The sequence below is a fragment of the Balaenoptera borealis genome, assembly GCF_965194805.1.
Source record: "Balaenoptera borealis genome assembly, chromosome: 1".
NCBI classification, from domain to species: domain Eukaryota; kingdom Metazoa; phylum Chordata; class Mammalia; order Artiodactyla; family Balaenopteridae; genus Balaenoptera; species Balaenoptera borealis.
In genome coordinates, this window is record NC_138860.1 from 188,213,483 (window position 1) to 188,285,571 (window position 72,089).

Below are 72,089 nucleotides of genomic sequence, written 5' to 3' on the forward strand. Positions count from 1 at the left end.
ACTGGAAACCCCAGCCTGTGCATCCCCCTGAGGATGTGGAAGGGACGTGTTTCCAGCTCTCCAGAACCAGAAACGGAACCGCATCATTTCCATTTCCCAACCCAGAGCCTCAACCGCACATCCCTTCTAAGAGTCCCTGGGGCCCTTCTAATGCATTCCCTTTTGCTTAAACTAGATAACCGGTGATCCCAGTGTGAACCACAGGAGCCCATCCATATCTGCTCCGATCAGCTCCCTGGGCAGAACTTAGTTTTAGCTCAAATATATATTCTTCTTTCAAAAACACAAGTGGGGACTTCCCTGGTGGCACAGTGGTTAAGAATCCGCCTGCCAATGCAGGGGACACGGGTTCCTTCCAGCCCTGGTCCGGGAAGATCCCACATGCCGCAGAGCGACTAAGCCCGTGCGCCGCAACTACTGAGCCCGCATGCCACAACTACTGAAGCCTGCGCGCCTAGAGCCCATGCTCTGCAACGAGAGAAGCCACTGCAATGAGAAGCCGGTGCACCGCAATGAAGAGTAGCCCCTGCTCACCACAACTAGAGAAAGCCCGCGTGCAGCAACGAAGACCCAACACAGCCAAAATAAATAAATTAATTATTTAAAACAAACAAACAAACAAACAAAAAAACACATGTGGACCTGTTAGATGTTGATGAGACTTTCTCAAACTTCCTGGAACTCCGGCCCAGAGATGCATCCTGACTGAGTCACAGTTCTTTACCAAAGTATTTTAATTGTTTTCTTTTCCGTGAAAATCTTCAAAGGATTAATACAATCTTCTTACCGTGGGATTATGGGCCTCACACCAAACTCTGTATCAAACATTCATCTTAAGGAGCATTAATCCAGAGTCCTAAGGTCAACAACTGCTGGGAAACACACTTTCCAGAACTTCGGGAATCTGGAAGCAGAGCTGGAGTTCAGGGAAACCCAGGCACCAACTCCAATTTCTCTTCCCCAGTGAGGAAGTGACCTGAAACTGAGTTTGTTTCAAGAAACAGGAGAGTCCAGTATTGATAAGCACTCTCTTGAACACAAGCATGATTATGAGGATAACGAGCCCAGAGTATAAAAGTTCAAGGGCACAGCAAAAACCACAGACAGCACTGATGGGCCCTTTTGAACCCATACGGGTGTCCACTTTGGTCCCTGGAAAGCTACTCTGAGATGTATCTCAGAATACATCTGCTTCCACCCTGGTGCAGGAGGGGGCACCCTATTTCCTATAAGCTTCAGTAGCCTTGGTTCAAAAAATTGGGAATTTAACCTAATCTTATAGTGAAGGGGTATGTGTGGGCTCTTCCCGCTAGATGTTAATCCAACAGGCATACAATAGTTGCTGTCAAAAATGAAATTGGCATCATCATGCTTACAATATTCAGCAAGTTGAAAGAAGAAACAATGAACTAACTATTGCCAAGATGAAGACAGACGAGCCCATGGTGTGAGGCCAGGGGTGGTTGAAGGACTTACACCCGTGGAATTTATCCAGTTCCCTAAATGAGACCATTCATGCTCAGTGATGACTCAAAGGAAGCGGACCTAGGGCAGGGTAGCCCACTGACTGCTTCCTGGCTTCTCCCAACCATATCGGCCTGAGATGTGGGACAGCTCTGGATCCCAAAGGGAGTCAAAAACCTAAGGAACCTTGGGTATTCTTGCCCAAACAGAACAACAACAAAAGACTGAACCTTACCAAGCTTCTAGAGCTCACTACCATTACACCAGGAGGACAGAATTGGTCACATTCAACATGTGAGGAATTTCTACAGGACTTGCAACCCAGGTTCTCCAACAAATAACTGTCATGGAGAAAAAAGGAGGAGGGGATTATTCCAGATTAAAAGAGACATAAGACACCTAACGGTCAAATGCAATGTGTGGATCTTGTTTGGACCCCAATTTGAACAAATCAACTGTCAAATCCTGTTATTGAGGCCCTGGGGGAAATTTGAACGTGGACTGGATATCAGATGATTGTGGTGGTTTGTACTGTGTCATCTTGGCTAAGCGGGAGCTAGATTACCCCAGATCCCTTTCTCGAAGTAGCTCTGGGTTAGAAGAGGCCAAGAGAGGAATTCTCACGAGACTTGGGAGGTGGAAGGAAGCAGGTGTTACTCTCCAAGGTTTCGATGAGGCAAGACAGACAGACACAGAGGGATCAGTGGATTCCAGCTTGTCCTCCTCCTCCTCTGTCCCCACCCAACCCTTCTCCTCGACCATCAACTCTGCCAGCCAACAACAGCCCTGAGCCCAGCCCCAGATGCTTGGCTGTGGTCCACTTTGACCCAAGCAGTTACTATTAAGGGGTTTTGTTAATTGTGTTAGGTTGATAATGGTGTTGCACTTAGCTTAGCAAAAAAGAAAAAGTTTTCATCTGTCCCAGGCACATGCTGAAGTATCGATGGGTAAAATTATGTCTTGTCTGGAGGATGATGAAACATCATTGAGAAACGGTGATGATTATTAAAGCTGGTTGGCGAGCGTTGCTCTGTTCACTCTGTGTATCTTGTATGTTTGAAAAGCCTCAAGATAAAAAGCGGGGCGGGGGGGGCTTGGGTAGTTAAGGAAATGGAAAAGAACCTGAAGACTCCCTGAAGATCCTCTCCTCAGATTACCAAAGTGTAAGATGGGGTGGTGGGCAGGGTGGGGGCGAGAGCTGGAAAATTCTTTGATTCTTCTTGAGGATTAAAAAGGAGGAAAAAACTAAGGGTGGCAGGAATCTGATGAACACACACCCGAGAAGAAGAAAGAAAACCAATTAAGTCTTACTATTACTTTCAACCGTAATACATTTTAACATGTGCGAGCTGGTCTTGCTCTTCTTACAAACAAGGCTAAAGAGATCTGTGACCCTGTGCATGTGAGATGTGTGTAAGCTGTTGAAGCTTTTTAAAATGATGTTTCAGACGTAAGTATGTACTTTTTAAAATGTACCTTCTAAATTGAATTTTTAGATATTTGAGACATAGAATTTTTTTTTTTTTTTTTTAGGAAAAATGTAAAAATCTGCATTATCTCAGGCATTGTTTTGTTAGGAGGGAAGATGACGGCACAGGACTGGAGCCAACCAAAACAGAAGGGCGGAGGATGGCAAAGGGCCCGTGGGTTTTGTTCACAAAAGTTCTTCTCCAAGGCTAAACTTCTTGGAAAGGGGTTTATTTTGTTTCACTCTGACCCAGCTCCACTTCTGGGTCATTTTAGGATCTCAGCTGGTGGCCACAGCTTTTGAGGTTTTTGAGCCAAGCCCCTTCTTTAAAAAAATCCAGGGGGGGGGTGGCTATTATTTAAGAGGATGCTATATGAACAATATTAAACAGAAGAAAAGATTTTGTCTTGGAAAAGTAAACGATCAGTGTTCATAGAGTGTGTGAAATCAGTGAATTCAGACACAACATGAATCCGATAGAAACAAAGTCAAGAGAAAAAATACCGCACGATGTTTTTAAAGCGATAAAAGCCATTCCTAGCGCCTCAGCTCAGGATGCAAGAGCAGAGAGGGAGGAAGGGGGAAGGTTAGACAGGAGGGGGTGCCCAAGGCAAGAGGGAGGGAGGAGGATGCAGGCTCAGATACAGCGACAGGGAGATATTCAAGATGCAAAATGTCAACCCCAGCGGAGGCGTCCGCTCAGTCCTTGAGACTGGCATGAGGCTCCCGTACCTCCTTGTCCCACGATCAAGTGACAATAAAATGGTTGAGGAGCCAAGGCACCAAGTCTTCGAAAAGGTTCGGCTCCTGGTGGTTTTCCCTGGGAAGGGGATCAGAATTCACCACTCCAGAATATGCCTCTTTGGCATAAGGATTATTTTGAGTTGAAAGCCATTGAGAATCAGCAAATGCAGGAAGATCTCTCTGCCCTCCCCGTAACTGCCTAAGAGCAGGGCACAAATTTCCAGTTGTGAAGGGGTGCTTTGTCCCCACCCCCACTCCCCAGATCCCACCCTCCCACCCCACCCTGTACCAGAAGAGGAGAGAACTCATGACTGAGGCAAACAATGACGCCAAGACAAGTTTGCATCAACAGACCTGACTGTATGAACCCTTATCTTCCATCACTTCCCCCATGTATTTTCTAGTTACAGCCCCATGATTTATCATCTCTTGAAGCCCAAACCCCCTTTCCTTTGTTAAAATGATATCTAAGCCCCCAAATCTACTGCTTCTTTGAGTTCCACTTTTTTCCTGTGAACTCTCATGTACGTAAATGTTTTTTAAAATTGCGTATTTTTCTCCTCTTAAACTGTCTTTTTTCGTTTAATTTGAAGGCCCTCTGGACAGAACCTAAGAGGGTGGAGGTAATAGTTTTCTTCCCCCAACAGGTTAGTCCAACCTGAAAGCAAGGACTAACTAAAATTAAAACACAAAACAGAGCCCTCTGGTTAATTACCAGCCCCCATGAAAACAACTCATTGAAGGTAGTTACGATCGTGAGGCCACCGTGACCTGACAAAAGAATTTATTTCTAAAATAAATTACTGCCCCAGGCCCTTCCCAGGTCCAAACAGAAAGCCCATTATCAGGTTGACCTGTTCACATTTTGACACAGCCAGAAATGGTAGTACTGGTTTTACCATTATTGTGTACCACATATTTTTTTAAAAAGAGCTTTATTAAGACATAAAATAAAAGACATAAACTGTACGTTAAAAAGTGTACCATTAGATAAGCTTTGACATATGCATACACCCATGAAACCATCATCCTAATCAAGATAGTTAACAGTGCCGTTACTCTCCAAAAGTTTCCTCACGCCCTTTTGATACCTTAGTATTTTTTATATTAATTAATTAATTAATTGATTAATTTTTGGTTGTGTTGGGTCTTCGTTGCTGCACGTGGGCTTTCTCTAGTTGTGGTGAGTGGGGGATACTCTTCGTTGCGGTGCGCGGGCTTCTCACTGCGGTGGCTTCTCTTGTTGTGGAGCACGGGCTCTAGGAGCATGGGCTTCAGTAGCTGTGGCACACAGGCTCAGTAGTTGTGGCGCACGGGCTTAGTTGCTCCGAGGCAGGTGGGATCTTCCCGGACCAGGGCTTGAACCCGTGTCCCCTGCATTGGCAGGCAGATTCTTAACCACTGCGCCACCAGGGAAGTCTGATGCCTTAGTATTTTTAGGTACCAAAATAGAAGTATGTTTGTGGGTGTAACAACATTATTTTAGACTTTTGTGGGCAATTTGCTTAGCCTTCTGGCTCTTCAATCCCTTTTTTGTCTGTACCCCTCCCAACACTCACCCAATTTGGACACCTGCACTCCAAGCTGTCCCAACCTTCAGCACCACTTACCCCTGCAACTCGCCACCAAATCCTCTTGCCCCCAGCCTGAAACAAAGCCCCCCACTCAGGGACAGTGGATAGGGTCTGCAAGCTCACAGGGCTCCAAGGTCTCCTAGGGAGGGGTCTGGAAGTGAAGGAGGCAGCAAATCCAGGACAAGCCAGACTCCAAGGGACATAATGTTTATGGAGGTTCAGTTTTATCTCCAGTTTCTCCATTTTATGAATTTGAAAACTTTTAAATAGAATTCTGATGTCATTAAAAATGGTATTTTGGGCTTCCCTAGTGGCTCAGTGGTTAAGAACCTGCCTGCCAATGCAGGGGACACAGGTTCTAGCCCTGGTCTGGGAAGATCCCACATGCCGCGGAGCAACTAAGCCTGTGCATCACAACTACTGAGCCTGTGCTCTAGAGCCCGCGAGCCACAACTACTGAGCCCGCGTGCCACAACTACTGAAGCCCGCCCTCCTAGAGCCCGTGCTCCGCAACAAGAGAAGCCATGACAATGAGAAGCCCACGCACCGCAATGAAGAGTATCCCTCGCTCGCCACAACTAGAGAAAGCCCACGTGCAGCAACGAAGACCCAACACAGCCAAAAATAATTTTTTTTAAAAATTGCATTTTGATATTACTTGAAATAAACACTAAAATACCAGTATTGTCATTTTACTATGATACTGGCAAAAGCACATCTTACTGGGACTGAGCCACCAGATGACCCAAATGAGGTAACTTTGACCTTTGAGATGTTTGAGTTCTGAGGTGCTCATATAATCCACTCAAAGAGTTGGGTGTTTATGTTAGAACTTTCTATGGTTGTCCTGGTCTTCTATTTTATTTATTTATTTATTTATTTGGCTGCATTGGGTCTTGGTTGCGGCACACAGGATCTTCATTGCAGCGTGTGGGATTTTTCGTTGTGGCGCACAGGCTCAGTAGCTGTGGCACGTAGGCTTCTCTCTAGTTGTGGCACATGGGCTCTCTAGTTGTGATGAGAGAGCTTAGGAGTTGCGGCGTGGGGGTTTGGTTGCCTCACAGCATGTGGGATCTTAATTCCCTGACCAGGGATCAAACCCAGGTCCCCTGCATTGGAAGGCAGATTCGTAACCACTGGACCACCAGGGAAGTCCCTTTCTTCTATTTTAAAAATCCCTAAGATGTACCACTTCCCAAGGTAAGTGCAAAGTAAAATTAAATTTTCATCTGAAGTATGTTATAGCTCCAATAGTTCTGAGGGTTTTTTGGTTTTGTTTGTTTACCAATTAATTTTAATGGAACCAGACAATACTGGTTCAAGCTTCCTTTTGAAATGTTACACTTAAAGTTAAGGGGCATCTTTACACTTTCAAAGTGTCTAATAATTCTTAGTGTTAACCCAGTTGTATTTTTCTGACATTCTTAATTAGCTTTAGGAAAGTTGAATTGAATAATACGGAGGTAATAAATATCCATACTTATTTAAATGACAAAACTATCTGAATAAAAAACAGTGGTGCTAATTCACATTTTAAAAAGTGGACAAAACCTTAAAAAGGTATATTTATCTGTCTTTTCCCTTTCAGAGATATGATCTCATAATTGCATGGAATTACATCTGAGATATCAGATGTCCCATACTTATATTCTGCATGTTTCTCTGGAGAGAAGCTAAAATGCTTCATTCTTTTCAGACAACTCGTTCCTCAATGACGCTGACAAACCGGATGGTCCAGAACTGCACACTCTGGAGCTGATTCCTAGGTGGCTGAGACCAGGATGGATGGATACAGATAGGGAGGTAGAGAGAGGAGTCGAGAGGTGGCTGAACCAGGGACACCTGTGCAAAGTAAACATGAATTCTGATGTGATGATAGAGAATACGGTACTTCAAAGGTGCAACCAAGAAATCGGAAGCTAAAAAACTGTAAATGGCCCTTCCTGTTCTCCTTCACATACCTCTTCCCCTCCCTTCTCTTTTTCTTTCTCTTTCTCCCTTTCTCCTTCCCTTAGTTTCCTGTCCCTTCCTCAACAATTAAGTCCCTAAGTCACGAAGAGTGACAGAGCAAGGGAGGTGTCTGTGAGGAGAGGTGACCCAGAGGGGGGACTCAGAGCCTAGGCCTCTGTGTATGTTATGAACACAGATGGGGGGTCAGAGCCAGTAGAGAAGGGAGTCCACATGGGGGAGGGGGTGGTGGTGGAGACTGATTCTATACAGGGCATGGATCAAATAAGTAAGTATACTTAGAAAAGTGGGATCCAGGTTTCTCATGGTCAGAGAAAGTAGTTACGAATAAGGAAATGGAGAAAACAAGAATGAGCCCTGTGGTGTTGGGCTGGAATTGAAGGTATTGATGTGAACTCAAGGATTTCAATAAAAATACACATAGAAACAAATGTGCATGTATTTACACATGCATATATTTTCTAGCTCTGTCTACCAAAAGGCTCTCGGTGCAGCAATAGCTCCATAGCAATGAGCACACCTAGTGCCCAGATCTTGGTTTCTAAATACCATTCTCCACTAAAATCTCCTTGGAGAAGTAGCTGATTCCAGGGCTAGGAGAGGGAATGTAGAAGTTGAACCTAGAACATCTATCTGGGTCAGAAAAAAATGGAAATGCTCAAAAGATGATTAGGAGGTGTCACAAGGACACAGAAGTCAGCTTGAAGGGGAACCAAATATAGGACAATTTGAGCATTAAAAAAAGACTGTAGGGCTTCCCTCATGGTGTAGTGGTTAAGAATCTGCCTGCCAATGCAGGGGACACGGGTTTGAGCCCTGGTCCGGGAAGATCCTACGTGCTGCGGAGCAACTAAGCCCGTGGGCCACAACTACTGAGCCTGCACTCTAGAGCCTGTGAGCCACAACTACTGAATCCATGTGCTACAACTACTAAAGCCCACGCACCTAGAGCTCGTGCTCTACAACAAGAGAAGCCACCACAATGAGAAGCCTGCGCACCACAACGAAGAGTAAACCCTGCTCGCCACAACTAGAGAAAGCCCACGCACAGCAACAAAGACCCAACGCAGCCAAAAATAAAATAAAAATAAATAAATTTATTTAAAAAACAGGTTATAATCTATTGAATAAAATAGAAAATCATGAATCCATACTGAATTAAGGATTTGATGAGGAATGGGATGTTTTTCAGTTCCTCCCTCAAAATAACATAGTAATCACAGAGAGCAAAAGAGTGGCTTCACAGTGAAGAAGCCTAGCAGATGCCACTTATCTAATGATGGGACAATTCAAAATCCTGCACCGCAAGTTATGATGCAGTGAAGAATACAACTCTCTGAGACGTTTCTGCTAAAGATGCACAATTTAAATCCAACCACAAGGAAACATCAGGCAAATGAAAATTGAGGGACATTCTAAAAATGTCCCATTCTCTTCAAAAGTACAAGGTCACAAAGGTCAAGGAAGGATTGAGGAAGGGGATATGACAACCCAATCAGTGTGTGACCATGAACTGGATCCTTTCACTGTAAAGGCCATTCTTGGGACAACTGGCAAAACTTGAGTGGAGTCTCAGGGTACGGTGGTGATGAGTCACAGCTAACATCGTGACGCTGATGGTCACATGGCAGTTACGGGGGAGAATGTCCTTGTTTGTAGAAATACACGGGATGCGTTTGGGTTTGATGGGTCATCAGGTGGCAACTTACTCTTAAATAGCTCAGGAAAAAAGTTTTTTTGTACTGTATTTGCAACTTTTCTGTAGCTTTGTGGTGGTTAGTAAAAATATAACAAAAATTTAAATAAATAAGGCATCATATTATTTTCTCTTAAATATATGTCTTAAAGGAGTTCATTCACCACCTTAAAGAAGTCAGTCTGGAAGCAAACAGACAGTAAGAGGGAGACCTTCCCTGGTCTGGATGAATCACTCCCACTTTTTGCCTTTCCCAACCAAAAGTCCAGGACAGAAGTTCTCCTTGCGAATTTTTGCATGACCCTCGACTTTGCCCATCACAGCATTTTTTATACTCTAATTGTAACTGTCCATTTCCTTATAAATTCAATGAGATTGGGGACATTGTCTGACTTGGTCACTGCTATATGCCCAGAGATTAGGACAATTCCAGGTTGTTTAGTAAAAACACACTGTTTTCCTCTACCCCAGTTCTTCACTTCTGACACCAGATGTGGGTGGGTTTTCCCACACCAGACAATTCTCCAACCCTCCTGCAGACTCCAACTGCGTGTCCTACAATTCAACTCAATTCTGACACCGTCTGTCTGGAGGTAGCGTCAGATCCCACAGGGCAAGGGCTCAGTCCCATAAGAAGTCCCCCACTCCAGATACCAACTGCGCATGCAAGTTGTCATCTGTGCTTCTGACCAACTGGCTATAAATCAGGATTCCTCCAACCCCCTCCATGGGATCGAGCAGGTGCTAGAACAAACCACAGAACTCAGGAAAACACTTAATTTACCGGTTTATTATACAAAAAAGGATAACATATACAGATGAAGACGTACACAGGGTCCCAAGGGTCCCAAGCCCAGTAGCCTTTGTCCCCATGGAACTGGGGTGTGTCACCGTCCTGGTCTGTGGATGTATTCACCAACAGCAAGCTCACTGAACCCTGTACTTTGGGGACTTTTTATGGAGACTTCATCATGTAGGCATGACCGATTATTAACTTCCTCTAGAGAATGGGGAGCATGGCTGAAAGTTCCAAGTTTCTAAACATGGCTTTGTTTTCTGGTGACCAGGCCCTACCCAGGAGCCATCCAGGGGTCACCTCATAAGAACAAAAGGTACTCCTCTCACCCAGGAAATTACAAGGCTTTTAGGAGCTTTGTGTCAGGAACCAGAGTCAAAGACCAAGTAGAGGAACCTGGGGCAGAAACATACATACACACACACACACACACACACACACACACACACGGTTCATGGTAGTTCCTGAATAAGCATTTGCTGAATGAACAAAAGAAGAGTTCACACTGACCCCAAAGAAGTCTTTCCTTGCAGTTATGGAATTTTTTAAATCCAATAATTAAAAGGTAAAGAGCAAGAGACACAGCTGAATTAGGTCTGATGGAGCCCTTCACCCTCCATCATGGAACCATCCTGAGGCTTTGCAAAGACTCTTGAGTCTTTGCCGAGGAGACATGGAAAGGCCTGGCATGAGTCACTGCTGTAGGTCACCACGACCTTGTTCTGCGAAGGGCTCGAAGTGGGGAAACCTAAAAAGGAAGAAAATCAGAGAGCTGCCAAGGCTTCTGAGCAAGGGTTCTCGGATTACAGCCCAGTCACCAAGTTTCAGACTCTTAGTAAATGAGGTTATCAAGTGATGCATAATCCCCCATCCCTTCTCAAACTGTAGAATAATGCCCGGCCTTCTGAAGCACTCAGAAGAACTTCCTTTTAAGACAACTATTCTGCGTGACCCAAGGACATTTCAGCCTAACCTCCTGAAAGTCTACAAATTGCCCACAAAGCAAATCTCACTGGATTTTCTCACTGCCAATCCAGGCAACCTCGAGGGCCTGTGGCAGAGCTAACTTCTGTTCAGTCTCTCCACTGGAAAGAGTTTGTGTAAAAAGAAAAAGAAACTAGTATTCATTCCACAATAGCAGCAATTGTTCTGAGCTGCCACATTCCCTTAAATGTTTACCTTTTTGTTTCACAATCTCACAGGAAATGAGGGGGTCAAGGCTTTTTGATTCCCCTCTTCCCCTCTGCTCAAGACTTAAGGGGATCACTGTTTTTGCAGTTGCTCAAAAAGGAAATGGTAACAGGTAAGGAAATTAACACTTAGCCAGAGACCCCGGATGACAACTTTGGGTTTCAACCCAATTCCCCAGCAACTTCATGAAGTGTTTCATAGGAATGACAGAGGGATGAACCTTGGTTGACCTTTTCCTGCTTTCGATGCGCTTCTGGGACGTTAGCAAGCGGGGCTGAACATTTTAACCATTTCTATTGATCCTGTGTACGCCATCGCAGGATGAAAAGCTGGACAGAGAGATTAGGTTCCTTACTCACCAAATGCACATAGGGTGGTGATACAAAGCTGTGAAGAATTGGAAAGGAGGCCCGGGGGCTTCACAATACTCTCTTCCTCCATTTCAGACTTATTCTTCAAGACCAGACCACGACCAGCTTTGGCTTCTAGGCGAAGTCAGTACTTGTGTGAAGGTCCATCGGTAGAATGGTCCAGCTGGGATGGAAATCAGACATGTGAATCCAGCTCTACCACAGAAAAGCAGAGGAAAACCTTGCTGGGCTAGAGTCTCTTAATATGTAACTTCAAGTCACAGAGTGGAATACCTTTTAGGGCACTTGTAGCTTTTTAATTGCCTTGAAAAATAGCACAAAATTATTTCAAAAAATTAGAAATTTGTGGGCTTCCCTGGTGGCGCAGTGGTTGAGAATCCGCCTGCCAATGCAGGGGACACGGATTTGAGCCCTGGTCTGGGAGGATCCCACATGCCGCGGAGCAACTAGGCCCGTGAGCCACAATTACTGAGCCTGCGCGTCTGGAGCCTGTGCTCCGCAACAAGAGAGGCCGCGATAGTGAGAGGCCCGCGCACCGCGATGAAGAGTGGCCCCCGCTCGCCGCAACTAGAGAAAGCCCTCACACAGAAACGAAGACCCAACACAGCCATAAATAAATAAATAAATAAAAATTAAAAAAAAAAAATTAGAAATTTGTAATTCCGTTTTAAACACGATTGTCATAACTGAACAAAATTAGGGGTTTTCAATACTTCTGTATATTTCTGTATTAAATACTCAGTCTCTGAACTTATAAAGCTTGTGTTCAAATCTTGTCTCAGCCCCTAACTAGCTGGGTAACCCCCGGGAAAAGTGCTTAAAATTTCTGTGCCTCAGTTTCCACATCTATAAAATGGGGGAAATGACAATATGTATTTCACGGGTTTTTATGAGGATGAAAAGGGTTAAACAAATAAAGGGTTAAAACAAACAACCTGGCACACATTAAACACTCAATAAATGCTCACACGCATCATTGTTGTGTTGCTACAGCACTTTGAGAAAGAATTTTGTGTTTGGGAAAGAACGTGATTGTTAAAAAACAAAACAAAAAACGTAAAATGGGCAAATCTGCAGACAGACCAAAGATTTGTACTTTCAAATGATTTTTTATGAACACTGAAGTTCGACCTGCATTTTCGGATCACAAGAGGGAGTTCACTATGGCTTTCCTAGTGGTACATACATCGTACTTTCAAGACCCTTTCCAATGTAAATCATGCAAACTGGATTCATACTAGCTTAGGAAGAGGCGGTCTAGGCAGGGCCAGGTAAGTACACCGCAGAGGGCAGGGATAGAGTTTGCCTTAGGAGGTAGATGGGACCCATGTCTCTCCGTGTCCCCTGAATGTCCCCTTACTCTCACCTACTGGAGCATCAGTCAGACTTCCTGGCTTGGAAGCCCCTTAAATCTTATCTATCTGCAGACCCTCTCTCTCCAAGTAGCAGGAACCCTGGCTGCCAGCAGCTTCTGGTCCCACATCCTAATAATTCCAAGGGCATGGAGGAAAGTGGATTTTCTTTCTCAGATCCATCCAGCTTGAAAAGTCTTGAGGAAGAAGTATGATTGGTGTACTTTGGGTCACCTAAACCCTATGTCAAGACCTAGAACTGAGCTCTGGCAGAGAGGAGGGTGGCAAGAAGATGGAGACTAATCAGAATAATGACAGAGAAGGAGACGAACAAAAGCATCAGGTGTCCACCATGACCTCCATGACTCTCAGAGGACACCAGGCCCACTTTTATAAGTGCTTTATGAGTCAGAGTGCCTACGAATTAAAAGGATTTTAAATAATAAGTTCATTTGTATCATTTTTTTAGATTCCACAAATAAGTGATATCATGTGATATTTGCCTTTCTCTGTCTGACTCACTTCACTTAGTATGATAATCTCTAGGTCCATTCATGTTGCTGCAAATGGCAACATTTCATTGTTTTTTATGGCTGAGTAGTATTCCACTGTATATTTGTACCATGCCTTCTTTATCTGTTCATCTGTCGATGGACACTTAGGTGGCTTCCACAGACACAGAAAACAATCTTATGATTACCAAAGGAGAACGGGAAAGAGGGATAAATTAGGAATTTGAGATTAACAGATACACACTACTATATATAAAATAGGTAAACAACAAGCAGTATATACAGTAGTATAGCCCAGGGAACTATATTCAATATCTTGTAATAATCTATAATGGGAAAGAATCTGAAAAAAATAGAGACATATATGTATAACTGAATCACTTCGCTGTACACCTGAAACTAACACAATATTGTAAGTCAACCATACTTCAATTAAAATTTTTTAAAGGAAGGATTTTACAGCAGGAAACCATAGTCATGTCTATAGCATGTATTAGGCTGTCCTGGGAACAGACCGGTTCGTGACCATCCATCCGTTTATCATTCTCGAGAGGCCCACTGGTCATAAAGTTCTGTTTAGGCAACCACCATGGGGTGCTGCCCGCCTACAAGACCCCAGGCGGGCACTGGGCATAAGAGATAAGCCAAGTGGTGCCCTCCCAGGACACACAGAGAAGGGACAGCTGTCCCGGTCCTCAGGGAGTGACTTCATTACCGAGCTGGAAACTGATGAAAACAAGCGTTTCAGATCCACTTCAAACCCCTGGATTTCAGTGGACTTTACGTTTGTAAAATTTCCACTATGTAATGCAGTTGTAAATTTGGGTTAAATGTGTTTTTTTGGTCTAGCTCTGTCCTCTGACTTCCTCACACTTTCAAGTTCGTTTTTAGTCCCTCAGGTCTGTCTGGAAGTTCTAAGAAAGACCTTTTTTATACATTTTGCTCAACGTTGCAAAGGAACGGTTTGTTTTGATTCGTCATGTACTGACAAAGGCCCACCTCCAGGTCTGTGGGGAACTGTATGAGGCATTTTCCAGAGCTATTTCCAGAATAAACAAGGCTGGAAAGGCCAGCCTCGCTTAACCACGGCCATGGCTTCACGTCTCCACTCCAGGCTGGAGGAGAAACTCTTTGACCTTCTGTAAATATTTCAACACAGCCAGTTCTCTGAGGAGTTAGAATTTGTATTTTTTTAATCCACTCTGAAACATCCATGAAAAAGGCCCCTTTTTTATTGCCGTGGGCACTTTAGTGATGTGGAAAAGTTCCAGCATGATATTTTTACAGTTATTAACAAAGGAATTAAACAGCCAAACCTCTCAGGCAGAAAGTGCACAAAAGAAGTGTGGACGTAAAGAGGTTGGAGGGGCCACGGTACCCAGCGTGGCCATGGGACGAGCTCAGGAGCGTTCTATGTGATTAAGAAATATTTCTGGCCACCAGTGCCACCTGCTAAATTGGAAACACCCAACGCCCTGAACATGGAACTTAAAAAATGAAAACACAATGTTGGTATGAGGACAGAATGTTACCTACATATTAAAAGTATTTAAACTACCCAATTTGTCAGTGACGCATATACCAGGGGAGAGGTGGTGGCCTGTGCTCAAAAAGGGATTCCTAGACTTTCCACTGGCCCCCTCTCTGTCCACACACATGGGGGAAGATGTCTATACATTCACTATTATGGGAAAGGAACACCAAAGGTATTTTGAGACTACCAGTTAGTTTCGTGTGTTGCAAAAGGGGGGAACTTGAACTCACCTTTGCCTTACATGCTCCTCAGTTTGGGAAACACTTGATGAACCTAGAGTCACTCAAACAGAAGAAGCATGTGTAGATGGCGTTAGCCTCCTGGGGTCTGGGCTGTGGGACATGGAAGGGACCGTGGTGCACAGGAGAGGACATGTCTGCCCCAAAAGACAGCCCTGTTCATCTCCAGACAACTGGTGCCAATGCACCATTATCGTGGTCCCTTCTTATGCTTTGAGAGAAACAAGAAATCTTCAAATTTTTAATATTTAAAACTAATTAAAATTAAAAAGGCTGTGAGCCAATGCTGAATGCGTGTAGAGATAATCAACAACTTTCTGATCTTCCCGTGATGACTTCTTAACTACTTTCTCTGAAATCTCAAATATAAAGTTTCTTCAAAGGATGCTGTAGTACCCAGCCAGTGTGTCATCTTCGTCATCCCGCACGGGGCTGCCCATGGAATAAGTGGAGGTACCAGAAGGGCGCCTGTTGTATCATATGAAATATATTTGTTCTTTGCCCCTTGTTTCTGGCACAGAGTTCCTAAAACCCTTGGAATGTCCTGAGTGATGGGAATGTCTTTTGTTATTCACTAGGAGCCCCTTTTGACCACACCTGAGTTTATGCTAATGAGGTGACTCAGGGTGGGGCCCTAGATCGCCTCTGATTGGGGCTGGTCGCCAGAGAACCAAAGGATTAGAGGGGTGGAACTTTCAGCCCCACCCACCAACATCCAAAAAAGTGTGTACGTGGTCGGGGAAGGGAGGGAGCTGAAGATTCAACTCTATAAAAACTTGAACAGCAAGCTTTGATGAGCCTCCCAGTTGATGAATGCAGGAAGGGGCTGGGAGAAAGGTGTGCCCAGAGAGGACAGTGGCAGCTCCCAGCAGCCCCCCACCTCCCCATGCCTTGCCCCAGGCATGTCTTCCATTTGGCTGTTCCTGAGTCTCATCCCTTACAATAAACTGTAAGCATAAAAGAACTGTCTTCCCTAGTTCTGTCAGCCGTTCTAGCAAGTGATCAAAATTTAGGAGGGGGTGGTAGTGAGACAGGAAGTGGGCAGGGCACAACGTTTAAAAGAATGACACAGCTGTTGAGGACACAACATAAACAGGCTAGAACCAACCAGGTCCAAGATGGCAGATGAGTCGACTTCCACTAGACCTTGAGCCTCAGTATACGCTCACTGTAACACATCAGCACGCTAAATGACATACCCACAGGCGCCACGACAGGCCAACCATAAAAGGCCAAAAAGTGGGCAGTGACCTAATTCCTGGAAATTCCCGTCTCTTCCCCAAAACAGTTGGAATAATCCTCCCACTTATTAGCCTATGAAATTATCCACCCCTATAAAAACTGACAGCCCTGTACCCTGGTGCTCCTCACCTTCTGAGATGGCCCACACTGTCTATGCAGTGTGTATCTCCCTGAATACCTAACCTTCTTTCACTTTACGATGGCTCACTCTTGAATTCTTTCCTGTGCAAAGCCAAGAACCCACATTCAGCGGCCATCCTAGGGACTCGCCTGAGACTTGGAACATGACTGTCCTCTCGTGCCCCACTTTCTTTCCTGCAGCAGTGGGACCCCTGATTTATAGCCAGTTGGTCAGAAGTACAGGTGGTCCAGGACTTGCACTGGCTTCTAAAGTGGGGGCAGTCCTGTGGGACTGAGCCCTGAAGCTGTGGCGTCTGCATTAACTCCAGGCAGTTAGTGTCTGAACTGAATCGAATTGCAGGACTCCCAGCTGGTGTTGGAGTGGTAGAGAAAACGATTGACATTGACTCCAGAACCCTCCAGAACACCCAAACCTCAAGGTTTGGGCCTCTGGATTTACAAGTCAGTATATCTTGCACCCAGTTTTAAGCTTCCTAGTATCACCTGTTACATCAAAGTTTTGGCAAAGTTTTATTGAAAGTAATAGCCTGGTCTTTGCTAACTTGCGGGAAGGATGTGGAAAGTGATGGAGTTTCCCGGCAGGAATGTATCAAGTGAAGACTGGAATCATAGCCTGACGGCCGACTCAGATGGATTTGTATACAAGTAAGTGAACTTGGGGAGAGGAACCTGGTGACAAACAGGTCAAACAGAACTTCCTGCAGGTAGGCAGGTAGTGTTACTGAACTCAGGTTCAGCTGTTCGTGGCTCAAAAGCCAATACTCGAGAGGCAAGTGTTGGTTGGTAAGGAACAGTTACTTTATTGAGGAGGCCGGTAACCTGGGGAGATGGCAGACTTGTGTCCAAAAACCAACTCCAAGTATTCTGCTTGACCATGAACAATTTTTAAAGGGAGAATCATTTGGGGAGGGGGTCAGAGTTTTCTTTAGCTTCACTGTGCGCAGACTTTCTTCTGATTTGTTGGTAGTGAGGTAACAGGGGTGTTCCAGGAATCATGTGCTCGGCCTGAAGTTACCATCCTCCACCTGGGTGGGAACCTTAGTTCCTACAGAAGAACTCAAAGATATTGTTATGTCTATTCCTTTAGGAGAAACTGGGACCCTGCCCTGTTTAAATTTTATTTAATAGCTAAAATATTTAAATAATAAAACACTGTGTTCCATGAACGTAAGGATGGTTTAACATCAGAAAACCTACCTATGTAATTCACTATATTGATTTTTTTTAATTATTTAATTTATTTTTGGCTGTGTTGGGTCTTTGTTGCTGCGCGCGGGCTTTCTCTAGCTGTGGCGAGTGGGGGCTGCTCTTCACTGCAATGTTTTCTCTTGTTGCAGTTGCAGAGCACGGGCTATAGGTACGTGGGCTTCAGTAGTTGTGGCGTGTGGGCTCAGTAGTTGTGGCTCACGGGCTCTAGAGCACAGGTTTAGTAGTTGTGGCGCACGGGCTTAGTGGCTCCGCAGCATGTGGGATCTTCCCAGACCAGGGCTCAAACCCACGTCCCCTGCATTGGCAGGCGGATTCTTAACCACTGTGCCACCAGGGAAGCCCTATATTGATGGTTTAATGGAGAAAATAATACTATTATTTTAATAGAAATAGAGAAAGCATTTGATAATGTTCAACAATTTATGGTTTAAAAACAATTTATTTGGTAAGGCTGTATACCAAGAACATAAAACAAATATTATGTGTAATAAAGAAATTTTAAATCCAAAATAAGTCAACATTAGACAATTGTAAAATCTATAAAAGTACACATACACACAAACTTGTAATCTCACTGTGGTTGGCAGAATTCTAAGATGCAACCTGCCCACCAAAATTCCAGGCTCCTGGTACATACACACATCTTCTTCTAGTTATTCAATCAAACACTAGGTGCTGCCAGGAAGAGGATTTGCAGATGTAATTAAGGTACCAAACCAGCTGACCTCAAAATAGGGGAAATATTCAGATGGGCCTGACCTAATCACATGAGCTCTTTAAAAGCAGTGTTTTCTCTGTCTGGTCACAGAAAAGGAAGTCAGATATTTGAAGCACAAAGAGGGTTCACTGCACCATTGCTGGCTCGAAGAAGGAGTGGGTCCCATGACAAGGAATGTGGGCAGCTTGTAGGTACTAAGAACAGGCCCCAACTGATAGTCAGCAAGGAAACAGCGCCTCAGTCCTACCTCCCGAAGGAGCTAAATTTTGCCAACAAGAAAGAGCTTAGAAGCAGATGTTCCTGCTGAGCCTCCAAACAAGAACTAAACCCAGTCCATATCTTGATTTCAGCCTCGTGTTACCCTGAGCAGGAAACTCAACCACACCATGACAGACTTCTGACCTACAGAACCATGAGTCAGTAAATGTGTTGTTTTAGACCGCTAGATCTGTGCTAATTTGTTATATAGCAATAGAAAACGAATACTCCCTCCACCTGAAATTTTTTCCAGAGCATTTATGTGTGCAGTGAATGTGCATATTTTCCTTTTACAAAATGAAATCTTATTGTATGTACTATTTTACAACCAGCAAAATGTTCAGTTTGCCAAATTCCACCAAACAAAACAAAACACCATTTTGAAATTTTCACTGGAATAACATTAAATCTATAAGTCAGGGGAGAATTGATATGTTTAAGAGGTTATGGAAATAAGTCAGACGGAGGAAGACAAATACTATATGATATCACTTATATATGGAATCTAAAAAAGCCAAAATCATGGAAACAGAAAGTTGAATGGTGGTTACCAGAGGCTAGGGGGTGGGTGGGGAAAATGGGAAGATGTTGGTCAAACAGTACAAACTTTCAGTTAGAAAATGAATAAGGGGGCTTATCCACTGTGGCGCAGTGGATAAGAATCCGCCTGCCAATGCAGGGGACACTGGTTCGATCTCTGGTCCGGGAAGATCCCGCATGCCGCGGAGCAATTAAGCCCGTGCGCCACAACTACTGAGCCTGCGCTCTAGAGCCTGCGAGCCACAACTACTGAGCCCGCGTGCCACAGCTACTGAAGCCTGCGCACCTAGAGCCCGTGCTCCGCAACATGAGAAGCCATCGCAATGAGAAGCCAGCGCACCGCAACGAAGAGTAGCCCCTGCTCGCCACAATTAGAGAAAGCCCGCATGCAGCAACAAAGACCCAACACAGCCAAAAATATAACTAATTAATTATTTTAAAAAATGAATAAGATCTGGGGATCTAATGTAGAGCACTGTGATTGCAAATAACAATACTGACTACATACTTGCAATTTGCTAAGAGACTAGATCTTGTATGTCCTCACCACAAAAGAGAAATGGTAATCATGTGACATGATGGAGGTGTTAGCTACTCCTTTGGTGGTAACCACATTACAATATAAGCACGTATCAAATCAACATGTTGTAGTTACTCAATGTTAGATGTCAGTTATATCTCAATAAAGTTGGCAGAGAAAGAGAGGGAGGTTCTGTCTTTGAAAGCATGCTACAACTCTCCGTCTGTTTAAGTCTTTAATATCTGTTGGGCAAATTTTATAACGTTCTCTACAAAAGTCTTGCTCATTTTTATGATACTTATTCCCAAGTACTACTGCAAATAGAATTGTTTTTATTACCTATTTTTAACTATTGTTGGTGCAACAACGTTGTAGAAATGACCTTTGGATTTTGTTTGTCACCACTTTTCTAAAACCCTTTATTAATGTATCTGTATATTCCTTAGGATTTTCTAAGAAGACAGTCAAATGCATCTTGAATGGTTTCTTTTTTTAAAAATGTTATTCAAGTTAGTTGATTTACAATGCTGTGTTTAATTTCTGCTGTGCAGCAAAGTGACTCGGTTATAATATATATTCTTTTTCATAGTCTTTTCCATTATGATTTATCACAGGGTATTGAATATAGTTCCCTGTGCTATACCGTAGGACCTTGTTGTTTATCCAGAATGGCTTCTGCTTTACTTCTTCTTTTCCAAATCTTTAAAGTTCTTTTCTTTATTGTCTCACTGCACTGATTAACCTCTCCATCACCACGTGGATCAGAGAGGTGGGACTTGGTGCCTTTGAATTGTTCCTAATTGTAAAGAGAGCACTTTTAATGTTTCACCATTAAGTTTGAGTTTTGCTGTAGTTTGTTTTGTGGTTTTTGGGGGGTGGGGGGCTGAGGTGCAGGGCATGCAGAATCTTAGTTCCCGGACCAGGTATAGAACCTGTACCCACTGCAGTGGAAGTGCAGAGTCAACCACTGGGCTGCCAGGGAAGTCCCAAGTTTTGCTGTAGTTTTGTTTGTTTGTTTGCTTGTTTTTTAATAAATGTCTTCATTAAGTTATGGATATTCTCTTCTACTCAGTCAAAGATTTTTTTAAATCATGGATGAATATTAAATTTTATAATTTGCTTTTCTACATTGATTGGGGGCAATCACATCATTTTTTTCCTTTAATCAACTGATGGGGTAAGTTACAATGGATTTTCCCAGGATAAACTTTATCTTTCTCATATATTCCTTGATTCTGTTTGCTAATATTTGGCTTTTTACAGCTATATTCGTGAGTGAAATGGGTTAGGAATTCTCCTTTCTTGTACCATTTTTGTCTGGTTTTGGTAACATGGCTATACAAATTGATTTGAGTTTCAATAAATTTGTTAAGGCATGCTCCCTTCATCTCTATTAGTTGGAAGAGTTTGTGCAAAGTTGGAATTATTTCTTCCATGAATGCCTGATAAAAGTTATATGCAGAATCACCTGGGCTTGACGTTTCCTTGAAGGAAGATTTTGCCTTGTGTTTCAATTTCTTTAATAGGTTTAGAACCAGTCAGGTTTACTTTTTCTTCCTGAGTCACTGTTGGTAAGTTATACTTTTCTAGGAATTTATCAATTTGTGGTCCTAAAGATGTTTGTAATATTCTCTTACCATTTTAAGCTCTGCTCCACCTGTATTTATGTGCCCCAATTCAGTCTTAGTATTGTTTATTTGCACCTTCTCTCTTCCTGTCTTGATCAGTTTTATTGGGGTGCATGTTTGGCACATGGCATGCACAGTACTTGGAATGAATAATAAATGATTCTTCTATTACAGCATGTCTGTAATTTTCATGTGTATATTATGGTTATATACATATGGTTAGCTATATATACGCAGTATGGCTAAAGTATTATTATATCTTGTACCAGTCACTAAATGTCTTATTTTAAGCTACACAGCTGTTTGAGTGGAAGGTGTGAGGTGAACGCGATCTGTATGTCTCACCGGTTACACTCAGAGTCAATACCCTAAGCTACAAAGGGCCATATCAGCGATGTAGAGCCTATAGACAAATTCTTGCTGTCACACAGCCCAAGATCTAATTTCTGTATAAAAGATTAGAAAAAATCTTTCGTTTTACTACATACCAACTTTGCCCAGGTCTTTACAACACAGTTCCATTTTTCATAAGGACACCTGATGACTGCATCAAGAAGATAATCTAAATTCTTGATATAGTCCATGGGTCTCAAATCTATTTTGATTTTAAATGGGGAAAAAAATCTCACACCGTCCCCCTCAATTTTCCTTTTCCCTGACTTGACCTCATGCAAAACAGGTTATTACCACTGGACTAGATAATTCATTTAGTAGTCAGTTATGGCCTAGAAACGAAATTAAGAAGATAGACTAGGGGCTTCCCTGGTGGTGCAGTGGTTGAGAATCTGCCTGCCAATGCAGGGGACACGGGTTCGAGCCCTGGTCTGGGAAGATCCCACATGCCGTGGAGCAATTAGGCCCGTGAGCCACAATTACTGAGCCTGCGCGTCTGGAGCCTGTGCTCTGCAACAAGAGAGGCCGCGGTAGTGAGAGGCCCGCGCACCGCGATGAAGAGTGGCCCCCGCTCGCCGCAACTAGAGAAAGCCCTCGCACAGAAACGAAGACCAACACAGCCATAAAAATAATAAATAAATAAATAAATAAAATTTTTTTTAAAAAAGCAACATACAATTAAAAAAAAAAAAAGAAGATAGACTAAATGGTCTGAGAGTCTTGGTTCAGAGAAAAAGAAAAGGTATCCATTTTAAATAGAAAGGCCATTTTTTGTGTTTGTCCTGAGGACCAGAAAGACAAGTAATTGGCTAAATTTGTTCATTCATTCACCATGTATTCATGTAATATGAATAATGAATAATGCAAATATAATTTGTCGTATCTCCAGCATCCCTCCAGGTGACCCACAGCATTCTGTTTGACTTGGTAACTATGATTTATAGATCTCCTTCTCGTGTTGTAATCAACACCTTGAGCTGCTTCTTCCTCCTAAAAATAGTTTAAATTATATTTCTTTAAATATATGTACCATATACTTATCCTCATGGTGCTCACCTACTATTTGCCCAATCACTGAGACTGCCCTTGCAGCTGGTCCCCATCACCTTGAACTTTCAGGGTACCATGGCCACATCACTTCCCCATGGTGCTCATTTGGTAATCATAATACATGCTTAGCACATTAGGGTCCTCGATAAACATTGAAGTAACAACAGATTCCTTCCCTGATAACTACTGACTTCAAAAAATTAACGAGGCGGTTGTCTTTGTACCTCAATACGGGCAATACAGACCATAATTACTTGCTGCTATGAAATCTACCTGTGGCACATGTGTCTTAGCTGCATGTCAAGCTGTGAATTCAGGCATATCAAGGTGTGTCAGAAAAGGCAGATCAACCGGACACAGGAAGTAGGGGTCACTGTGTCCTTGAGGGCCTCAGGCAATGTCTTAGTCTCATTCCTACAGACCTTCTCCTCCCTTAGTGAAGGGACTCCCTTCCCCCCCACCCCCATTCTGTTAAAAGGAATTTTCTTTACCTAAGATGTTTTTTCTTCCCAGCCCGTGGGTTTCTCAATTTTGCAGCCAGTTTTAAACTCTGGGCGAAGAGGAAATGTCCCCACTGCAAGAAGGCAATGGTAGAAAAAGAGTTGTGTTGGTGGTACCAAGAAACGACAGGAGTGACAGCTGGGACCACAAAGAGTACGGTCAATGCAGAAACCAGAACGTCTGCAGAAAAAGAGCCTGCAAAGAGGAGGTTCCATGTGCTTTTAAGAAGTCACTCTAATACTGTAGGATTCCACTAATAGGAGGTACCTTGAGTGGTCCAGTTCATAGAGACAGAAAGTAGAATGGTGGTTGCCAGGAGTGGGGGAGGGGAAATGAGGAGCTCTTGTTTAAGGGCATAGAGTTTCAGTTTTGCAAAATGAATGGAGAGTCCTGGAGATTTAAATGCAACTTTACTGAAGAAGAATTTACATAAAAGAAAATAGATACACTTTACGGCTTCCCTGGTGGCACAGTGGTTAAGAATCTACCTGCTAATGCAAGGGACACGGGTTTGAGCCCTGGCCCAGGAAGATACCACACGCCGCGGAGCAACTAAGCCCATGCGCCACAACTACTGAGCCTGAGCTCTAGAGCCCACAAGCCACAACTACTGAGCCCACGTGCCACAACTACTGAAGCCTGTGCGCCTAGAGCCCGTGCTCCGCAACAAGAGAAGCCACCGCAATGAGAAGCCTGTGCACCTCAACGAACAGTAGCCGCCGCTCACCACAACTAGAGAAAGCCTGCACGCAGAAACGAAGACCAAACACAGCCAAAAAAACAAAAAAGATACACTTTAAATGTACAATTTGTTGAGTATTAACAAATGTATAATACACCCATGTAACCACCATCACAATTAAGATACAGATCCTTTCCATCACCCTAAAAGTTTCTCTTGTGTCCCTTCCCAGTAAATCTGGACCAAACATGCTTGGCCCAAGGCAACCAGAGATCTGCTTTCTGGACTCAATTTGTCCTTCCTAGAATATTATATGAATAGAATCATACAGTAGATACTCTTTTGCATCTGGCGTCCTTCACCCAGCATGTTTTTAGAAATTTGTCCATGTGAATCATTAATTTCTTCCTCTGTATTGCAAAATAATGTTTCACTGCTTGGAGATATCACAATTTACTTATCCATTCACCCATGGGTGGACATTTTGGTTATTTCTAGTTCTTTGGCAATTATTATGAATAAAGATGCTACGATCATTTGTGTACAAGTTTTTGTGTAGACCTGTGTTTTCGTTTATCTTGGATAAGTAACTGAGAGTGGAATTGAATCATACATATAACTTTATAAGAAACTGCCAAGCTGTTTTGCAAAGTGGTTGGACCAGCAGTAGATGAGAGTTCCAGTTGCTCCACAGCCTCATCCACACTGGTATCATCATGCTCTTAAGTTTTAGCCATTCCAGTGGATGTGTGTGGTTTTACTGTGCGTGTCCCTGATGCCTAATGATGTTGAGCATGTGTTCATGTGCTTATTGTATCGTGAATACTGTCTCCAGGTCTGTGATTACTTTCTATTTTTTATAAATTTATTTACTTATTTTATTTTTGGCTGCGTTGGGTCTTCGTTGCTGCACGTGGGCTTTCTCTAGTTGCGGCGAATGGGGGCTACTCTTTGTTGCAGTGCTTGGGCTTCTCATTGCGGTGGCTTCTCTTTTTGCAGAGCGTGGGCTCTAGGTATGTGGGCTTCAGTAGTTGTGGCGCTCGGGCTCAATAGTTGTGGCGCACAGGCTTAGTTGCTCCGTGGCATGTGGGATCTTCCTGGACCAGGGCTCAAACCCGTGTCCCCTGCACTGGCAGGCGGATTCTTAACCACTGCGCCACCAGGGAAGTCCCAATAGAGCCCATTTTTTAGTTTTTTTATAGTTCATGTTTTTGTGTCCCAGTTAAGAAATTTTTGCCTATCCCAAGATTTCAAAGTTTTTCTCCTATATATTCATCTACAAGTTTTATATTAAGGGACATGATCCATTTTGATCATATCCCTTAATTTTGTATAGGACATAAGGTAAACATCAAGGTTCCTGTTTTCCATGTGGATACCCAGTTTTTCTGGCACAACTTGTTGAAAAGAGCCTCTTTTCTCCCAACTGAATTATCCTGGCCACTTTGTCTAAAATCAATTGACTAAATATGTGTGGGTCTATTTTTAGTACTCTATAGTGTTCCATTAATCTATGTGTCAATCTTTATACCGATACCGCACTGTCTGATTATTGTAGCTGAATATTACATCCTGAAATCAAATCATGTGAGTCTCCCATCTTTGCTCCTTACTTTCAAAATCTTTTTGGCTTTTCTAGGTTCTTTGCATTTCCATATACATTTTAGGATCCGTTTGCTGATTTCTACAAAAACCTGCTGGAATATTTTAGGATTGCAGTGAATCTATAAATCAAGTTGGAGATAGTTGACATTTTTTTAAAATTGAGTCTTCCCATCCATGCACATGGTCTACTTATATATTTATATCTTTTAAAATTTCTTATAGTAATATTGTGGAATTTTCTGTGTGCTGGTCTCATACATATTTTAAGATTATCCCTGAGTACTTCATGATTTTAGAAGTTATTGTAAATGGCATTTTTCATTTGAATTTTCAATTGTACATTGTAAGTATTTTTTTTTAATAAATTTATTTATTTTTGGCTGCATTAGGTCTTCGTTGGTGCACATGGGCTTTTCTCTAGTCGCGGCGAGCGGGGGGCTGCTCTTCATTGTGGTACGCAGGCTTCTCATTGTGGTGGCTTCTCTTGTTGTGGAGCATGGGGTCTAGGCTCATGGGCTTCAGTAGTTGTGGCATGCGGGCTCAGTAGTTGTGGCTCACAGGCTCTAGAGTGCAGGTTCAGTAGTTGTGGCGCACAGGCTTAGTTGCTCCATGGCATGTGGGATCTTCCTGGACCAGGGCTCGAACCCATGTCTCCTGCATTGGCAGGCGGATTCTTAACCACTGCACCACCAGGGAAGTCCCCATTGTAAGTATTGTATATAGAAATCCAATTGATTTTTGTATATGGACCTTGAATCCTATAACCTTACTGACTTCAATTATATCTAATGACACTTTTTTTTGTAGATTTCTTGGGATTTTCTAGGTACAAGATTATGTTGTCCATGAATAAAAAGTTTTACATCTTTCCAATGTGTATACTTTTAATTTCTTTTTCTTGCTTTATTGCACAGTACGGTGTTGAATAGGAAAGGTGAGAGTGGACATCCCCATCTTTTTCCCAGTCTCAGGGAAAAAGCATTCTGTGTCTCACCATGAAAGATATTGTTAGCACTAGTTTTCTGTGGACGCCCTTTATTACATTGAGGTAGTTCCTTTATATTCTCAGTTTGCCACCAGTTATGAATAGGTACTAAATTTTGTCCAAAATTGTCTTTGGGGTGTGTGTGTGGGCTCCATCTGTGGAGATACATGTAAAAAAAGGGTGAACATGGCAGGCTGAGACTGCTGTCCTTTGAAAGGCCTGTTTGCAAGGTTAGCCTTTGGCTGCAACCTGGGGCATAGGTTTTGGGAGGTTTCCCACTGTTCCCAGAACTGGTGAGTGGTTCACTGGGCCTAAACTGTTTGTACAAGCAATGTGGTTTATGCTGAACACCTGCTTTTGTTCTGGAAGTCTGGAATTTTGGTATGTGCCAAGTAGACTGCCTATGTGACTAGCCCCCCAAGAAAAACCCTGGGCAGAGTCTCTCCTGAGCTTCTCCAGTAAAGAGCATGCTGTGACAACACATCGCTACAGGAATTAAGAACAGAGAGAGGACTTTTGGAAGCTTACACCTGGTCTCTTCCAGATTTCACCTCATTGCTGACTTTGGTTTATATCTTTTCACTGCAATAAATCTTAACCATGAGTATGACTATATGCCGAACCACAAGTCCTCAAGAATCATTGAATCTGAAGGTGGTTTGGGGACCACCAACATAGATATCACATAGTTTTACTCCTTTATTCTATGAGTCATATTTGTTGATTTTGAAAATTAAACCAATCTTGAATTTCTGGTACAAAGCCCATTTGGTATATATCCTCCCCATATATTATCCTCTCTGTCTCTCTTCCTCTCAGTATATATTTATATATATTGAAAGAGAGATTTGTTAATGTATTGTTAAGGATTTTGCCTCTATGTTAATAAGGAATATTGGTTTATGGTTTTCTTTATTTATAATAATTTTGTCTAGTTTAAGTATCAGGGTAATCCTAGCCTCATAAAATGGGTTGGAAAGTGTTACTTCTCCTTCTATTTTCCAAAAGTTTGTGTAGGAGGGGAATTATTTCTGTCTTAAATATTTGATAGAATTCTTTTTTTTTTTTTTTCAAGTGTTTCCTACCCAATTAACTCATCTGTTTTTTTTGGCTTTTTTTTAAATTTATTTTTGGCTGCATTGGGTTTTCATTGTGGTGCACGGGCTTCTTACTGCGGTGGCTCCTCTTGTTGCAGAGCCCGGGCTCTAAGCTCATGGGCTGCAGTAGTTGTGGCCCACGGGGTCTAGAATGCAGGCTCAGTAGTTGTGGTGCACGGGCTTAGTTGCCCCGCAGCATGTGGGATCTTCCCGGACCAGGGATCAAACCCATGTCCCCTGCATTGGCAGGCAGATTCTTAACCACTGCGCCACCAGGGAAGCCCTGATAGAATGCTTTAAAGAAGTCTTCTGGGCCCAGTGTCTTCTTTGTCAGAAGTTTTAAAATTACAAATTTAATTTATTTAATCAATATAAGATTTTTCTGTTTCTTCTTGTGTCAGTTTCAGTAACTTGTATCTTTCAAAGAATGTCTGTTTCATAAGTTATCAAATTTCTGGGCCTTAAATTGTTCAAAATAGTCTCTTATAATCCTTTTATTATCTGTAGGAACCATGGTGATGTCATTCCTGATATTGGTAATTTGTGCTTTCCTTCTTCTTTTTTAATCTTGATCATTCTGGCTAGGGGTTTATCAACTTAATTAACCTTTTCAAGGAACCAGCTATTGGCTCCATTGATTTTTCTCTATTGTTTTACCATTTTCTATTTCATTTAGCTTCCACTCTTCTCTTTACTTATGCTTATGTTTGGTTTAATTTGCTTGTCTTTTTCTAGTCTCTTAAGGTGGAATCTTAGATCATGAATTTTAGACACTTCTTTTCTAATATATGTATTTAATGTTATAAGCTTCCCTCTAAACACTGCTTTGGCTGCATGACACAAATTTTTTTAAAAATATATTTATTTATTTATATATTTATGTATTTATTTGGTTGCGTTGCTGCACACTGGATTTTGCTGCAGCGTGCAGGCTCAGTAGTTGTGGCACGCGGGCTCTCCAGTTGTGGCGCGCGTGCTCTAGAGCACGCAGACTTAGTTGCCCCACGACATGCGGGATCCTAGTTCCCTAGCCAGGGATCAAACCTGCATCCCCTGCATTGGAAGGCAGATTCTTAACCACTGGACCATCAGGGAAGTCCCCATGACACAAATTTTGATATACTGTGTTTTCATTTTCACTTAGTTCAAAATACTTTCTAATTCCCACTATGATTTCTTCTTTGACTCCTGGGTTATTTAGAAATGTGCGTAATTAAGAAATACTAGAAATTTTGTTTCCCTAATATTTAGAGATTGTTCAGAGATTTTTCTGTCCTTTGTTATTATTGTTGGCTTACTTAATTTTAGCTAAGTTCCAGTGGCAGGGGATTGGTAATAGTTGGTGTTGTCCCTCGGCTGAAAGCTTCTTAGGCATTTAAACTACTTAACGTACTTAGCAGACAGATTTTTTTTTTTTAATTTTATTTATTTATTTATTTATTTATGGCTGTGTTGGGTCTTCGTTTCTGTGTGAGGGCTTTCTCTAGTTGCGGCAAGCGGGGACCACTCTTCATCGCGGTGCGCGGGCCTCTCACTATCACGGCCTCTCCCGTTGCGGAGCACAGGCTCCAGACGCGCAGCCTCAGCAATTGTGGCTCACGGGCCTAGTCGCTCTGCGGCATGTGGGATCTTCCCAGACCAGGGCTCGAACCCGTGTCCCCTGCATTGGCAGGCAGATTCTCAACCACTGAGCCACCAGGGAAGCCCAGCAGACAGATTTTTTTCATGGCTACTGCAAAGGTAAATTTCAGACACGTGTTCTGAATTAATGAAATCTTAATATGAATGTTGACATTTAACATTTAATATTATATGCTTTAAGTAAAAATATTAATGATTTTTAACAACCATTACATTTAAGTTAAACACTTGGATTCTTGTGCTTTTTAAAATTTTTAGATTTTAACTCATATTTAGATCATTAAATTTAAAACTAAAAAAAAAAAAAAATAAGATCTCAATAGGCAGAGCACAGAGGTTTTGAGGGCAGTAAAACCTCTCTATGTGCTACTGCAATGGTAGATACATATCTTTGTATACATTTGTCCAATGCCAAGAGTGAACTCTAATATAAACTATGGACTTTGGGTGATTATGATGCGTCAGTGTGGGTGCATCGGTTGTAACAAAGGTACCACTCCGGTGAGGGATGCTGATGGTGGAGGAGGCTGTGCATGTGAGGGGTCAGGGGGCACATGGCCTTCCTATACTTTCTGCTCAGTTTTGCTGTGCGCCCAAAACTGCTGTAACAAATAGTCTATTTTTAAAAAGTAATAATAATGAGATCTGGTGACATTCCAAATGCTAGATTAACATTTATACTACTTTTGCATTTTTTGCTGCTACTAAATCATTTGTTTCTCCAATCCCATGTGGTTTCAAATGTGACTTTTAAAAAATCCCCCTTAAACTTCAATAAGCTTTGCCAGGGGTGACAGTAAAATTACTTAGATTAAGCCCATATTATTTTAGAAATGAAGCATTTGAGGAGTCAATCAAGTCCCTGGGATGTGAGTCAGCTATTAAATTAATATCTTAAGGAAAAAGTACCCCCTTCACTAGTCACTCACTGCCTTCCCTACTGAGAGTATAAGATCAGCATTACATGTGCCATCCAGCTGCCTCTCCTAGGAGTTCAGTGGAGCGTGGTAAATAATATCAGAACTGAGTCATTTATGGTTGAATGACACAGAATGAAAAATAAATGCCTTTCATCCAGTTCCTGTTGCCTAATATGGACTAAGAAATAGACACTTTAACTAAAGTGCCCCACCTGTGACCAAGTGAACCTTTCCCTGCAAGGGTGTTGATCTGATTTCCTGATCAAAAACGGAATCCAGAGATACTGTAAATGACCTGTCAGGCCTATTTTCTGTTCTCCAGGGCCTTGCTTGTCAGAGGGTGTTTTGTTTTTTTTGAAGAATTTCAGTTAAATCTGCTTTTTCATCCTAGCAAAAGGCCGTATGGCCCAACTGTCCTACAGGTGGCTAGAGTTTATTGCATGCAGAGGCAGAAACAAGATAACTGAAAACAGAGAATTCATATTTAGAACTTGGGGAAAAAAACTAGGAGTGGTATTTTTACAGGGTTTTTTCAAAACAACTATCCATTCAACTGTGACTTATAAGGCCAGAACAGGGATGTTTCAGATAATTTACATCACTAGTCTCTAGGCCTTCTTACCCACTAATAAAGGTGAAATTTCTCAAGAAGTAGGACAAATGAGGTTAAGATGACAGCTTTCAGATAACTGAATTAAACTTTAAAAAGCCATAAGGAAAGGGAGCCCTTTCCCAAGGACGTGACGACAGATTCATAAACTGGATGACTCATAAACTGCTTTCAAATTGCAAAACTGATTATGAATCACTGAAGAAAAACTTAAAATCTCCCCAAATCTGAGTTCTCTTTTAAAAATCAACAAATGCAGCCTCTGCTGTTCATTAACATATTCTTATTCACCGACCTGAAATAACCTTTGGGTGATCTTAAAATAGGTCAGCTTTCACAAAACACTGCTTAGAAATATGTGTTTAAAAACTTGATTTGGCTCTAGGTTTCTTTTGAATGAATCACAAGAGACTGGATGATAAAAAGAATTATGTGTAGAAAAATGCATTAACACAGGCATGGGATAAAAAATAATAGAAATTTCTTTTGGTAGAAATCTGTGTGTTTCTGAATCTTTCTTCAGAAGGTAGTTCCCTTGAACTAAGGTGCTGGTTGAAGAGTAACGTGGTAAAGGAGGAATTGGCCTTGACCATCACGGCTACCAATTAAGAGGGGGAAGTGTTCAAAAGTAGAGACCAACAAGGTGGTTCATTAGGTAAAAGGCCATTAAGAATAGATACATGGGGATCTCTCTGGTGGTGTAGTGGTTAAGAATCCACCTGCCAATGCAGGGGACATGGGTTTGAGCCCTGGTCCGGGAAGATCCCACATGCCGCGGAGCAGCTAAGCCCATGCACCACAACTACTGAGCCTGCACTCTAGAGCCCGCGAGCCACAACTACTGAGCCCACGTGCCACAGCTACTGAAGCCGGCGCACCTAGAGCCTGTGCTCCGCAGCAAGAGAAGCCACCGCAATGAGAAGCCCGCGCACCGCAACAAAGAGTAGCCTCCGCTCGCTGCAACTAGAGAAAGCCCGCGTGCAGCAAAGAAGACCCAAAGCAGTCAAAAATAAATAAATAAATTTATTATTTTTTTAATTTACAGAAAAAGAATAGATACATGTATATGTATAACTGAATCACTTTGCTGTACACCTGAAACTAACACAACATTGTTAATCACCACAGGTGGGATTCTCAAGAGATCAGAATCTCTATCATGCTGTTTAAGAATCTACACTATCACAGGATATTGAAGAATCTCCACTAGGCTGTTTCAGAACTGGAAACTAATGGATGACCCAAGAAGGTTCCCAAGAAATGATGAATAACGTCCACGCAGAGAAGATTTTAATCATTAACTTCAGGGTAACCTTAGACTTTTGCCCGATTTCAGGGACAAGTGAGAAAGGACACTAGTAGCAAAGATGACATATTATTTAACTGCCGGAAAGGCTTGGAGACCATGTAGGCAGATAAAAATAATATTGAGTGTTGGGAATTTTTTTTCATGTTTATATAAGGGCAGTTTTACTACCAGTAGTTAGGAAACTGAAATATAAATAAACAATAAAAATTTATCTAGACCATGTAAACATTATGGGTTTTACAATTTGGCCTGAAAATCTCCTAAGATTTGCTTACTGGATTTCCAAGCGATAACCTCTTTGGATCTTAAACCCCAAAAGGGGAAGGGTGGATGAGAAGGGATCTTGAAACCAAAGGGTCCTCAGCTCTGAAGTCTATTGGTCAAGAGGAGTTTAAATTCCCTTCACTTCAGGGTAGAGGTAAATTTTTTTCCATCAGCCTAGAGATGTGTCTGGTTTTTTTCTCATGGAACGGCTGCAGTATTGGAAGAGCAGAGCATTTACAACCTGAAGACCTGGGATTCGGTCCCTATTCTGCCATTTACTAGTAGGAGATTAGGGAAGTTATGTGACCTCCCTGAGCCTCAGTTTCCTTATCTCTAAAATGCGGGGGGGTGATAGGGAATTCCCTGGTGGTCCAGTGGTTAGGACTCCACGCTTCCACTGCTGGGGGCCCGGGTTCGATCCCTTGAGGGAACTAAGATCCCTCAAGCCGCGCATCGCAGCCAAAAAAAAAAAAAAAAAAAAATGGGGGCAATAAAAACATCTCACAAGGCTGCTGTGGTCCCTCAATAAGGTAAGATATGTGAAAGCCCGGTGTGAGCACCCCGTGAATATTTAGCAGATGTGAATCTTAAAGCAAATGGGAATCCTTACTTTCTGTTTGTGGTGTTTCATGGTTAAAGTCTTTTGAAAATCATTATTATCCAGAGAAAAAAAAATACTCTCAGTGTCATTACCAAAGATACTAGTTTCAGAGATTGTATCTGTGAAGACAGCATTGCACATCCATTCTAAACACCCACCTGCAAACGCTTGTAATAACCTTAGCAACTATGATAGGTAAATAGATTTATTATATGGAAAGAGCTGAAACTGTGTCTGCTTTGTGCGGACAACAACCTTCTAACCATGGTAAATACCCTACAAGTGCGCATGGAGACTAGTGTTTACAAGGAATTTGGAGGGATTCCGATGTTTTCCTGCCTCCCCGACTTCAGCTCACTCTCCTGTGGAAAATGTCGCTTTTACTGACCACGGATGAGCTACTAGCCCCTTCTGATTTATAGCCTTTTCCTGTGAACCGCCTCTCTCAGAGCTAAAAGCAGGATGTTACGTTCGTATTTGTTTTACCTCTTCCCTCTCGCCAGGAGTTTAAATCTACTTAGATTAAGAAACCAAAATCGCCACTATCCTTTTTTTCTATAAATTTACTTATTTATCTTTGGCTGCGTTGGGTCTTCGTTGCTGCGCGTGGGCTTTCTCTAGTTGCGGCAAGCGGCAGCTACTCTTTGTTGCGGTGCGCGGGCTTCTCATTGCGGTGGCTTCTCTTGCTGCAGAGCACGGGCTCTAGGCGTGTGGGCTTCAGTAGTTGTGGCGCGCGGGCTCAGTAGTGTGGCTCGCAGGCTCTAGAGCGCAGGCTCAGTAGTTGTGGCGCACGGGCTTGGTTGCTCCTTGGCATGTGGGATCTTCCTAGAACAGGGCTCGAACCCATGTCCCCTGCACTGGCAGGCGGATTCTTAATCACTGTGCCACCAGAGAAGCCCTCCACTATGCTTTTTGATCTTTGGTTGAAGTTCAATGTGTCAAACCTACTCACTATGTAAGGTCCTTTTGCCCTTCTCCTCACCTCCAAGGATGATGTGGAAATCACTGGGTCTCAGAGAGAAATACAGAACCAGCTCATGTCTGGGGAGCGGATGTTTCTCCCTCTGGGGACTCTCATGAGAGGGTGGCATTCAAACTTCTAGATTCCCTTCGAAAAAAAGAGTTATCATTAAATCTCTGCCAAGATTTAAAAAGTGGATGGAGTGACTTCATATTTGAATGAAAGAGGCAGTTCATTGGGTGGAGTTAATAAGGGCAGAGGTGAGTCATGGAGTCCTGGGTTGTGAATATAATTACAGCCCATTTAGAAATGAGCACGTATATACATGACCTTTATTCTCCACCAAAGCTGTACAAACATTCACTTCCAAGCTGACACAGACAACCCGTGGAAATCCATCCATACGGCAGGAGCCAGACATCTGATCACGTTCGTCAAGATTAGATGGCTCTAAGCGGATGAGGAGTTGAGAAACACCACAGTCCCATTAATCACACACCTAGAGGGCTCAAGGGACCCAACCTAGAGCAGGCTGGTCTCCACGACCCAGGTCATTTGAGTTGATGATAATTCTCCAGGTTGAGATGACGTCTCTCAACTTCCCTATTCCGGGATGTTCCCTATTCCAGCTTCACATTGATTCAACCCCTTGGAGAAATCGTTACCCCTTCCTTCCCTTCAATAATCCCTGATATTTGGATGGCTTTTCACAGTTCAAAGACCCAAGTCGTGTTCATTTTCCTCTTTGACATCTCATCCCTGCTCGTCTCTCCTGGTATGTTCACTCCCCACTGATCGTCTCTCCTCACCTCTAATACTATTACAAGAGCCTCCACATTTCGGCTTTCCTTCACCCTCGAGTTTATCCCATATATCACTGCTGGCTTTGTGTCCCCAAAATGCCCTTTGCAAATGTCACGGCTCAACTCAGAGATCGTTAGTACCCCCCACTGTCTGCAACCTCCTCGGCCTGACTTTCAAAGACAAAATCCAGGGACTTCCCTGGCAGTCCAGTGGTTAAGACTCCGCAGTTCCAATGCAGGGGGCAGGGGTTCGATCCCTGGTCTGGGAACTAAGATCCCACAAAATTCGGCCCAAATCTGCTTGGCCAGGTTTTTCTCCTGGAACTCCCTCACTCCAGGATAACTGATGGCCACCCCTCTGTAACACACCCATCAGGTTTCAGGCCTGGCTCTTGGCCTGTAATGTCCTCCTCTTGTCTTCTCTGTGCCCAGGAAGTCCCACCTGGCAGGTGCAACCCCTCTGAGAAGCATTACCCAACCATCACTTGGCTTCTTTATTCCTTCAACTTGAATGCACTGCTGGCCAGCTGCTCAGACATCAGCTCTTCCACAAAGCAGCCCTGATCCTCCGAGCTGCAGGGACTGTCTCCACCCCCCAACCGCTCATGACCGCTCATGACACATATCACCAACTGCCTGATCTGAGAGTTATTTCCCTGTTAGATTATAAGCTCATTGGCGATAGGGACCGTGTCTTAGTCATCTTTTTTACGCCCTGCAGCACCCAACATAGTATATGATTGAAAAATAGCTGTTGAAGGAATAAACAAAGCAGTTAAGGGGCCCTGTCAGAGCAACAGACATCTTGACCCCAATTCATAGAAGTCCTTTGGTGCCCTCCTCAGAGCCAAGGTCACACCAGTTATCCTGTGTCTTTAAGAAAAAGCCACCATCTCACAGAAACAGTCCAGACAAAATCAGCTGGGAACAGTAGAGGTAATTTTCTAGACTCTTTGGACAGATAATCCTGCTTTTATTTATTATTTATTTATTATGTTTATTTTTGGCTGTGTTGGGTCTTCGTTTCTGTGTGAGGGCTTTCTCCAGTTGCGGCGAGTGGGAGCCACTCTTCATCGCGGTGCGCGGGCCTCTCACTACCGCGGCCTCTCTCGTTGCGGAGCAGAGTATCCAGACGCGCAGGCTCAGTAATTGTGGCCCACGGGCCCAGCCGCTCCGCGGCATGTGGGATCTTCCCAGACCAGGGCTCGAACCCGTGTCCCCTGCATTGGCAGGCAGATTCTCAACCACTGCGCCACCAGGGAAGCCCAATAATCCTGCTTTAAACGATAGCAAAACAGAATAAAGGTTTTCTGAATTACTTAAAAAAAAAAAAAGGAAAGGAAAAAGGAAGGAAGGAAGGAAGAAAGATACACCATGGTCCACCTCATTATTCATCCAAAGTTGCAGCCAATTATATGAGATTTCACAGTTTTCTTTGAGAAATTAATGTGTAATAAGGAAAACAAATATCACACATTTCAATATGCCTACAATTATCCATGGCATACGTGTTAGAGGTCAACCTTGCCAGTGTTTTGAACATGCTGCACAAAAATACAAGTTATCTAAACAGTATAGAGGTTCCTTAAAAAACTAAAAATCAAACTACCATATGATCCAGCAAACCCACTCCTGGGCATATACCTGTAGAAAACCATAATTTGAAAAGATACAAGCACCCCAATGTTCATTGCAGTACTATTTACAATAGCCAGGACATGGAAGCAACCTAAATGCCCACCGACAGACAGATGGATAAAGAAGATGTGGTACGTATATACAATGGAATATTACTCAGCCATAAAAAAGAATAGAATAATGTCATTTGCAGCAACATGGATGAACCTAGAGATTGTCATACTGAGTGAAGTAAGTCAGATAGAGAAAGACAAATATCATATGATGTCACTTATATGTGGAATCTAAAAAAATGATACAAATGAACTTCTTTACAAAACAGAAACAGACTCACAGACTTCAAAAACAAACTTACAGTTACCAAAGGGGAAAGTGGGGTGGGAGGGATAAATTAGGAGTCTGGAATTAACATATACACACTGCTATATATAAAATAGATGATCAACAAGGACCTACTGTACAGCACAGGGAACTCTACTCAATATTCTGTAATAACCTATATGAGAAAAGAATCTGAAAAAGAATGGATATGTGTATATGTATAAATGAATCACTTTGCTGTACACCTGAAACTGACACAACATTGTAAATCAACTATACTCCAATATAAAATAAAAATTTAATTAAAAGTTTAAAAAATACAAGTTATCCTAGTCAGATATAAGAACAGAGTATTAATAAGGGAGAAGGTGTCACATGTACTGAGTGCCATATTCTGGCACCTGGAGGTGATGTACTAAAGTACACACACTATCTCTTTTTCCTTCATTCTCCTAAAATGTCCGTCCCTTTATAAGTAGCATTGCAAAATCCCTGGTCGGATACGCTGAAATGTCCTGAAATTAAATGTCATCCCTCTTACCACCCATTTCTTTCCAAATTCACACCAGTCTCCTCCCGCCCACCCACGGTTTTTCCTGTCCGTGAACGTTTTTCATGCTAAAATGTCATGTGTTTCTTATAATAACGACACTAATGGGTCCCCACCACAGTTCTATGTCATGTGGATTTCAAAGACACTCAGAGTTACTTTATGACCATCAGATTATTGATGTGTTACTAACTGACATAGTAATTCCATAAAGTAATTAATAATGATGTCTCCACTGAGGAAACTAAAGCTCAGAAAGATTGTGTCATCAGCCCTAGGATATTACAAGGTCAAAATAAGACCAAAAGTGGAAACAAGGTCTTCTAATTCAGTGCTGTACTTGGAAGGCGATGCTTTCTTATCTTTCCCCATGGTGTGCTCTGCAAGATACAACAAAAAACCAAGAGCAGGGCATTGTTTTTTTAAATGCTATCTTTTAAAAATAACATCACACATTTAATCCCCAAATGCTCAGTTATCTGAACAATTACCGTGCGTTATTTTTTCTTCTTTGGGGAGACATGACCTGTCTCTAAACATTGGGAACAGTCTTCCCCTTCTTCAGGAGAATTTCTGTTCTTCTTTCTCTGGTTCAATAGAGCCTCTTAACTGCTCTCTCTGCTTCGGGTGCTAAGACACAATTCAGGTCGTGTCACTTCTCAGCTCAAAAACCTCCAGTGGCGTCCTCCATCATTAAGAGTGAAAGCCAAAGTCTTTACCCGGAGGCTTTTTATGATATGGCCCCTGTTCCATCTCTATCCTCATCCCCAACTACTCTCCCCATTGGTCACTACATTCTAGCTGTGCCCTTGTGTTCCTCAGGCACACCTGCCCCAGGGTCTTTGTACATACTCTTCCCTTTGCCTGGAATGTTCTTCCCCAGATGCCCATATGACTCACATACTACCGAGGTCTTGACTCAAATGTCACCTCCTCCATGATGCCTTCCCTGACCACTCCATATATCATTTCAACTGCCTTCCTGCCTCCAGCCCAGCATGCTTAAGATTCTGTCCTTGCCTACTTTTTTTTTCCCCTAGCACTTAACACCATCCAACACATTGTACTGATTTATCTTGGGTGTTGTCAAGAACCCAGTACATCCGTTCAGTGACCACAGTGGAATAGAAACACACATCTTTGCGTGGGGGTTACTACGTGCAAATGTGACTAATGCTGTCGTAAACTGTGCTCGATCCCTTTTTATACTACTGCTAAGCACTATTACAAAGTCACTTGTGGTTGGAATGACTTTAAAACTCGGAATACTATTAGTTTCCGGTGAATAATTCCAAGAAACATGGTACTTGGGGAAGAATTAAAATGTTTTCAGAGCAGCACAGAAAGCTGCCTGCTGTGGATCCAGGGGAAAAGACCATCCTGCTGAAGTCATTTTCCTGTTTAGGAAACCACAGCAGACAGCTAAGTGGATATTTGGAGATTTACTGTACTCTGATTCATTCAAAATGAGATTCCACATGATAATATGTTTCTTTAAAGTGTTTTGGAAGAAAGTCATTTCCATTTCAGTTTGTATTTTTTTATTAAAAAAGAATGTACCATTTCCAAGTATAGAAGTTACTGTATTCTACCAAAAAGTTTCTTACAGTTTACTCAAAAAGATTTTTAAGAGAAAGAGAGAGAGGGAGAGAGGTTTAAATGGACAAACGTAGCTGGGAAAACTGGACAGCTACATGTAAAAGAATGAAATTAGAACACTCCCTAACACCATACACAAAAATAAACTCAAAATGGATTAAAGACCTAAGTCCGGACTCTATAAAACTCTTAGAGGAAAACATAGGCAGAACACTCTGACATAAATTGCAGCAAGATCTTTTTTGACCCATGTCCTAGAGTAATGAAAATAAAAACAAAAATAAATGGACACACCTATTCAACTAAATTCAGCATCCACTGGGTGCCTTCCATGGTGTGTCCCCGAGCAAATTATTTAGCCACCCTTTTACCTTATTTTGTGCACGTATAAGAGGTGAAGGGGCCTGTCGCTTTATACGGATACTGACTGTGTATGCCCCCCTCCACCCCATGAAATCAAGGTGGGTACAGCACTGGTTTGCCAGTTCAGCCCTGACTCTGCTCCCATCGCATCTTGGCAGCTGCCTCCAGAGCTGAGAGATGGTGCCAGGGGACTAAATGCTTCCCAGTGCCATCTTCCACTTGGCCATAGAGCTCTGGGCCCTATGTTGGGTTTCATTTTGGTCTCACTTGTTCCCTGTTCCCAGTCCACAACCCAGAGCTTGCACCACAGCTACAAACACCAACGCACGGTGTTACCATCAGAACTACTGGTTTTGATGATTACTGCATGTCTCATGAGATTTGGAGGAAACCAATGAGATGATGATTGAGAGTCTTCAAGGAAAGTTCTCTCTGATGGCATCCTCATGTATCTTGAGTGCCCTAAAATATCCACCAAACAGCCCTCTGTCTGCTTCATGCCTGTATTCCCAAACGCCCAACACAGTAACTTGCATGTAATACATGTTCAAGAAATAATTACTGAACCAGATTTTTGTTGGATGAATTTTTCAACATTAAATATCATAGGGGATATTTATCTGCCTATACAGAGAGAGTCTAATCATCTTTTAACACTGAGCTTTTTGAAAGAAAAACACCATGCATTTATGCAAAAGGCAGTATGTATAGAGCTGAATTATTTAAAATAATTTAAAATTCATGGAGCATGGCCCCTGTAACACCAGAAGAATCTGAAGAACCAGATGAAAAAAGGCTAACTGCACATACACAGGAAACCTTCACTTTTTATCCCTGCATTTCAAAACTTGATTACCAATAAACTGTGGTATGTTTAAACAATGGAACTCTACCAGCAGTAACAGCAATAAATACTGCAACATGGATGTATTTCAAAAACATTGGGCTGCGTGAAAGAGGCTTTACACAAAAGAATACAATGATATGGTTCCATTTATATGAAGTTCCAGAACAGGCCAAAGCAACCAACAGTGGAAAAAAGTGAGAATACCAGTTGTCTCAGAGGCTGGAGCAGGAGGTAATTGGGGTAGGCGTATGAGGGAACATTATGAGGTTATGGTAAATGTTGTACATTTCGTTAGGGGTTTGCATTAACAAGTGCATACATCTGTCAAAACTTACCCAGTGGTACACTTAAGATTCGTGCATTTTATTGCATGTGAATTTTACCTTAAAAGAAATAAAGAGAGAAATGTAACCATACATGAAAATTGAACTCTAGTTAATGATGGACATGCTGAAGTGTTTAGGGGCGAAGTATACTGATGGCTGCAACTTACTGTGAAGTACCTCAAAAAGTAAGATTCATGTGAGAAAGGAAAGGATATGTGGAAATGTTCATGGATTTGCTCATTTCTGTAAAATAAACATAGGAAGGATAAATCAGAAACAAATGAGACTGGTTACCTGCAAGGAGTAGATGGAATTCAGTGGAAAGAGCGTGTATTTCTACACAGCCCTGACTTTAGAATCGCAGCAAAGTTTCCCATATTGCCCCTACCAAATAATAAATATAAATATTTAAAATCAATCAAGGTACTTCCCTGCTCAGGGAACTAGATCCTGCATGCCAAAACTAAGACCCAGCACAGTCAAATAAACAAGTAAATATTTTAAAAAGTAAAAAATAAAATAAAATCAATCAAGATGTGGAGGAAACCCCAAATGGAATACAAACAGTAACAAATGAACCTAATCGTACTAGAAATGAGTAACACAATCACACTGAAGAGGGTGGTGAAGAAAAGAACTAAGCTAAGGAACTTTGGAAAAGAGTATTTTGTCTATAAGCTAGAATGCTAAAGACAAAAAGAACTGTGTACAGATATTGTACGTGGGTTAGTAAATGTGTTTCTCACGGAGGTATGGATTAGCAATTCCAAAACTACTTTATGTGTATGCTAGGGCTGAATGAATAAGTAAATATATTGCAGATAATGAGAACCAATTTTTTCACTGCTGGAGAGAGAAATTACTAATAAAGAGGAAGTCCAGAATGAACCTATGGTGCTGAATTGGACTAAAGGCATAAGTATGAATTCATGATTTCATATAGATATAAATGAATATATGCACATATATACTCACAGAGATGGATAAATACAGAAATGTAGATATGTATAGGTGTTAATCTACATATATGTCCTAGCTCCATCTGCTGAGACGGCCTGAAAGCAATGACACCCCCATAACAGCAAGCACACTTAGTGCCCAGATCTTGCTTTCTAAACACCATTCTCCAATTAAAGAAGCCAAAGCTCCTTAGAAAAAAGAGGGAAAATACAAAGTGAACTTGCAACATCTTGCAGTGCCAGAAAGTAAGAAAATGCTCCCGCAAATGCCGGGCCATGTTAAAAGGACTCAGGAGCTAATCCAAAAGGAGCAGCCAATGATCAAACTGAGACAACTTGAGCCACAAAATAAATAATTATAATATTGGATTAGAACCCAAAGGATAAAATAAATATCCCTGACTCCATCCTGATATAAGTAAATAATTGAATAAATAAATAAATGGGGAAGAAGGAACATCTCTTCCTTACAGTTCAGTTCCAGCAAATGGGACTTCCCTGGTGGTCCAGTGGGTAAGACTCCACGCTCCCAATGCAAGGGGCCCGGGTTCAATTGGGGAACTAGATCCTGCACGCATGCCTCAACTAAGAGCCTGCATGCCGCAACGAAGATCCCACATGCTGCAACTAAGACCTGGCGCGGCCAAATAAATAAACATTTTTTTAAAATTCCAGCAAATGATGAAGGATGTAGAAAATTGCCACTTGAGAACCACAGAATAACTGCTGCAGGCAAAATCCTGCAATGCAATGAGTAGGTGAACATTTAAGGAGAAGCAGGATATTTGCATGGTCTCAAAGTATCTCCTCCAAAATACTTATTATTTACAAAGTGAAAAATAGTAAATTTACAGTGGAGAGACCTGGCAGACAGTCCCTTACCAAGTGATAAAAGATAGCATCAGTAATCAATCATTAGAGAGTGTGCCGTGACGTATCCTCCCACCAAATACAATGAACTGAGAAAGGTATAATCACTCTTGTATAATCACATTCTTGTAAAAAGTGCACAGTCTCAGTCTAACCATGAGAAAACTTCAGACACAACCAAAGTGAGGGATGTTTAACAAAATAAATGGCCAGTGCACTTCAAACGAGGCAAGGTTATTAAATACAAAAACTGAGGAACTATCATAATCGGGGGAGGCTTAGGAGACACAGCAAGTAAATGCAGTGTGGGCTGCTGGATGGATTTTGCACCAGAAAAAGGACATCAGTGGGAAAATTGATGACATTCAAATAAGATCCGTAGATTCATGAATAAATAGTGTTATGTTAATGTTAATTTTCATAATTTTCATAATGCAATTTTCAACCTTGCATTATGGTTTTGCAAGATTCTAACCTTAGGGGAAGCTGGTGAAGGATATTTGGGAACTCTTGTATTATTTTTGCAATGTTTATTAAGTCTAACATTATTTCAAAATAAAAAGTAAAAAAAAAATAAGATGGCTTGATGGATGAATAGATGGTTATATGACAAATAAATATACTAAAATGCTAACTGTAGACTCTAAGTGATGGGTATGGAGGTGATCACTGTACAGTTTTCTCAACTTTTCTGTATATTTGAAACTTGTAAAAGTAAAATGTTGGAAACATCCGATTTTTAATAAACTAAATTTAACTTTGATTTAAGTTTAAATGTATCTGTTCGTAACTGAACATAAAGAGCTTTGTAGTCAGTAATTTGACCCGACTAAAGTGAAATAAGATGACTTTTGCTGATCAGGATGACACAGGGCAGGAGACCCACATTCTGCAGTTAGGAATCAAACAATGTAATCTCAACAACAAAGGATCAAGTAAACAAGAGCAAGAGAAGAACACGCAAAACCTTAAAAGTAAAAATGGACTTATTAACAAGAGAGCCTTGCCTATATTTTTAGGTTCATAGACTCCTCTTGTTCTAGATGTCCCTTAGTAGAGACACGGTCTCATTAAGAATCTCACGCTATATCTCCTAGTCAAGGCCTATCCCTGTGAGTACAGATCAACCCTATCAAGCTACTGATTAGAAGGAGGAGGTGATAGAGTCAGCTAAGCCAGGGCTGGCGTAAGTTGGTACAGTTGCCTTATTTAATATTATTTAATTGCTAAATAAACTGATTCAGTGAATCAGCCCCACAGTAAAATGATGCAACAAGCAATTAATCTGCACTGGTAACCTTTGGTGTTCTGTATGAATGTGTACACTGTAACCCACATATTTATCATTGAATGCGGGAAACAGTGGAGTTGTAATGAAATACACACGTGTTCCTTGGAGACTGAGAATCAGGGGATGATGAAGGGAAAAACATGATCTTCATGCTCTAAAGATTCACAGATCAGGAAACGTCCTATGAGATAATTCAGAAAGCTTCTGGTTCCCCGTATAGAACAGGAAACGCCAAAGGTCCAATTCAGCCCTACGAGGATAATTCCAAAATCTCGTCTTCCTGGGAACTCAGAAAGGAATCAGACCCAGAAGGTGGAGACTTCATCGGCTGCTAAACGTATCTGGTTCTACAAGTTAATTGTGACTGCTTGAAAACTTTGTAATACGCAAATATGTTTCAAAGCTGGATGGAAGTAAAAGACACTTTCCCAATGATGAATGGTTGTCTTTGAACGTGCATAGTATAAAACTTGGATGTCTCGGTCTAGAACCAGCAGACCACATGTGTAGGGAAGGAAATGTGGTCCATGATGATAACCCTTTCGGGTCCAGTGTTGGTGACAATTTCCCTAAACCCTCCTCCTCCTTTTCCAGCACACATAGGAATCTTTCTTACACATGAATTCACATGTGAAAGGAATGTTCAGTGTTTCCAATTGAATCCGAGGAAGTGAATAATTCTAACTAATAATTTTTAAATACAATAATACCAAATGTTCATTAAATACAATGTACCAGGCCCTATGCTCAGGAGTTATTTGTATTAACTCATTTAATAATAATAATTTCTTCTCCGAGTGCTAACTGGACCTCAGCAGGACACAGAGCTGACCTGTCGTTTACTGGCAATTCTAGGAGATAGGGTGATGACCACTGAGCATAGCCTTTGAACCTCTTCCATAGCTTGCTTGCTTGCTTTTTTTTTTTCTCGTACACACTGAAGGTTTGCCAAGGGTTGAATCGAAAATGATTCCAGCTGCATTTATTTCAAAATTGCCAAGTAGGGCCACTCCTCCATCCAGTACTGTGCTATTCATTTCTAAATCAACATGGTGTGCTCAGACCACACGTCTCCCTCTGATCTTCAAAAAACATGCATTTATAGAGAAAAGTCATTTTGTGACAAAGCTTTACTCAAACCTGGAAAAGCATAGGAGACATCACAGATATGCAGATTCACTCAGAGATTCTGCGATAAGAATCTGATGTGTTAAAAAAGCAATCAAAACATACTCCATGCTAATGGGTATTCCATAGGTATACTTTTTTTTAAAAAAAAAGGAGGGGAGATGAACATTAATCCCTTCAGATCATTTTTTTCAAAGGCCAATGAACTCTAATTCTTTTTCTGAATTAGGACATTAAATAAGCACATTTATTGGGATTGACATATTGACACTACTATATATAAAACAGATAACCAACAAAGACCTACTGTATAGCACAGGGAACTCTACTCAATACTCTATAATAACCTATATGGGAAAGGAATCTGATAAAGAACAGATATATTTATAACTAAATCACTCTGCTGTACACCTGAAACTAACACAACATTGTAAATCAACTATACTCCAATATAAAATTTAAAAATTTTTTTAAAAGCACATTTGGCTTGATAGATCTGACACACAATTTCTCATTGTGTCTTTCTTATTAAACTTTAAAAAATGAGTCTGTTTTTAAAGATAGATTGGAGTCAGTGGTGTTCCTAAAGCTGGACCACACTGTGAAAATTAAAAGGAAATTAACATTCCATCTGTAATACAGGCTGTGTAGGTACCTCATCTCTAAGAAAATGACCCAATTCTCCCAAGTGGTAAAGCAAGTCTCTGAGTACATCACTCCCTTCCTCACTCTGCTCTAACCCCCCAACCAGCCCTGCTCCCAGTGGTAGAGCAAACCACCTCGTGGATTCAGGAGAAAGAAGATTGCTTAATAGAGCTCAATATACCAACTTGACATTTGGACTGTTAAAACTCCCTGACTCTGTTTCCAATTGTAAAACTTAAGCGTGGACTTTGCGGTGACTTCCCTGGTGGTCCAGTGGCTAAGACTCCACGCTCCCAATGCCGGGGACCCGGGTTCGATCCCTGGTCAGATCCCGCATGCCGCAACTAAAAAGATCCCGCAAGCAGCTAAGAACCCGCGCAGCCAAATCAATCAATAAATACAATTAAAACAAACAAATAACAATCATGGACTTTCATGCGAGGGACAAGGAGGCAATGTTCGTGCACGTGCACGGATGGCAACCATGTCCCTTCCAGGAGCCATCTTGGAGCTTACACCGCTCCTCCTCCAGAGCTGACGCTGCCCTACTGTTTCCATGGCTACAGCCTCACCCCTAACACATCAGAACCCCTCTTTGTGGATCAAGCCTTCAAGCCTCAACTTGGCTCCTTTCTAACTATAAACGTACCTATACATTATCCTCGCCTTACAGGGCTCTGTGTTTCTGATTCTAGTTGCCATATATCCCCTGCTGGTTTTGATTTCTTCAAGTTCTCCCTCCTCTGGTCTTTCCCTCGCCTACAATTAAGCTCCAGCACTCAGCCCCTGAAGAAAAAAAAACTTTACTTTGTGCAGGATGTTCCTAAATCACTGTGTTCTCCCTCCTACCTTCTGGCACTAATTTCAGCTCCAACCTAGTTCTTGAATCCATCTGCTTCTCTTTGCCTTCATTGCCAGGATGCTGGTCCAAGCTATCATTAGTTCTCACCTGGACTCTTGATTGCAAAACGAAAAACTGATTGTGTTCCACCCTCCACACATCAGCAGTCTCCGGATTGTCCTCAGACTCAGAGCCTCCCTATCATTTAAAAGACCCAGCAGGGACTCCCGTCACGCCCCTTGGCTCTTTCCACCCTCTTTCCACGTTGCCCGGAATATTCCTCTCCCTGCCCCTACCCCCAACTATTTTACTCCTGTTCGTCCTTCAGGTCTCAGCTCAGACCTCCGCAGGACCCTTCTTTGACCCCAGATGAGGTCATGTTCCGTGCGGGGCACCGTGTTTCCTCCCGCCGAAGCCTGACTCAGTTTGTGACGATTCACTTACTTTGGGTCACTATTTGATCAGCGTCTCTCTCCCACGAGACCCTAAGATCCACAAGCACAAAGCTTATGTTACCTTGCTCACATTCGTGTCTACACTGAATGATACAGGTCCCGGCCCTTCTCAGGAACTCAGTAAATATTCACTTTTGTCAAATGTCAACCCTCCAGAAAGAGAAGTCTGGACTTACAGTCCCTGCTCCTGACTCCCGTTCTCTACTCATCACAACACCCCTTCCAGTCACACCGATGACTTCCTCATGGTCCCTCCTCCCTGCCCTCAAGATACCAGGCTCTCCACATCCTCCTGACTTCCGAGATAGATTTCTGCCCTCCTTATCTCTTTGGCCTCTTTCCCTGTCTCCTCTCTGCTTCCTCCTTAAATGCTGATTTCCCCGCAGAGTCTGACCTTTTCGCTCTTATCTATTCCCATTCTACACCAATGATTCGTTAACCTTTGGATACCTCCCAGAGTCTGATCAAAGTTACTCACAGTCTCCCCCAGCACGCCAAGTGGAAACTCATAGAAACCATTGCTTATAATTTCTGCTGGTTATAGAGCCTTGAATCCTAATCACCAAATCACCGTGGATTCCAGTTAAGGACCCCATTCCACATGCTCTCCTGACACCATCTCCAACTTCTAACCACTACCGTTGTCTGCTGAATCTCTTTCCAGCTCCGAATTCTCTTGAAATCAAGCCCTGACTTCAGATGGCTCTTCCTATCGCTTCCTAAGTGTCCTAAAAGCACCGTCAACAAGGAAACTCATTTCCTCAAACCTGCTACTTTTTCCTGCTTTCCCCATCTCAAGCAGTTGCCAAGCTAGATATCTTTCTGATTTTAAAGAATATCTTTTTTTCATCCATGGTGTTTCTACAAAACCAGCCAGGAGTCTTCCCAGAAAAAAAAAAAAAGAAAAGAAGGAAAAAAAAAAAAAGAAACATTAATGTTCTCAATCCAATTTTCTTGTGGTTGTTGTTTGTTTGTTTGTTTTTAATTGAAGTATAGTTGACTTACCATGTTGTGTTAGTTTCAGGTGTCAATCCAATTTTCAAATAGTTTTTCAAAATGCATTCAACCTCTTTCCTGAAAACAAACCAATTCCAAAACAGACTGATGAATAAATTAAACATACACATGCAAAGAAAGGAATGATGAAATCATATTAACAGACCTCACCCACCCCTCGACACCGCCAAGAATATAATAAATGTGCTAAGGAACAATTGAAGAAGAAGACAGTGTCCTGGGTGTGAAATAGGGAAAAAAAGAAATACCATGAATGTGGCCCGCATCCCGACCACAGCACCTCTGGAAGCTCTCTTATTTTATGAGCTGCCCTAATACCACAATTATGCTCCAAAACATCTTGGCCGGCCTCCTCCCTGACCCCTTATTTTTTCAAATTAACCCTCAGTTCTGCTGTGCTCATTCCACCAAGCATGCGTCTCCCCTCTGTTCTGACTTTCCAAATTCTTCTCAAGGCCCAGGACAAATGATTCATGTATGGGCAGCCCATCACCATCCAATGACCCCTCTCTGTCTAAAGCAGAACCTAAGCTCCACCTTCTCAAAAAAGCCTTCCCTGATTCAATTACATCAGTAAATGCTTACCAAGTCCTGTTATGTGTACAGAGCTGTGTCCCGTGGAAGGATTGGTGAGGAGGTGGGGGGGGAGGGGGAGCTGCTGAATGTACTAGAATAGAGAGGAGATAGAAAGATGAACATAAGATAGCCTCCAACTCAAGGTGTCTATCATCCAGTAGAACAATTTTTCGGAAACAATACTAAAGCCAAGTGAAATGCTAGGCCGAAAGGCACAGGCATTAGGGTCCAAGTGGAGGCAAAAATAATTTCTCCTTTCTCTGAAATTGCATCTTATTTGTACTCCTTTGTGGTTCTATGATTCTTATGTGTTAAATATCCACAACTGGTTCAGAAAGCTTTCTGAGGGTAGGAACTACATTTTTCCTGTCTCTAAAGAAATCTCAGGGACTGGCCTTTGATCGGAGGAGAGGTGAGGGGGAGACAGAAGAGATAAGAGATCACCCCATTCAAAGGACAAGTGCTAATAAAGGGAGCTCATCTCATACTTATCATGAAGCAGTAGCAAATAATAACCAAGCCTGAAATGAACCACAACCTTTATTTTTCAAGGAATGCATCATTTACACACCAAAGGACATGCATCAGAATTTTCAACAATGTCATTGTCAATTAAGTTGGCCTCAAAGCATCCTCAGTTGAAAGTCAAGATAAAATATGTCTTCCAAGATCTCTTAGTAGTGACTGAGAGCTACATTTGAGGAAAAATGAATCAAAGTATCCGTGTTTAAACCCCACCGTTATTATCCCGTGAAGGTGATAGCAACGGTCCAAAGCAAAGCAAGCCAGGTCAAGTTGAAGCAGAAGCTGCTCTGGGCAGCCGACGTGGTACATGTCCAGTAGGTGGTTTGCTCTGGCCTATGAGTCACTCGGAAAGTGCAGTTCGCCACCAGGACTGTAGGCGCTAAGATCCGGTATTTGCTTTTAGACCGTGGGAGCAAAGACTAATAAGGAAAATACAGCAGAACAGCTGGGAAACAAGTTCCCTTCTGACTGCACAGAAAGCGCTACTGCAAAGTCATTTTCCATCCTAGAGACAGGGGTCCAAGAGGATGTGTGCTTTCCTGTCCTTCAAATTCATTTCTTTTGCCTCACTTATAGCTTTACACTCCCCCCCGCCCCTTAAAATGATACCAAGCTTCAACTCTGCTTTGTAACACGAAGCATGGCAAAAATATGTCATTGGACAAGCAGCTAAAAATTTTTTCATTTTAGCGTTTTTCTTTTCTCCTTTCAAACACTGCCTATTCAGCAATTTTGAGATCCCAGATGTATGTCAGTGTTAGCTTGTAGGGTGGCATGATTTTACCTCTTCCTACCAAGACAATTTTCTAATTTCATATGATCCTTGTGATCTGTGTGACCAAAATGAATATTTGGACCTCATCAAACACTACTGGACAGAGAGAGAATTCTAGGAGCCTAAGAGAATGCAAATTAACACTCATCCTTCTCTTGATTTCAAGAGAGGGTGAACAGCCTTGTGAGGGTGATTGATGGTCAGGAAACGATCAATTCTCTTGGAAAACCACTTGGATTCCAGCAAAATCCCTGAACAATTGGAGTAAAACAGCTGTCGGAAGAACTCACATGTTTTAGGCACTGTGGTTTATTATTCAGTGCTTAGAATTAAAAGTATTTTTTTGACCAGGCAATTTTTAAAAAAATTTAGCCCAGTGATAAATCCATTTTTCTGGATACAATGGTCTAGCAACACATTTCCCTTTATTAACATTCATTTTTGTGCCATGCTCAGTCCTGCAGTTTCAGTAACATTTTTCCTGACCTGGTTCTTCCTGTGAGATGTTAGTTATGAACAATATGTATTGGGGTGTTCCTATGGAAAGGATGCTATCTTTTTTAAAATTTATTTATTTTATTTATTCTTTTTTTTTTTTTGGCTGCATTGGGTCTTCGCTGCTGTGCGCGGGCTTTCTCTAGTTGATGCAAGTGGTGTCTACTCTTTGTTGTGGTGCACGGGCTTCTCACTGTGGTGGCTTCTTTTGTTGTGGAGCATGGGCTCTAGGCGCACGGGCTTCAGTAGATGTGGCACACCGGCTTAGTTGCTCTGCGGCACGTGGGATCTTCCCAGACCAGGGCTCGAACCCGTGTCCCCTGCATTGGCAGGCGGATTCTTAACCACTGTGCCACCACCAGGGAAGCCCAAGGATGCTATTCTTATAGAGAATCTGCAAAATGTATAATCTCATTGAGGAAAAGTATACAAACTAATTATGCCTAGACATAAGTTATTTTTTTACCCAGACAGATCTGATCGACTTATAGTCTTTCAGCATCATCCTAGCCCTGTAGCTTTCCTGGCCCACAGCTCTGCTAAAATGAAGGCGTAAAGCTGCCGAAGAGAAAATGCAAAATTAGTAATATCTCACTTATTTTCATGGCAGCTTCAGTTGATTGGAACTCTGCTGAGAAGAAGAGAAGGGAAAAGAAGTGGTGATTCTCTGGGGAAGGAAAGAAAACTACTGTAGAACAAGCCAGTTTGGAGGCAAAAAAGCTCTAACTCTCTCCAGAGACCTCACACGCCTATGCCTGTAACAGGATAGAAAAGCCACCAGCACATAGTAGGCCCTTAGGATGCCGAATGATGGAAAACGACTGCTCTAAATGATGACCCAAGACCTCAGTTATGAGATCATTCTATTTAATCGTACTTAGGTATGGCCAGAAGCAGAGAACACTTTACAATTTTTTTTCAAAAAGCTTTTTATATAATAAAGCAAACATCAGGCATGGACAATGGTTCTGTTGGTTCTAAAACAGAAACTGTGTTGTTGCCTAAGAGAAATGGAATTGTGTCGTGCTCCAGCAGGAAATGGCCAAGTGTAGAAGTCTATACAAAAGGGCAATTTTAATTCCGTTCCTTTGGGGCAATGTATGGTGTTTCTTTTTTTTTTTTTAATTTATTTATTTGATTTATTTATTTTTGGTTGCATTGGGTCTTCTTTGCTACACGTGGGCTTTCTCTAATTGCTGCAAGCGGGGCCTACTCTTTGTTGCGGTGTGTGGGCTTCTCATTGCAGTGGCTTCTCTTGTTGTGGAGCACTAGGTGCACGGCTTCAGTAGTTGTGGCACATGGGCTCAGTAGTTGTGGCTCTTGGGCTCTAGACCGCAGGCTCAGTAGTTGCGGCACGTGGGCCCTAGAGCCCACGTCCTTCAGTAGTTGTGGCGCACAAGCTTAGTTGCTCGGCGGTATGCGGGATCTTTGTGGGCCAGGGCTTGAACCCGTGTCCCCTGCATTGGCAGGCGGATTCTTAACTACTGTGCCACCAGGGAAGCCCCTGTATGGTGTTTCTTTACTGCACATACAGATGAAAGAAAATTGCCCTCTTCGACGTATTACTTTAGAATTCAAAAACATGCTGGATAACCAATAGGCATCTCACGTTTGTGGAAGCTGAGGTCCTCGCCTGTCTCCCCAAAATTGCTCTCCCACAGTCTCCCCATTTCCTTATTGGCAACTCCATCCTCTGGCCACCCAGGCTAAACCCCTGGGAATCATCGCTTTCCCTGACATCTCACACCTGATCCACCAGCAAATCCTCTTGGCCCTTCCTTCAAAATAGATCTAGAATCTAAACCCTTCTCAGCATGCCCACCACTAACACTCTGGGTCAAATCACCTCCATCTTCTGCCTGGATTATCGCAAAACCTCTCAACGAGCCTTCCTGCTCTCTGTCTTGCTCCCTTGAGTCAATTCTCCAGATATAGTTCAGGGGAATACTTTTAACATGTAAGCTGGACTTACAACCCTCCTCTGCTCAGACTCTCCAATGGCCCCCTTCTCACGCAGAATAAAATTAAAGTCCTCAATTCCTCCTGCTCTCTCCCCAGCTCAGTCTGCTCCAGCCCACCCGCCTTCTTGCTGGTCCTTGAAAACGCCAACGCCAGCTCTGCACTGCTGTTCCCTCTGTCTGGACTGTTCTTCCCCAAACATCCTTCTAGCTCACTCCCTCACCTCCTGCAGGCTCAAATGCCACCTCCATGAAGCCCTCCCTACTAACCTATTAAAAATGGAAACATACCTCCTACCACCTCACCTGGCGTTCCCCATCCTCCTCTCTTGCTTACTTTTTTTAATTTTTAAAAAAGTTTTATTGAGGGACTTCCCTGGTGGTCCAATAGTTAAGACTCTGCGTTCCCAATGCAGGGGGACCGGGTTAGATCCCTGGTCAGGGAACTAGATCCCACATGCCGCAATAAAGATCCTGCGTGCTTCAACTAAGACCAGGTGCAGCCAAATAAATATTTTTTAAAAACTCTTATTGAAATATAGTTGATTTACAGTATTGTGTTAGTTTCAGGTGTCCAGCAAAATGATATATATATATATATATTCTTTTTTAGATTCTTTTCCATTATAGGTTATTACAAGATAGATATTGAGTATAGTTCCCTGTGCTATACAGCAGGTCCTTGTTGTTTATCTATTTTATATATAATAGTGTGTATCTGTCAATCCCAAACTCCTAATTTATCCCTCCCCCCACCTTCCCCTTTGGTCACCATAAGTTTGTTTTCTATGTCTGTGAGTTTGTTTCTGTTTTGTAAATAAGTCATTTGCATCATTTTTTTAGATTCCGCATATACATGATATTATATGATATTTGTCATTCTCTGTCTAACATACTTCATTTAGTATGACAATCTTTAGGTCCATCCATGTTGCTGCAAATGGCAGTATTTCATTCTTTTTTGTGGCTGAGTAATATTCCTTTGTGTATATGTATATTAATACCACATCTTCTTTATCCATTCTTCTGTTGATGGACACTTACGTTGCTTCCATACCTTGGCTATTGTTAATAGTGCTGCTATGAACTTTGGGGTGCACTTATCTTTTCAAATTAGAGTTTTCTCCAGATACATGCCCAGGAGTGGGACTGCTGGATCATATGGCAACTATAGTTTTAGATTTTTATGGAACCTCCATACTGTTCTCCATAGTAGCTGCACCAATTTACATTCCCACCAGCAGTTTAGGGGTGTTCCTTTTCTCTCCTGCCTTCTTATTCTCCAACACTTGCCATCAGCTAACATGCTCCATACCTGGCTTCATTTATTATCAGGCCCTCCCTACTAGGATATAAACCCCACGAAAGCAAGAACGTGTGGCTGTGTGTTCATTGCTGTGTCCGCAGCCCCCAGAACGGTGCCTGACACAGAGTAAGGGGATTAGTAACTGAATGAATGACTGCCGTGATAGACTCAATGTTCTGTCTTGGGCTAGGTGGCTGTATCACTTCTAGTTCAGGGAACACACACCTGGAACCTCTTGCATGAGGCACACCCCGTGCTCTGCAGGATCTAGGGGTGAGGAGGTGAACTGGAGAGGCCACCCTTGCCTTTGTGGAGCTGACAGTCTGGTCTAGCGAAGGAGACATTAGAACATCGCAAGCGTCAGGAACAGAGATGCTCAGGAAACAGGTCACAAGGACCCTCAGTCTAGTCTAGGGGCTCAGGAAAGGCCTACCATGAAGAAGTGACATTAACACTGGGACCTGGTTGACAGTACAGTTGGCCAGATGCAAAGAGAGAAGAGAATATTCCAGGCAGAGGAAAGAGCAGGACAAAGTCTGAGGCTGAGAAAATTAGATCCAGCTCATTGGAGGATAATGAGAGAGGACAATGGCAGAGACAGAGACAGAGAGACATAATAGGGAGAACCAGCTCCAGGAGGATCCTGGGCTTTATTCCCAGGCAGTGAGAAGTCAGGCTTTAAGTGATATGATCAGATTTGCAAGTTTTTAACATTTGCTCTCTATTAGGAGAAATGACTTGAAGACAGGCACGAATGGATGCAGCGAGATAATTTAGGTGGCCAGAGCTGATAGGGGTTTGCCCTAGGCTAGTGGTCATAGGAAGGACGTACCAGGAACGTAGTATGAGTTTATATAAAACTATCATCTTTACTCAGGTACTCCATCTCCCTCAAACCCTCATGATTCAAATCACCCAACAACCTGAACAATGAGAGAGGATAGAGTTGTAGATGAACTAAGATAAAAATGATTCTATTATTACAATTTTATGTTTATTTTAGAAACATATTGCAAAGTATGTTAATATTGTTTTGTTATTTATATTGCAGGAATAATCAAAACAAAATATTTTAGAGCATTTGCCAAATTAAATGTGCCATTAACAAAGAACAAAAATGGTGTTCTTAATGGTGTTAAAGAAGATAAAGCCCAGAAAAGTATTTTACTCCATTTTACAATTGAGGAAATTGAAGCTCAGAAAGGTTAAGTCACTTCCCCAAGGTAATACAGCAAAAAAGTGATAGAGCTAGGACTTAAACCTAGTCTTTTGGACACCAAGTCTGGTTTCAATCCACTGACTTTTCTCTACAGTGCTAAGTGTGTATCAGAGTCCTTTGATGTATGACCCTGTCTGATTTAATCCCTCCTTCAGGATTTTACTCATGAGAAATAGTTTCACTTGTTTATTAAGTGTCCCCTATGTGTACAATGCCAGGCTCTGTGGACACATTGATGGGTAAGACCAGGTCCTGACCTCAAGGGACTTACAGCCTTGTAAACAGTGATAACACTGTCTGCAAAATGCTAAGAGTACAGGATGGTAGGGGCATGTCTGGAGAGCACAGACCTGGGTGCGGGAAGGGGTAGGGTCAGGGGAAACTTTCTTGAGGAATTTCATCTAAGTTACCCAAGTGGGGCCCTTCCCAATGCCCCTAAAACCTCGCTCCAGAATGAATTCCCAAAGAGGATGCACTTTCCTGCCTGTCTCATATTTTCTTTCCAAAATAACAATTACATGTTACTTCTAGAAAGAGCTTTATTTCTTTAAATTATTTTTTATGTTTTTTTTTTTTTTTAATTTTTGGCTGTGTTGGGTCTTCGTTGCTGTGCACGGGCTTTCTCTAGTTGCGGCGAGCACTGGCTTCTCTTGTTGAGGAGCACAGGCTCTAGGCGTGTGGGCTTCACTGGTTGTGTGCACAGGCTTAGTTGCTTCGAAGCATGTGGGATCTTCCCAGACCAGGACTTGAACCTATGTCCCCTGCATTGGCAGGTGGATTCTTAACCACTGCGCCACCAGGGAAGTCCCTAGAAAGTGATTTTTACAAAGTGATTTTTGCATACAGTATCTCATTGCATCCCCACTACCATCCTAGGGAAACAGGCCACACGGGTGTTACAATTTCTATTTTATAAGTGAGGAAAATGGGGACTTGAGAGGCTGGGTGACATTGTGCAATTTCACACATCCGAGCAGGGAGCGCAGCCTAGAACCCGGGTTTCTAGACTTCTGGTCTACCGCTGTTTCCATTCAATCCCAAATGTCTCAGGAAGTTTACATTCTCTCCTTCCTGACAGTTTCTTCCCGCCTATTTTCTTCCCTTCAGGCACTGTGTACCGCCTGGGGCCCTTAAGCCTGTGAGCTGGCTGGAGAGAACATTTACAGAATAATTCACATATGACCGGAAGATAAGTTAGTGCTTGGTAGGTAAATTCCTAAAGGAACCAATCAATTTAATTCAAAATAAACATACCCTGGGCTCACTACCATTAATTAAAAACTTTCCAACATGACTTTTGATGATAATTTCGAAGGGAAGGGAGGGAGAAAGAATGGCAGGAATGAACAGTGCAGTTTCCTCCTCTTTATCAGGCCTGGAACGAGCTGTACTCCTCAATTCTGGGAGTACATGTTGCTTTTATTTAACTCATTAGTCACAGGTTAAATGAAGCAACTGAAAAACAAAAAATGTGGCAAGAAGGAATCCACACACAGATGCTGGTCATCAGAGAAATAGAAATACACGAATCGCAAACTATGAAAAGTAGGAAAACAAATTCATCTGAAATAAAAATGGCAATTTCAAGGTCACTTTTACTTAAGGGGTAATCTCACGATAAATGTGAAAGGAATCCAGCACTCTTAGAAAGACTAAGGTTTGTGAACTAGATCACTGATGTTTCCAAATTTACTCCCAGTATACATGGGTATGCTGTGGGGCGAGGCCTTGCGGGGTCAGTTATTATGCACAGTCCTAGGAAATCGGGGAATATGGGCTTGGATTTACGGGGTAAAATCTGTTCAAGGGACTTTGGGGCCCCCGGCCTCACTTTCTAATTCTAGAAAGCGCGAGAATTCATTTTCTACAGGTCCGGTCTGACAATGCAGGCAGATCCAAGCACTTTTTCTCTTGAACAAAGGAGTAACCATGCCCAAAGCCCAGTCCAACCTGAAATACCAGATTTCCTAATGAGAAGTCAGCCCAGAGGCCTGTCCCAGCAACTTCCTACCCTGTTTAACCCCTTCCTTTCCTCCTGCGGGGCCCCGGAATTCTACCTTCAAATACCATGAAGATTATTTGAATTTAAAATACATGTATATCTCTGAAAATCCTCACATCTAACTACTTTTTAGAGATAAGTATGCATAACATTCTTCATACACACATCATTATTCTAAACAGTACTGAATGAGAACACTGCAGGAGATAGTAAATAGTACCACCAATCACTACAAAGTTATATATTCATCTTTCTAATTCATATACCTTTTTGGATAAAAAAATTAATTAATAGCTCTGATCATTTTTCAAACTATATCACCAAGAAATTTTGAGCTGGTCCACAAATAATATAGATCAGATGTCTCTTAAATCACCAAAATCTCTCTATTACTAAACTTTACACATTCCCATCCAGTAACTGAAAATACAAAGTTCCAAACTGAGTTTCTTTGATTCCAGTTGTTGAGATTCCTGTTGTCTTTTTTTATTTTTTGGTTGCACTGGGTCTTAGGTGCGGGGGAGGCGGGCGCCTTAGTTGCAGCTCGTCAGCTCCTTGGTTGTGGTATGTGAACTTCTAGTTGCGGCATGCAGGATATAGTTCTCTGAGCAAGGATCAAACCCTGGACCCTGCATTGGGAGCACAGAGTCTTAACCACTGGACCACCAGGGAAGTACCCCTGTTCTCCTTTTTGTTTGTTTGTTTATAATTTATTTTTGGCTGCATTGGGTCTTCGTTGCTGTGCGCGGGCTTTCTCTAGTTGCAGAGCATGGGCTTCTCATTGCGGTGGCTTCTCTTGTTGCAGAGCACAGGCTCTAGGCATGTGGGCTTCAGTAGTTGGGGCACGTGGGCTCAGTAGTTGTGGCTCACGAGCTCTAGGGCTCAGGCTCAGCAGTTGTGGTGCACGGGCTTAGTTGCTCCGCGGCATGTGGGATCTTCCCAGACCAGGGCTCGAACCCGTGTCCCCTGCATTGGCGGGCGGATTCTTAACCACTGCACCACCAGGGAAGTCCACCCCTGTTGTCCTTTTTGCAAGTCAGTCTTTAGGCTCTGGAGTTTAGTCTTGTGATCTTTCTTAATCTCAATGCATGTAATAGCAGTATCTCTTTCTCCTCTTCTGTTTAATTTATGTAGGTTTTTTTTTTAAGTATTAGATATGAAGAGTTTTGGTTGTTAAAAATCCTGTGAACAGAAAAATAGTAGACTTTGAAGCATACTTTTTTTTTTTTAATAGTTCTTTATTTTATTTATTTATTTTTGGCTGTGTTGGGTCTTCGTTTCTGTGCGAGGGCTTTCTCCAGTTGTGGCGAGTGGGGGCCACTCTTCATCGCAGTGCGCGGGCCTCTCACTATCGCGGCCTCTCTTGTTGCGGAGCACAGGCTCCAGACGCGCAGGCTCAGTAGTTGTGGCTCACGGGCTTAGTTGCTCCGCGGCATGTGGGATCTTCCCAGACCAGGGCTCGAACCCGTGTCCCCTGCATTGGCAGGCAGATTCTCAACCACTGCGCCACAAGGGAAGTCCCAGAAGCATACATTTTTTATCAAAAACTAGTAAAGAAATGTAAATGAGAGTGCAATTTTTTTCTCCCGTGCAAGAGCGAGCTATACCGTTTCTGTTTTTCCTTTTCTTCTTCCTTTTTTTTTTTTTTTTTGCCTATGAAGTTAGGCAAGATAAAAAAACAAATACTCTTTGATAGCAGAAATGTAGAGGAAATGAACACTTTCAAACACTGTTGGTAAGAGTATAAATGAGTAAAAACCTATTTGGAACGTAAGCTAGCAATTAGTATACAAAGACTCAGTCATTTCCTTTGATCTGATCATTCTGCTTTGATCCATTTATTCTAAGGAAATAATTAAAGATGCACAAAACTTTTGGGTAAAAGATGTTCATTTCAACACAATTTTTAATGGTGAAAATTGGAATCATCCAAGGGAGAACTGAAAAACTAAACTGCAATTCCCTGATTACTAGTGGCCAAGGAACCAGCCAGACATCTTTACTTCTTACTTCTGGATCTACTCTGCACATTAATGTAACTTAATCTGTGCACTGGATTCTTCAGAAACCGAGTCAATGAGTTTAATAAATTGTAGATAATCTGCCAATCAGTCAAGGTTCTGACTTAAATTACTAAAATTCAAGAACTGTATTAAACTTTTCTGCCCATGAGTAAACAATTTCTTTATTTTAAAAGTTTTTCATTTTCCTGGGTAAGAACCCTACCAACAAACAGCAATTTGTTGCGATTGATATTAACATGATCCAATTTGTTCTCTTACAACTGAATACAGCCCTATTTATTTATTAACATTTAACTAACATAACTAAATGAATAATTTTAAAATAAAATATTTTTAAAGTACTTTCTCTAATGAGATCTATGCAATTCACATGACAACTTCCTCGCGGAATGAGCAATGTGACAATTAGCTTGTCACAGGCAGTGAGTGGTGCAAGAATTTTACGTGCATTGATTCACTGAATCTTCAGTCCAGCCCTAGGAAGTGGGTGCTGTTATTATCCCCCTTTTACACATGAGTAAGCTGAAGTATGAGAGCTTCAGTAATTTGTCCAGTAACCCAGCTAGGAAATAGCAAAGCTAGAATCGGAATCCAGGCAGTCAGCATGGAGGTCTCAACCACCTGCCACATCGCTATTAAAATACAATAATTAGATACAAATGAAATAATTAAAATTTACATAACCTAGATTAATATTGAAAACACATTGGGCTTTTGGTTAAATCAAAGCAGAGGAGGGAGGGAAGAGATGATCACGTAAGGTTTATCAAGGAGGTAATGATGCCAAAACCTTCACTGGGCCTCAGGGAGGGGAAGTGGCTGGTGAAGAACATTCTAGGCCAACAGCACCATGTGATCAAAAGAACAGACTCAGAAAAAAAAAAAAAAAAGAACAGACTCAGGAGTGATCGGCTTGTCCCTGAGGCTGGAATACCAGCGAAGAGGAGGAAGGAAGGGCAGTCAATGATTAGAAAGCAAGGACTGTCTTTTATCTTGTCTCTGTATTTTGTGTCTCTTAATTTTGGTTTTTTATTTTATTTTTTTCTTTCTGGGAGAAATAAAGGTGTAAGAATTTTAAGTGGCAGAATGACACAACCAGGTATGTTTTCTAAGGAGCCATCACTCTGGCAGCAGTGTGAAAGGTGGGTTGGAGAATGGAAGATTTGGGGGCCAATAAGACCAGTTAAAAGGCAAGAAATATAAATAACTGCAGAGGACTTCCCTGGTGGTACAGTGGTTAAGAATCCGCCTGCCAATGCAGGGGACATGGGTTCAAGCCCTGGTCCGGGAAGATCCCACATGCCGCGGAGCAACTAAGCCCGTGAGCCACAACTACTGAACCTAGGCACCTAGAGCCCATGCTCCGCAACAAGAGAAGCTACCGCAATGAGAAGCCCACGCACCACAACGAAGAGTAGCCCCTGCTCGCTGTAACGAGAGAAGGTCCGCGTGCAGCAACGAAGACCCAACGCAGCCAAAAATAAATAAATTAATTAATTTAAAAAGAAAAGAATGTTCACCAAAAAAAATTTTTTTTTAAATAGTAACTGCAGGGCAGTTGGATTGGAGAGGAAGGGACAGAGTCAAAGCTTCGTTTAACAGATAGAATTCAGGGCTTTGATCACCAATTAGATGTGAGGGATTAAAGAAACAGTGATGTGACAGGTAATTGGCTAAAGAAAACTTACTTAAATACATATATATGCATATATTTTAGAGGCACCATGCTGAGTAAACTACTTGCCAGAAGACCATGTAAGTTCCGAAGAGGGGAATTTACTTTTTTTTCCTTCCTTGTATTTCCCCTCCTTATAACATCCTGAATCACAATCGTTCTGTTTTCACTTTTAATTACTGAGTCACTTCAAGATAAACACAGAATGAAAGACAGAATTGGTTTCTCAATCATCTTTCCATAATCAAGTTTCTTTTGAATTTGTTAAGGACCCAAGAATGCACATCGAATACAGACAATTCCTAATAACCTTGTTTTTTAAAACATAAAAGTTGTTTTTAAAGCATAGACCTGACTCTGACATAGAAATGCAAATACTGTAAAAATTTCCGTTTTACCTCTTTCAAATTTCACCCTTTAAGTAGTCAGTTTCCTAAAATACATCTAAAGGAATACAATTATAAATTTATGTTCTAGAGGAAAATTAAACAATCAGCTTGAGTATCTTAGTTGATAGTAAATGTGCCTTTGTCTCATCCAATTTGCAATTCTGTTCTAACTGAGGAGAGCAAGCTGTCCAAATAATTGTCAAAGACTGATAAAATGAAGAACTAAGAAATACATATTTAAATTAAATAATAAAAGCCTTTGAAAACTACTAAAAGCACTAAAAAACAATGATCTCCCAAGAACCAGAGAGTGGCATCTGAAAACCCCATACAAGAAACAGTAAGGATGACACACCAGAGAAGCATGTAACAAATCCACTGTTCTCAGAGACAGGACACAGATGTCTGCTAAAGCTGCATGTCCCGACCTCCATGGTTAGGAGGCTGAATTACAGCCTAATTAGAGCCAGAGAAGAAGCCTTTGTCTCCTTCTTCTCCCAAGAGATACAAAGGTAAAGCTGGAATTGTAATTTTCTGGGCGGCCTGGACCAAGCATAGTTTTGCACCATTCTCTAAAGTAAAAGAAAATTATATGAAGGAAAAGCCGTAATGGAAATATAAGACATCAGAACAATGACGAAGAAAGCTTGTTCAGAAAAATGACAGAGTACATGTATTTTCTAAATCCAGTAACATTCCCTTTTATCTATAACTGCTGTTACTAAGTATTAATGGGAATAAGAAAAAGTATACCGGCTTTTAAGTCAGACAGACCACCACCACTCGGGAGCTGTGTGATCTTGGGCAAGTTACTCAACCTCTCTGACACTTCATTTCCTTCATCTGCAAAATGGTGGTAATGATACCTATAATTATACTTTTCAAGAGATGGTATAAAAATTAAATGAAGTAATAAATGTAAATAAATAAAACCTCTAACATAATGCCTGGCATATAACAGAAATGGTCATTACAATAGTATGCCTGAAGGTTCTTCATTGACCTTGTATTTGTAAAAAATAAGTTATTAGAGGTCTCTTCCCCTTTTAGCACCAAGTGAGGCAAAGTTGACTCTTCTCCTCCTGCCTGTCCAACCCGGCCTCATCTTATGATTTGAATCATGGCCAAAAAAACAAAAACAAAAAAACCCCAAACAAACAAAAACACTTGAGTGCTTACTGTGTGTGTCTAGGAGCATGCTAAGTGCCAGGCTAGATACAAAAGAAGAGAAAGGACGCTCTCCATCCTCACGGGCCCCGCGACAATACAAACAAGAAAGTGAGACCTCCATAGACGAAACAACTGGAATCAAGCTTAAAAATACAAGGTCCTGGGGCTTCCCTGGTGGCGCAGGGGTTAGGAATCTGCCTGCCAATGCTGGGGACACAGGTTCAAGCCCTGGTCCGGGAAGATCCTACGTGCCACGGAGCAACTAAGCCCGTGCGCCACAGCTACTGAGCCTGCGCTCTAGAGCCCGCGAGCCACAACTACTGAGCCCATGTGCCACAACTACTGAAGCCCGCACACATAGAGCCCGTGCTCTGCAACAAGAGAAGCCACCGCAATGAGAAGCCTGTACACACTGCAGTGAAGAGTAGCCCCCACTCGCCACAACTAGAGAAAGCCCACACACAGCAACAAAGACCCAAGGCAGCCAAAAAAAAAAAAAAAAATATATATATATATATATATATATATATATGTATATATGTATATATAAGGTCCAGCACGAGATTACATGATATCGACTGGATAACCATGGCGACTCACAGTGGGAAGAACTGATGTGGGTTAGAGCACTGATGCTCAAACTCTCTGTGGTGAGAGACCACTTTTATTTTAATTTCCAATCCATCATGAACCAAGAAGTGGCCGGACTGCCCATGGCCGCAACACAGCTCAGGCTACACCCAGTTCATCACTTAAGTTTGACAGCACTGAGGGTGATCTATGCCTTGTCTACAAGACAAATTCATCCGTCACGTGCTTGGATGCTGGGGTAATGCTAAATTGCCAAAAAGCTTTTAAATGCTATTCTCTATTTCTCTGCTCATACTGTTGCAGACCATTTACAAACAGTTTCTGAACTACTTTTGAACTTGTAGTCTGTGGGCTACTCTCCAAGTTGTCCGGAGCTGGATCTAAGGGGAAGGGTTTTGACTGTTCCAGAAGGAGCAGTGGCAGACAGACAGAGAAAGGTCTGGGGGTTGCGATGAGCCCTGCATGGACTGGGATAATTATTTTTATCACAACTTGGAACAAATCAGCAGAATTTGGGGCAGGGTCTAAAAAGGTAAAGCAAGCACCTCTATATCTCATAACGCAAGGGAACAATTCATTCAGTAGGGATCCCGAAAACAACAAAAAGGAGAGGACCTACAGGAAGCATTCCCAAACTGTCACCTGATTGGCTTATGAGCTATTGAGGAGGAGAGTCAAAGGCACACCCCTCAGTAAGAACATCAACACTGTGTTTGTGGGTACATCTCAGGGGTCCTCTTAGTCATCAAAGCAAAAGAAGCAGGAATGGGTTCAAGGTTTGGGGCAAGTTCTGCCTGTGATGCAGCAATGAGCACAGGCTCTCAAGCCACACTATCGGAGTTCAAATCCCATCTCCTCCGTTTACTTGCTGTGCCATCTTGGGCCAGCGGCTTGATCTTCCTTCACTTTGGTTTCTTCAACTGTCAAGTGGGGGTAACAATAGCGCCTTCCTCACAAAGGGTTGTTGTGAGAACTGAATGAGGTCATGCATGTAAATCCCTTAGAACAGTGCCTGGCACCCTGCAAGGGTTAGCTATTATCATTATTACCACTCCTGCTACTATTATTATTACTACTACTACTCATTATTATTAGACTTTTCTCCTCTGACAGGTTCATCCCCAAGGCCAATTTTAGAGGTATTTAAGAAGTCTTCATCCCACACCCTTGAAGTCAGATGATGAACCCCTGATATTCAAAAGCCCCCAGTCCAATAATTCAAAAAGATGCATGCAACACTATGTTCATAGCAGCACTATTCACAATAGCCAAGACATGGAAACAACCTAAGTGTCCATCAACAGATGAATGGATAAATAAGATGTGGTACATATATACAATGGAATACTACTCAGCCATAAAAAAGAATGAAATAATGCCATTTGCAGCAACATGGATGGACTTAGAGATTATCATACTAAGTGAAGTCAGAGATTATCATACTAAGTGAAGTCAGAAAGAAAGACAAACAACATATGATATCACTTACATGTGGAATCTAAAATATGACACAAATGAACCGATCTACGAAACAGAAGCAGACTCACAGACATAGAGAACAGACTTGTGGTTACCAAGGGGGAGCAGGGGAGAGGGAGGGATGGATTGGGAGTTTGGAATTAGCAGACGCAAACCACTATATGTAGAATGGATAAACAACAAGGTCCTACTGTATAGGGCAGGGAACTATATTTCATAGCCTGATTTGCTGTACAGAAGAAATTAACACAACATAGTAAATCAACTATATTTCAATAAAATTTTAAAAAACAAAAACAAAAAAAACAAAAGCCCTCAGTCCAAACAGACCGCTTGAAAAGACTTCTTTCCTTGGCCCCCTTTCCCGGTTAGTTGCTACTCAGGCCCTTCAAAGCCCCGTTCAGATGCACATAAGCTGTATTCATTAGGAACTGCATGCAACTGTGTGGAGTGGAAAGCCAGCTGCTGCGCCTCCATCAGGTAGGGGCTAATTGTCAGCACCTACCAAAAAGTCAGGGGGTGGAAAATCCGGGGCTGGTGCAGCAGGTCTTCGACATCCTCAAGACCCCGGGCTCCTTTTACCTTTCTCCTCCACCATCCTTAGCATGTGACATCAGTCCCCATGTCAATCCATGAACGTCCCCATCAGGCAGGACGTGGAACAAAGAGCCGAGGATGAAGAGGTAGCACCTGTACCTGGAAAATAGCACCCGCCCAGCATTCTCGTTGGTGGAGGCTGTGACAGGTGGACATCCCGAGTTGTAGAGGAGGTAAAAAAAGGAGTTTTTAAAGCTGGATAGTTTGCTGATCCAAACACAATCTGGATTCTGTTCATAACAAAGAAGGAAAGAATGATTATTGGAAAGATAACCAGCAAAGATGCTATCCTTGATGCCTAAAATTGTAAGATATTTTCATAGCATCATACACTCCTCCTTCATGAGTCACTTAGATGTACGTTGTAATTCAGTAATTTCTTACGTGAATAACTTTTAATATCTTTCTCACAACAGAACATAAGCTTTAGGGAGGTGGGAACCATGTGTCTCCTGCTCAGCTGACCCCAGGACCCCCAGGGCCTAGCCCAGTGCCTTATGTACAGTAAGCACACAATAAATAGATGCAGAATTGGCCAAAGCTAATGAATATACTTATTAGCTGTAGACAATTAACTTCACTTTATTCTCGTTTAATCTCAGACTAGAAATTTTTTATATGCCTTATAAGGTTAATGTTATGAAGAATATGTGAAAAGAAAATCAAGAAACACTGGGAAAATATGTTGGGTAATAACTTGATCCATGTGGTAAGAGAAAAAACAGAACCTTACTATTCATAAGGGATATGCTTTAAGGTCATGGGAATAGAGAAATGTCACATAGGAAAATGCCAGGAATATCACTATATTACTTGGTATTAAGTACTGGAGGTAGAGACATATTTAGATATGGCTGCCTTTTTCTTTTCTCCTCTTTCTCTCCTCCCAGTAAAAGACAGACATGTTTTTATAAGCTGAATTAAACTACTCAGGGGAACTCATTTACCAGCAGAAGGTGATCTTTGTTCACTCACTTAACCAACACTTGTGGGAACATGCCCTGTATTAGATCCCAGGAGAGCAACAGTCCTTAAACAAACTTGGTCTTGACCCACATGACACTATGTGCCCGGTGGGGTAGTAGGGCAAGACAATAAAGAAGTAAACGGGGCCTTCCCTGGTGGTGCAGTGGTTAAGAATCCGCCTGCCAATGCAGGGGACACGGGTTTGAGCACTGGTCCGGGAAGATCCCACATGCCGCGGAGCCACTAAGCCCGCGAGCCACAACTACTGAAGCCCGTGCGCCTGGAGTCCGTGCTCCACAACAAGAGAAGCCACCGCAATAAGAAGCCCGAGCACCGCAACAAAGAGTAGCCCCTGCTCGCCGCAACTAGAGAAAGTCCGCGTGCAGCAACGAAGACCCAACACAGCCAAAAATAAATAAATAAATTTATATTTTAAAAAAGTAAACAGATTTACTGCTGGTCATAAATGCTATGAGGTGCTGTGCATAGAGTAATGAGAGGGAGGTGACATTGAAGCCACCACCCGAGAATGAGAAGGCAACCATTGGAACAGCCAGGGAAAGAACGCCAGGTGGCCAAAACATCACGGGCAAGGGGAGAGATTGATATGGTCCATTTCTCTGATGGCATCTCTTACCACTCACCTTGACTCACTGGCCAACTCTGCTGGTACTTGAACATGCCATGCATGCTCTTGCCTCAGGCCCTTTGCATGTGCTGTCCTGCCACACTCTACTTAAACACTCTTCCCCTGCACCTTCCAGTTATTCACTCTGATTCAGATCTCTGCTCAATAAAGTAATAAGGAAACGGATGATGCTACAATGATATCCCTTCCTGCATTAATTCAACACATAGGGATTGAACACTTATTATGTGCCAAGTACAGCCTCAGGACCTGGGGATATAATGATCAGGTGCAAGATTAATTTCCTGCTCTCACAGATACTGCATCCTAGTTGGGGAAGTGGACAGTAAACAAACAAACATAAAATGTCAGATAGTGACACAGGTCAGAGGATGAGAGTTTCTATTTTAGATAGGGTGGTCAGAAGAGGCCTCTTTGAGCAGAGAGCCGAATGATCTAAGTAAGCCATGAGAAGACTGGGGGAAAAGAAAATGGAAGCAGAGACACAGCAAATGCAAATAAGGCAGAAGCCTATCTTTCGAAAAACCACAAGAAGATATTTCAACAGAGCTGTTATATAAAAATTACATTAAAATGCTGTGTCCCCCAATAAAGATAGGTTGAAGTCCCAGCCCCCAGAACCTAACAATGTGCTCTTGTTTGGAAAAGGTGTCTTACAGAAGTAACTAGTTAAGATGAGATCATAGTAGAGTTAGCTGGGCCCTTATTGTTAATCCATATTGGATTAACAACATGACCAGTGTCCTTACAAGAAGACCATGTGACGATGGGGGCAGAGATTGGAAGGATGCAGCTGCAGGTCAAGGAGCACCAAGGATTGGTGGCCACCACCAGAAGCTGGAAGAGGCAAGGAAGAATCCTACCTAGAGTCGCAGGGAGGATGGCCCTGGCGACACGTTGATTTTGGACTTCTGGACACCAGAGCTGTGCACCAATACATTTCTGTTGTTTTAAACCACCCAGTTTGTGGTGCATTGTTATGACAACCCCAGGAAACAAATACAGATGCCTATCAGACATCCAAGGTCTGGAGTTGAGAGGAGAGTTTGGGGCTAAAAATGTCAATTTGGAGATATAATTTTAACACCGTGAGCAAATAGACTGGACTTCACTATAGCGCAAAATCCAACAGTCTGCTACACACAGACTACAGGAGTTACATAAACGTGAGCAGAGGCCAACCTCTGAAGTAACAAGATGGTCTACATTCTAAGACACCTGCACAAATTTAAGAAGAACAGAGTGGTCACCATAGCATCAGATTAAATCAATGCCAGAGCAAGAAGCATCAGCAGATAAAATCACCATATAATGGTAAACCACTAGGCAATAAAAACACAACACTAAATTCATGTTTCAATGAATATAATAAAAACGTCTTAAGTGGTGGAAATGCGGCCAATAAACATATATAATGGTAACCAAGGTCTCAATACTTACCCAAGCGACAGAATTAAGTATCAAAGAATTAGACAAAGAAAGTAGCCCAAGATCATACGATAAGTGAGATAAAATGAGCAGGTATAAATGGAGAATACTGACAATTCAACACTCAGCTTCCTTTACCAGTATACAGATTTCTCTACTAAAAAGTTTCCAAATTCTAGAACAGAATTTGGTTATATTCTTAGCTCCAAATAAAAACCAAAAAATGAACAAAAATAAAAAGTACCTTGAAGTAATCTAAACCTACACACTGTGAAACAACATCTAGAATGGTATAAAATTCAGAGCATGTCAGACTATTTTCACAGTGACTAAGATACACATAATACCTCAATTTATAAAATGTTGTCTTAAGGTTTAAGCCTTGTTCATTAGGCTCTTGGGGGTGAGAAAAGCCTGCCTGCGAGTACTGTCTTCCATCCCTCAGACTGCCGTGGCCGGCTCTGCTGATTGGTCAGGCCGTATGCATCCCTCCCCAGAGCTCAGGCCCCATCTGGAGGGAGCAGGCTGAGCTTTTCCTGGAGAAGCTGTTGTTCCCTTTACAGAAACTTTACGAAGTTTTCTTTTCTTTTTCTAAAAAGTCCCTGAAGATGCTCATTTTTAACGAAATCTCATTGTATCTAAACACCGGGTCCAAATTTTTATTCCAGCAACCTGATAATCAGATTAAAAATGGTGTAGAATCCGTTTTAACAAACAATGATTCTCAGACTCCAGTGAGTGTAAGTGGGTGTCTGGCAGCGGGAGGGATTTCCTGCCTCCTGTGTTTGATGAAATCTCTAGTTATGACATTGTTATGTCACTAAGACACGTAGCTTGCCAAACCTCATCCAGGACATTTATGTGGGTTTTCCTGAACTCCCTTCAGCAACTTAAATCCTCGATGTGATTGCCAGCTACCAGGGAAATTAAACAGGGAATATTCAGGAAATATAAAGTGACTAACAGTTCATAGTTGCACAATTGTTTCTCACGGGCATTTTCCACGGCTGGGAAACAAACTTGAGGATACAGTAGAACCCCATAAAGTGTTCACAGACTCTGAGGTTCAGAGTCTACTGACGTATGCAGACATTTCTGGTCCTGTTCCTGGAAGGACGGGGTGTTTTTGTCATGATCGGTCTCTGCCTGGGGCTTGCTCAGTGATGTCCCAACAGTCATGATTAAACACAATCAGAACTGCGTTAGCAAAGGTCAACGTTTGAAAGTTTTTTAGGTACATGATCACCTTTCCCTCCTAAAAATAATGAATTCCTAATCATCTGAAATCAAGAACTGTCAAAAGAAGCACAGTAAAATCTTTGCATTCAAACTTAACATTCCACAATCATTTGAGATTATGTTGTTATACCCTCAAGACATAAACAAACAAACAAAAACCCAGAAAATCTGAATAAGAAGTGCTAATTTGTTACACAGAATGGGGGAAATGTTAGGAGTTAGCCAAATCTGGACATTACCTAACGGTGTGACACAACTTCTTGAGATGAAGGTGCCCAGGAAGGGAGTGTGATTCTTAGGAAAGTAAAGAGATGACCAATGTCAGCTGTCTAAGCTCAAGCTCAAGTGTATGCAAACAGAACAACTGAAGACCAGAAAACACAACATGGCCCTGTTTGAAGTGGACTGAAAAGATATCTTCCACAAAATGGAAAACAGGATTTTTGGACCAGGATCATAGACTTCTGGAATCCCCTCTATTTTTAGATAAAATAGGAACCAAAACCTTCTGTGAAAACTTTACTTTTTAAAGTATATATTTATTTATTTATTTGGCTGCGTCGGGTCTTCGTTGCAGCACGTGTGGGTCTTTCATTGTGGTGAGCGGGCTTCTCTCTAGTTGTGGCACGTGGGCTCAGTAGATGTGGTGTGCGGGCTTAGTTGCCCCGCAGCATGTGGGATCTTAGTTCCCCCACCAGGGATCAAACCCGCGTCCCCTCTATTGCAAGGCAGATTCCTTACCACTAGACCACCATGGAAGTCCCAAAACTTTACTTTTATAATAGGCTTGTTTTATCTCAGACTTTCCTGTGGCAGTTAATTTGTATTTATATATAAACTGAATTATATATTAAGGTGTTTATTTGCAAAATATGTAGCATGTGCTTTCTCTGTCCCCATTCATCCTGTAACTAACAAAAAGAGGCGGGGAAACTCAGAATCTCTAAAATCCTGCTTGGGTGAAGTGTTTTTGTATCTATGGACCCATCCCACAAACTCATCAAATGTTTCACTCCATGCTTGTCTACCCTCCAGGATATATACTGGAGCCAGATGGAAATTCCACTGCCTAAATTAAAACACACTAATTGGGCATCAAATTTCTCCTGAAAAATGTTCCTTCCCAGCATCATAAATGAGGTATCGTGTGGGTGTCGGATGTACGACTAAGAGGAAATTCACTCTTTCTGTACAAATAAATCATTCAGATTCACTTTACTAAATTTTCTTATTGGCTCCTGGAAATGATCAAATGTAGAGTGTGGGAATTTAACTGCTCAAACATTCAAAAGGTTTATTCAGTGAAGGGGAAATAAGAATAGTGGAAACAAGACAGCTAAATGGTTTCTAGATAAGATGTATTCCTTTGCAAAACAATACTAGAAAATCGAAGGCTACATCTGGGATACAGAGGTGTACAGATGCTCTTACCTTCAGTGGATGCACGCAAGTATTTTTGCAGTTCAAATAATTTGCTAAATGTTTTGAAGAACCAGTTTTAAGACTTTCTGTTCCAACATTAATTTCTAGTTTGTAGTATCACCAAAAACACACTGTATAACATTAACTTTATAGTTAAGCAATTCCCATCAATATATTATTCAGGTCCATGAATTGCAATGAATATAACAGTTCTTTAGCTATTGTACAGTTTTTATGATGATTAAAAGATAGCTTGAAACGCCAAGTTTTGTTCAGAATAGTTGACCTGGCCTAAATGCCACTGAGGATGTTTTTTTTTTTTTAATCTTTATTTTATATTGGACTATAGTTGATTCACAATGTTGTATTAGTTTCAGGTGTACACAAAGTGATTCACTTATACATATACATATATCTATTCTTTTTCAAATTCTTTTCCTATTTAGGTTATTACAGAATATTGAGCAGAGTTCCCTGTGCTATACAGTAAGTCCTTGTTGTTTATCTATTTTATGTATAGTAGTCTGTATCTGTTAATCCAAAACTCCCAGTTTATCCCTCCCCACCCACCTTTCCCCTTCGGTAACTATGAGTTTTATTTCTATGTCTGTGAGTCTGTTTCTGTTTTGTAAATAAGTTCATTTGTAACTGATGATATTTACATAGACGTTAAAAGGCTCTGTATTCCTCAGATCCAGGTCAATGTCAACAATGACAAATCATGTTAATAGCCTGTATCCTTGATAGGAAGTGATGCAAATAGCACTTTCCCTCCATGGTCTTCCTCCCCCAAACCAGTAACATCATAAGAAAAACATTAGATAAATTCCAATAGAGGGACATTTTACAAAATACCTGACCAGTCCTCCTCAAAACTGTCAAGGTCATCAAAAACAAGAAAAATCTAAAAAACTGTCACAGCCCAGAGGAACCTAAGGGGACATGAAGACAAGGCTGTATGGTGTCCTGGATGGACTCCTGGAACGGAAAAAGGACATTAGGTAAAAACTAAGGAAATCTGAATAAATGATGCACTTTGGCTGATAATAACGTATCAACATTGGTTCATTCATTTTAAGTATGATGTTAATCATAGGGTATCCTGTGTGCAGGGTAAGTGGGAACTCTGTCCTACTTTCTCAGTTTTTCTGTAAAAATAAAACTGTCCTAAAAAATAAAGTCTATTTTAAACATCTTTATGGCTATTTTTTTAAATGCCATAGCTTCATGTCCATAACTTATAGTTCAAATAAAAATTATATAGATAGAGAAAACTGAAAAGGAAAAGAATAAGATGAAGGTAATAAAATGTTAACATTTGAGGACTCTGGGTGAAGGTACTAGAGAATTCCTTGCACTAATCTCGCAACTTTTCTGTAAGTCTGAAATTGTGTCAAAATTTTAAATAATTGTCATAAATAAAGAGACATATACTAAAATGTATATACATGTATTTGTAACATATGTGATAGACAATGAATTAATTCCTCAATATATAAATCGTAAGAAAAAAACAAATGCCACAATAAAAAAGAGAACAAGTATAAGGGCCAATCATTGTATGCGTGTGTATGTATGTATATATGGGTACGTATGTATACACACATATATATTCAACTTCAGTACCAATAAGAGAAATGCACATTTTCTTAAAACTACGATAAAATTTTGCCTAATGAATCAACCCTCAAAAACAAAGAAAGAAATAAAAAAAAAAATCTGAAACTAACCCAAAGCTCCAAAGATGGAGAGTGTACCACTAATTGAGTGTACTTCTACTAGGTGTCCCAACAATCTGGTTGCCATTTGGCAATTGGAAAAGTTTTGAAAGATGATTTGTCTCTTTGATTCAAGATTTCCTTTACTTGGTAGTATTTATCCTGAGGAAATAAGCAGAGAGACAGAAAATTACATACAAGGCAGTTCATTATAACATTATTTATAATAATATTATGTTCAAAGTCTAATACTCAGGACTGGTCAGACATGAATCATGCTATATCTGTAAGATGGATTACTAAGTAGCTATGAAAAAACCCTGTCGTGAAAGGGTGCTTATTGACAATGGGAATAATATTATAATGTTAACAATATGTACACTGTTAACAGCAGTTATCTTTGGGTGGTGTTATTATTTTGCAAGCAGTAACTTTCAGACACCATGAAA

General features: G+C 41.8%; 1 long non-coding RNA gene across 2 annotated transcripts; it reads right to left on the bottom strand.

Annotated features, from left to right (window-relative positions):
• Window positions 1–6,791: 6,791 nt before the first annotated feature.
• On the bottom strand, window positions 6,792–47,676 carry LOC309628228. Of its 2 annotated transcripts, none has more exons than XR_014244251.1 (3): window positions 47,426–47,676; window positions 11,261–11,435; window positions 6,792–10,458 (listed from the first exon to the last, which is right to left on the bottom strand). It is a non-coding gene; the product is annotated as an uncharacterized lncRNA (long non-coding RNA). The 2 variants fall into 2 exon arrangements; XR_014244252.1 differs by lacking the exons at window positions 6,792–10,458; window positions 11,261–11,435 and adding exons at window positions 18,110–29,210; window positions 33,806–33,931.
• Between the last annotated feature and the right edge of the window lie 24,413 nt (window positions 47,677–72,089).